At 36.4% G+C, this 72,089-nt stretch overlaps 2 protein-coding genes across 2 annotated transcripts; one reads left to right on the top strand and one right to left on the bottom strand.

Moving 5' to 3' along the window:
* Positions 1-1,216: 1,216 nt before the first annotated feature.
* SYP111 (syntaxin of plants 111) lies at positions 1,217-2,536 on the bottom strand. Its single transcript, XM_078986385.1, has 2 exons — positions 1,816-2,536; positions 1,217-1,686 (listed from the first exon to the last, which is right to left on the bottom strand). The coding sequence occupies exons 1-2, from the start codon at positions 2,437-2,439 to the stop codon at positions 1,357-1,359; spliced, it is 954 nt and encodes a 317-aa protein (XP_078842511.1). The 5' UTR covers positions 2,440-2,536; the 3' UTR covers positions 1,217-1,356.
* A 30,594-nt stretch (positions 2,537-33,130) lies between these two features.
* LOC145037685 (uncharacterized) lies at positions 33,131-37,135 on the top strand. Its single transcript, XM_078986386.1, has 3 exons — positions 33,131-35,081; positions 36,458-36,600; positions 36,894-37,135. Exon 1 carries the CDS (start codon positions 33,192-33,194, stop codon positions 35,076-35,078), a length of 1,887 nt encoding a protein of 628 aa, XP_078842512.1. The 5' UTR covers positions 33,131-33,191; the 3' UTR covers positions 35,079-35,081; positions 36,458-36,600; positions 36,894-37,135.
* Positions 37,136-72,089: the final 34,954 nt, after the last annotated feature.

Raw genomic sequence — 72,089 nt, forward strand, 5'->3', positions numbered from 1 at the left:
AGGAATTTGTGATTTTGATATGATGTTCACATTCGTATGGGCCGGTTGGGAGGGTATAACACATGATTCGAGAGTTTTGAAAGAAGTTGCATGTAACCCGACTTCAGGCTTTCCGTTCCCTCCTCCAGGTTTTTAATTCTTTTTAAATTTATTCTAAAATACAATATTAAATTTCTATATATAATACTTCCTTCACTCATATGTATAGATAAATATTACCTTTGCGATGCTGCATACACCAACACTCGTGGATTTATGACTCCTTACCGTAACACGAGGTATTGGTTAGCCGACTATCAACGACGACGTCCGTTAACTAAGGAAGAAAAATTCAATCATGCACATGCGCAACTCAAAAATGTTATTGAACGTGCTTACGGTGTTTTTAAAGGCGAGATTCTCAATCCTAAAGCGAATGGCTCCTTTTCCTTTTTCAATGCAAAGAGATATAGTCGTTGCTTGTTTTGCAGTCCACAATTTCATAAGGAAATGTGATATTCATGATGAGTTATTTATGGCGTTCGAGGAGAACAATGCTCAAGCACAAGGGGGCAAAATGATGGCGAAAACATACACAATATGGAATGGGGTTCACAAGGAAATGAATACATGGATAATTTACGTGACCAGATTGCGAATCAATTGGGGTGAATTTAAATTTGTAGGATTTTATTTGGATTTTAGTATGTTTTTGTGGATTTAAAAATATTTATGTTTGATTTGGATTTGTGTTTAATTTTGATTTATGCTAAATTTGGATTTTATATGGTGTTTATATATTTTTTAGTACATAATTAAAAAAATTTATCAGGTTATTTTCTAAATAAACAGTTGAATTTAATAAAAAAATAAAACAGAAGGGTAAAATATTCATTTTAATAATTCAACAGAACAATTCAGAGGTCCCAACCAAACAACATGTTAAACATTCAGCTCTTAAAATTTCAGACCATCTTAAAAATTCAGATCTCTTAAAAATTCAGATCTTAAAAATTCAGATCTTGCCAAACAACCCCTGAGTGTATAAACAACGTGTTTGAATTGAATTTTTTTTAAATTGTAGGAACTTGTGCTTGTGAACTTGCAGTTTATAAAAACAAATTTTATTAATAAAAAAAATGTATAAAAAATGCATTGTTTTATTAATAATATTTACCATCATTTTACCTCAAAATTTCAAATGGAGTAATAAAAGTCAAGTTAACAAAATCACAGATAAGCCAAACATTTTTTAGTATTAATTAAATATTAAATATTAATAGACCTAACTTTCAATCGAAAGAAAGATACACACATTACGTACTTCAAAAAGAATCAAATCAGGACACATATATGTAGCCTTTTACATAACACACATCAAGATTTGCTAAAACTTGTGATAATTGGGATAACAATCACAAGAATGATAATCAAAAGCAAAATAATCCCAAAACACATACACTTTCTGCTGCTCTTTTGATAAACTTTAGCTGTTTTCAAGTTTTTGGTTCCATCATTCACATAATGAGCTGCATTCATGACATGATGCTCGATATCATCCATCTTCTCACCTTGAGCTTCCACCATCACTGCCATGTCTAAGAACACTTGGTGGAGCTCCAGTAGGCTTGTTTCTATCTCCTTGGCGGCGTCATGGCGGTCTTGGATCTCCACCACCGTCTCCAACACCTTTCCCCGACCATGCTCCTGTTATGAAACTCGAATTATCATCCAAAAGATCGAAATTTTGAACAGAATTTGGGGGTTTTGTATACCAGATCTAAAATGGCTAAATTCAGATTAGGGTACAAGTATTTTGTGCTTTAATTGTTGTACCTGAATAGCTCTGGATAAAAACTCTTCGCCGCCTTGTCCATCGGATCCACTGGAGATGATCTTCTCAATCTCTTCTTCATTCGGTTGTTCTCCGGTGACAGTAAAGTATCTCCGGCCAACTGTCTCCTTATAATCGCTCATTAGCCTTTGTCTCAGTTCCTGAAAATCCATCATTAGCTCCTTTAGCTTCTTCCTCAGCCCATTCGCCACCGCTGTTCTCGTTCTATCCACCGGAGTTCCCTGTTTACAACCTGACAACCTCCTGCTCTCAGCGTTTGCCCGATCCATCTCCTCCAAGCGAGATTTGATCGATTTTGCTTTTTTCAGCACAGTGACGATGTCTCCGTTGATCTGACGCCGGATTGACTTCAATGCATCTGGTTTGTGAAGCGTTTTGGATTCCTGATTCGCTGCTTGCAGGTGAGCTAGAGTTTCTTTGATTGAGTTCATCTCTTGTTTCACGAGCTCGGCTTCATGGAGGAAAGAGGTGAGGTTGTGATCTGGTTGTTGTATGGTGTGCATTTGGAGATCGTGCTCTGGACCTGCTTCCAGATCTATGTCTTTCATGGATGATTTCTTCAGATCTACGTAGCTAGTGAAGGATTTAGTCAACAAATCATTCATTTTGATGAGATTGGTGGAGAGAAGAGATTAGAAAATGGTAAGAATCGGGATTTGATGCGAGAAAGATGGAAAGTGGGTGTTTGAATTCAGATGAAAGAGGGGGTTTTTGAAGTGAAAGTTTGAAATCAGGGATTTATTAGCGAGATAGCCGTTGGAAATTATACAGCAACGGCTATATTCCGATTTCGAAGACTTTTTTTTTTTATTATTTTATTATTTTTTATTTTTTTTATTTTTTTATTTTTAATATGATCAACAAAGCTAGCATATTTTGTGCGTCCTTAATCATGTTGGATGATATTTGTAACTTTCATTTTCATGGGTAATCTTTTTTTTTATTTTTTTTCTTCTTCTTAATAGGGTTTTAAAAGAATTGTTTAGTAAGTAATAAAAAAAACTTAGATTATATTTTAAATAAACATTTTTTTTTTCAAACTACAATTAGATTATTTTGATGGATGTCACGTGAAATTTGTAGTATGGCAAAATCACAAAATTTTGTGGCCAAAAATTTTTGTGCCATCTTTTGAAACGACCATCTAATTGGAACCTCGTCACCAAAATATTTTTTTGATAATAATTAGTTCTTTTGAAATGATCATTTATTTTGGACTTAACATGATATTTAAAATTAACATTTGAGGTATTTGTATTCATAATAGTTCACATTTTTTTTTGGAAAGGGAACTTCCCTAACGAGGGTTTCCGGACCAGCTTTCGCGCACCGACTAATCCCCCGCTGCAAACATGAGGCTTTGCCTCATGCCCTGGAGTCACTGCAGGCGAACCTCCATGGCCACAAGGGCTTAGTAGTGCCAGGATTTAATAGTTCACATTTAATAACACATGTAAATTAATAAAAATATGTATTAGAGTATATGGTATGGGCAACGAGAAATGGTGTTTTTGCTGATGTGGCATCTCATAACATGGTCATAACACCATGAACACCATTTCCCCCTTGGTGTTATGGCATATCTTGTTGGCGTTATGACATATTGAAACGGGAACATTGATTGGCTGCACATTTCTTCTCTCTCTATTTTTCTCCTCTTAACCTCCTCATAACATGGTCATAACACCATGAACACCATTTCCCCCTTGGTATTATAAGTTGTTATAACACCACCTCAACGTGCCCATACCTAATGCTCTTAGATGAAATATGATTTGGGAGTTTTCTTTAAAGTATAGTAAAGATAATTCAAAAAATATACCATTAATATGACAATATTTCTCATTTAATAAAACATGTAAATTAATAAAATATGTTAGATGAAATATAAGAGTTTGAGGGTTTCAAATACACGTGATGAAAAGAAAAAAAAAATCTTTTATAATATATTATAGATATAGATATAATTTTCGTTTTATTTCTTTTCCTTTTAATCTTTCTATACTGATTCTCATTCTCTTTAGTATTGCTACTCTTCTATACTTATTTTCATTTTCTCTATTTGTATTTCTCTCTCTTTCTCTATAGTTCTCTTCTTCATCACTCTCTCTAAGTATCTATCTCTCTCTCTCTCTCTCTCTCTATATATATATATATATATATATATATCCTTCTCTTTATTATATCTCTCTTTCCTCCTCTCTCATCTCTCTTAATATCTCTCTCACTCCATTTCGTCTCTCTCTCTCTCTCTCTCTCTCTCTCTCTCTCTTACACACACACACTATACTAACTCATTAACTTGTACAACAATACTCGACTATTTATCTTAGTAATTCCCACTTCTTAGCTCCTATAGTTATATACAACTACATGTCTTAGTCGTAATCGTCGATTAATACATCTTTTAATACTTTATTTTATATTTCGAGTATACTTGTTATCTCAATCATTCTCGTCTATTTACTCAAATAGTAAAAAAGTACTATAATTTTCCATTATTCTACTTAATGACTCATATAACATTATGCAACTATAATTTTTAATTAACACAACTACTCAACTCATACGATATTAATAAATAACAGTTAATATATTTTATTCAAGTATAAATATGCATAATAGTTATCACATATCTATATGTCATTAATCTACAGATATAAGGTTAATCGCTTGGTTAGTTAGTGAAGGCTAACTATTATTATGGCCTCCACCTCAGTGCTACTTTCTAATTCATCAGTTGTCTAATCCTATTTGGACAATATATCAAGTTCATTAGTACTTGTCTAATCTCATCACTATATCCACCATATAGATCTGTTACTTGATCACTAACCAAACTCGATAACAATTTGTCACAAAACTAGTAATGTTTTCAAATACAATTCACTAACGACTTAACCCCCACAAGCCGTTAATCTAATCTACAAATCTCGGTAAATTATGGTATTTAACCCGTAATGAACAGATTAATATTTAACAAATCATCGGGTTCGTAATAGCACCATATTATGAAATCATGTAACACATACTCGGGTCTAACAACCCTCTACTAAATATCACTTCAACATAATTATGTAATAACGAGATCAAATATACCTCAACAAATCCTCTAACGTAGCCTTCATAATCCCCTACACTAGAACAACTCTTCGGTTATAAGCCTCCAGGAACACCTCTCGAGCCGCTCCCCCGACCGCATGTGACGAAACCATAAAACTGAAACAAATGGATCCTATTTATAAAATTGGATGCCCCTCATCGTGGAAAGAGACGCGTCGCGCTGCGGTGATGAGGATATCTCCATCCTTGAGACATGTCATAATCCTTCGTCATCGTCTCACCTAATCGCCACATGTCTCGGTGACTCACTCCACACCGCGCCGTGGTGAATGTGTAGCCACACCGTAGTAACCCAAGAGTTGACTATTTTACTTTGACTTTTGTAGACTTTCTCAAAATAGCAACGCACTTTTTCCCAACTTCAAACGGTCATAACTGCCTCATACGAACTCCGTCTTTGACGAACTTTATATCCATGGAGTCGTCTCAGAGTGATCTATCACTTTCTTCCTCTAATTATTGATTATTATCACACATTAATACCTATTATGAAAATAGGTGTCACATGTTCTCCCCTCCTTAAAAGGATTATGTTCTTATAATCTCGCTAAGTAAGGGTATCTCAAGTTAAGTCTCTTCTCATGCTCTCAAGTCATGTTCTCATTTTATTATAAGACTTTTCTCTCATCAAATATTAACTTGTAAGTGTCGCAAACACTCTTACTCTTTTGCCATACCATAGAATACTCGTATGTATTATATTCCACACATATTTATATTCGTTCCAAGGACTATTCTAAGATTCCCACATCACTTCGCATCACTAAACCAAACTCCTTACGTGTTTGCATATGTCTAGCCATATGCATAATACTACACTTCTTAGACACACCATGTAAGATCCTCCTCTTACTCGTTTTCGCACTTCTAGAACCCCTATCAACACCGTTGGTTGCCTCATACATGAAATTTATACACAACACATGATCAAATAGATTGTCGAATGAGTGATTCTACCCTAAGCTCACAACCAGCTAAGGAATAAGAAATAAGGCTAAATTAATCATCATAAGCCTACTCAATCCAAACTGTATACAACTCTAAAACATAAACCTAACAAATAACATTATCAATTAGGAGTTCAAGTAGTACATAACAAAAAATTCTCTAGGCTATAAGGCATCATAAAAGTCAGGAAATTCTATCATACAATTCCTGAGTAGATATACAACCTACATGATAGCATACATAACAATTCATAGAACAAATACAAATCATATGGATATATTGGGAATTACTTAGCTCATGAGCTCCGGCCGACTATATGCTTCGCATCCTTCATTTGCTATGAAATCTATTAGAAAATCGTTTTCTTGAATAAAAAAAAAAGCATTTTCTTTTCAAAATTTCATTTAGAAGATCTCTAAGTCCGTAGTTTGAATTCAAAAACACCGTTAGGCGTGCTCGAATCCCTCAAACCAAATTTGTGATACCAACTTGTAACATCCTAAAAATTACAAAGAGATTTTTTCCATTTTAAACTATGATAACCAATTAAAACCTTTGTTTCAAAAACCATCAAGTAATATTCATTGGGTTAAAACTATACAATATCATATTTAAGTTTACAAAACTATAGAAACAAATATCCTTGATGCGTTTTGTACAGTCCTGCTGAGCTCTTCTCACGAACAATCTATAAAATATTTAATCCACAAATGTAGGCGTAAAGCTTAGTGACTTCTCCAATATACCACATATTCCATCATACATACAATGCATCTACACAAGATCTCGACTCCAACATTGAGCAATCAAATCTCCTATCCACGTACATATATCATATGCAACATGTCCAACCCAACATATATATATATATATATATATATATATATATATATATATATATAAATGGGCCCAACCTAACATGCAAATGGGCTCGTCCCAATGTACATATAAATGTGCCCAACCCAACATACATATAAATGAGCCCATCACAACATGTAAACAGGCCTAGCCCAACATGAAAAGGAGCCTAACACAATATATAAATAGGCCCAACCCAACACACATATAAACGGGACAAGCCCAACCTCTACTACAAGGAGCCACCTCCAAGTCATCTATACAAGACATAAAGTCGTATGTAGTCAGGGATCAGATGGCAGTCAAATAGATGATCCATGCAAGAGTGAACAATCAAACAAGAACATCACAAGTAGCGTATTAGACCATGAGTTCTCATGCTATCCAACTTAGACTACATAGGGCCTACTTTATCAGTACCATATATCCATACATCATACACACATGCATAACTAACATAGTACATACCCTTGAAAACTAGCCTTCCCTAGTTACATTGCCAAACATGCCCCAAACGGAATCATACGATATATACAGTCAAGACCCTACAAGCCTAGCATACAAAAGCACCAATCTCTCTAACTGCAAAATGCAAGGAATAACAAGAACCCCCCCCCCCCTCTCCAGGCCACTAGAGTACTTGTATTATAACAGTACCTCTATCCTACAATGAAAATGATATACAATGGGATATCTAATATAGTGAAAAAATCACCTGAACTAAAGAATCGAAGAGCCAAAGATGCAAAGCAACACTATCACATCTTGCACTACTCACTCCCATGAACCGACTATCACCAAGATAGGTAAATCCCCAATCAACAACCCAAATCCTCCATGTTTGATCATAAGTCAAACTGATCAAAATTCAACAGTCAACTTGGTCAAAGTCAACGCCATGTCGTAGGCCCTCCTAGGCCACATCGTGGGAAAGTAACGTCAAACAATCAACATGCAGGTAATTTCCATGTCATGGGTCATCCTTGACCAAGTTGTGGCAATGCCAAGACAAAATATTCGCAGATCTAACCTTCACCATACTGTGGCTATCCATTGGTCATGTCGTAGCTACTGGCAGAATGCTATTTCTCTCATTAGGCGCTTAATCCATACAGATCGAGGTGCATACTTCCAAATCTACTTCTTCTTAATGATTTAATGGATAAACTTTATAACTTTATCCATTAGGACTCTACTCAAAGGCAAAATCTTAAACACTAAGTCCATTAAGCTCTTAATGTGACCAAAACTTGAACAAGGAACTAAGAACTCTGAAACTAAGACCTTTTTCTCACTTAACAGAAGTCAATGACCATAAGGAGACCATATCAATATTTGGAGTTCCTCGAACTCCAAGAGCCAGTGGTGGATCTTAAGAGGGTCCAGGGGAGGCCATGGCCTCCCTAGTTTTAAAGCTTCTAATACCTGCATATGTATATTGTTTATATGAAATAAATCAACTAATCTATAAATTGAAGCTTACTGATATATATTTACCAATATATATGTAAAAAAAATTAATAAAATTTAGTTTCGAAGTAAGAAACAACATACCAAATTAACCAAAAATCAAGGAGATCACGAAAAAGTTGTAACAATCCCATTAGGCAACTATATCTCTAAAACAATTAACTATATAAAAAGCTAATATGTAATCAAATTTTTGAGGTTCTTGGATCAAGTTTTGGGTAATAGAAAATAGTAAAACCCTCACAAAAAGTATCAATCCACCGGGAAAAGTCAAAATTTCACCGCTAAAATGACGTTGTCGCCTAACTGCACCTCCTCCACCTGTTTCCGTTGTCGGACTGACGCCTTCTTCGAGCCCTCATTCATCTTAACAGGACACCAGAATGTTTGCCTCTAACATCCCCTTTGCGATCTGTCGGTTACCGCTTTCCTGTCCGATCTAGTCTCCTCTCTACGGGAGTGAGCTATACTTGGTTTCTTACGGTACTCTCTGTATCTCATTGCTCTTTATTTCTTGGTTAAAGATTGTGAAGTGGGAACGGTGATTGTGAAGATATATATAACAAAGTACATCTGACACCAATTGCTTTATCGTGTAAGATAGACTAAAATCTGACACAATTGCTTTATGATAAAGCATGTAAAAATATTTATCATTTTTATACTTTGTTATTCTTTGAAAATGTAAAAACAATTTGAAAACAATAAAGGGTATAATATGTAATATATGTTATCTTATATATAGTGAAAAATAATTAAGTAACTTGTATTTTTCTCCAAACTAATTGTTTGTTACATATATTTAGTTTATTTGTTTAAAATTTGATAGTATCATATTTTGAAACGATTTCTTTACATGGTTATTATAAAGTTTTGATTTCGGCCCCCTCGATTTTAGTATTCACGCTCTGCCCCTACCAAGAGCATCCAAAAATGGGACCAAAAACCAACCATCAAGGTCAAGAACATGAATATCAAAAGAAAAAGTTCAAGGTACAAGATTTTTACTTCAAAATTTCTAGAAACTTGGAGGAAATGATGGATCTAGCCTTGCTCTATGCTTCCTTGCACCAAGAAGGAGTTCCTTTCTTTACGAGATTCACTAAGACAAGAGCAACCACTTCAAAATCAATCCACCAATCTCATAACAATGGATGAAAGGATAGCGTTTTGAAATGGAGAGATGGAGGCAGAAGGAGATAACCTAATCCATGGGTTACTGTGTTTATATCTATAGGAAACCCTAAAAAATTTAGGTTTAGGTTGCAACGATTTCCACTGTGTAGCCCCCTTCTTGTCACGTTGTGGCAACCCTAATAAACACTCTTTTCATAAAACTCATGCCACATCGTGGGCATCCATGCGCCACATCATGGCATTGGGTTTATATTTAAAAAATCTATCTTTGGTCCCAAACTATCTTTAGCTGATATTTTTGGAAAATGGGTGTTACAACAAACTTCCATCTAAATTATCATTCAACCATACATATTTTTGTAACTTTTATGTGTAATGAATATTGTGTCATTATCTTATACATAATATATTATTAACACCCCCATATATCAAATGTGATTCCATTAAAAATCATTACAAATTAACACATAAAAGTGAAACTACTAGGGGATGAAACTAATTTGGTAAGAGTATTAAATTACAAACCACTACAACAAAATCAACTAAATATATCAATATCCATAAGATACTTCTGACTATTGTTTATACAAATACAATTAAAAGAAAACTTGTTATTACATCATATGACCTAGGACACATCGATGTGTCTACGGTCTACCCACCGAATAAACCTACATTATGAACCAAAACTAGGTACAAGACTAGAACCACATACATAGGTTGAGATTGGTCTAAGAATTTATGATTACTGTTGGGCTTCGATGAATTTTTTTTCTCAATCGTATTTTCGTAGGAGGTGGTACAACCTAATGAGTTTTATTGGTAACATAAACTATGTACTTTTAGAAATTCTCTTAACAATTAAGGGTACATGCAACCTATTAAGGATCTATGTCTTCGCACTAAGGTAACATACTATGAGCTATAAGTACCCTAGCTATAATTGAATTAACTAATTAGGGTTAGATTACATACCTTGACATTGTACTAGTGAACAATATCTTTGAATCCTTCTTGATCTAGGAAAGCTAGCACCAAAAGTATGTTACCTCTAATGGCTCACACCCAAAACTAGAAACCCTAGAATGAAGACGAGATAGAGGAAGAAGAGGAAAATTTCGTTCATAAGCCTATTAGAAAGGTTGTGTACAAAAATAATGACCCAATAAGTCCTATTTATAGTTTAGGTAACTTGCAAACAAAGCCAAATTTGAATAGATTAAATAATAGATTTAATTCCAGTTCAGGAGGTTTCTAGAAACTTTAGAAGTGCTCCCAAACTGTCCATGCTTTGGATGGGTCTAGAATTGATTCTTTTGTTCAACTATTGCACAAATACAATTCATCAATTGTACATTTAATTAATTCTAATTAATCCCAAATTAATTCTAGATTAATTCTGATTAATAGTTAATGAATTCTTGTTGATTTCATAATAATTTATTTATCATATAAATTAACAACTCAATGATTTAACTATTGATCTCACATTAATGTACTAATCACATAATAAATTAAAAAATCAATCATTTATTTCTAATTAACATATTAATCATATAATATATTAACAAGTCATTATCTCTCTCTCTCTCTCTCTCTCTCTCTCTCTCTCTCTCTCTCGCTCTCTCCTAATATCGTTTCTAGCTATTTTTGGTTATGATGGCAACCCAAAAAGGACTTTGGTTTTAATTACAAATATATACCAATTTAGTTATGAGCTTAGACAGCTTAATCCAACACAAGCATGCATAAAAAAGAAAAGGGGAAAGAGGTATAATGGTTTTAAAAATGTAGGTGAACGTTACTGTAATATACTAAGAGGGGGAGCATTAAGAAATTTCAAAACTAGCCTCATATGAGGGGAACATGTTAAAATTGAACTCCAAAAAACAGACAATGTGAGCCATAAGTATGAGTGGTACAACTTATATAAACTATATGGACCATCCTTATAAGAAAAAGTTAAAAGTTGAGCTTATGAATTTTTATGAAGTACAAGGACCATTTGTCAAATTTTATCTTAAATCATTTAGTTAAAAAATAACTCATTTTCATATTCATCCAAAATATCATAAAATAGCTTCATATGATATGTTGTGATTACAATAATAGCTTTCTTTCATGGAATGCAGACGAGAGTCAGGTGTGTTTCTTTGGTATACATATGCCTTTCCTCCACTCCTCTTCATGTAGGTATCAATTTATCTAATTCATGTTCCTCAATGCACCCTATGTATATGTTTTAATTTGGGTTTCACAATTTTATGGGCAATAATCTATTATTCTCTAATTCAAATTCCAATTGGCTTTCTACTACACATGCAAGATCTATTCAAGTTAATAAGAGTGTCTAGAACCTCGATGATGGTGTGCTTTTATTCTCACTAAATGATTCGTAAAGAATCCTCTTTATATGTTAGTTGAATTCGATAGATCCCTTACATTTACTTTAAAGGTAAGCATTACTCCACCATGATTTCCTTGATCAATCAAATATGGTTCTCACTAATCTTGGTTGATACACATACGATGAGCAATGTGATATTGTTATTTTTATTTACCAACAATCGATTTATGATTTTTTGTGTTAGGTTGCATTTTAAATGTGGCCATAAACAACTTGTGTCTGCTTATAATGCTTTGTTAAAAGGTTTAGTGTTATAACATAAAGTGTAATATCCAAAAAATCAAGGCAAAATTTTGATTTTTCAAAAACATTTCAAATCCATAAGTTTTACAAAAATAAAGTTTCCAAAGGTCATAATCATATATCAAAGTATCCCAAAATCATAAATCATGTAAAATTCCAAGATGATGTGCACGATCAAGCCTTCGCCTTTCCCCTATCCTCTGAAGTACCTAAAACCATAAAATCAATATAATCCAAAGCTTAGTGAGTTCCCCCAAAATACCACCACACATCACATAACAACATGTAAAATGCACCCACAACTATCGGAATGGATTACCCCTGAGCCCACAACATGAGTCTGGATTGCCCTCCCAGCCTACAACTCATGTCTGGATTGCTCTCGAGCCTACAACATAAAGTTGGCTTGCCTTACCGACCCTTATCTTATGTATGGCTTGTTTCCAAGCCCACTGCATAAGCCTGGCTTACCTTTCCGGCCCACAACTTACGTCTAGCTTGCTCCCAAGTTTGTTGTTTCCACACATAGCAGTATTGCTCAAACCAACCGCACTATATTGACATATGCAACAGATAAAACATATAACAGGAAATAGAAAACCATGTAGATCTTAATAGTCCACTACAATATATAAACATCTTAAACCATAATACATAACCTCTTAGGTCGATATTGGTGCCTTCGACCCACAAGTACAGTGAGGAAAACTCACCTCACATTTTGAAAGGATTCAAAAACATCTAAAAGGACAACTCATTTGGTCTAGAGTAGGGCATACTCATATATACCAAAATTATGAGACCAAAAGGCACAAAAAACTCAAGAACTAGCAAGATCTAATGAAGCATTTATCAAGTTAAGAACTTTATACCTTATAGAGGTTGCTTAAAAACTGAAAAACCCAAATCTACAAGGCTTGAAACTTCTTATTAGTTTTTCAATCACCTTCTTCTTTTAAAGATAAACAAAACACCAAAATGAGCTCAATATTTCACAAATGATGGTTAAGGTTTGCAAGGAGTCGAAAGGGAGAATAGAGGCTGAAAGTGGGAGTATCTCTAGGCAGATAATGACATTATATAGGGCTCAAACCTCAAAAATTTAGGTTTGCTCATTAGCCTAGTACGCCCTATGTACCTTATGAATACGCTATACATACTCACATGCATCCGCGTCACTATTTAATGACCTACGCCCAATGTACACTCTAAGTACGCCCGACGTAGGGACCATTTTGCAACAATTTAATAATTTGAAAGAAGAAAGGAAATTACCTGATTATGGGTGGGTGTTACAATTCTCCCCCACTAGAATCATCCTTCATCCTCTATATCCGATGCTACAAATAACTCCGGTTAGTTCTCCCGCATCTTTACCTCGGGTTCCCAAGTCCATTTAGAACCCTTTCGATGCTACCACTAAACCTTGAACAATGGTACAACCTTGTTGCGCAAGCCCTTTGTGTTCCTATCCAAGATTTCTGTTGGTTTATCAACATAATTCAGGCACTCATCAACCTATATGTCGTCCAAAAGGAACCACTGATGAATCATTAGCTACACACTTCTACAGTTGAGAAACATGGAAGGTGTTGTGAATATGACTAAGCTCCTCAGGTAGATTCATTCGATAGGATACCTTGCCTACCCTAGCCACTAATAAATCAGGGCCCTAACTTACCCCTCTTCCTAAAGCGTATTACACCCTTCCAGGGTGATATCATTAGTAACACCATATCACCGACTTCAAACTCCAACTTGGATTGATGTCTGTCAGCATAACTTTTCTGCCGATTCTGAGTTTTTTGCAGCCTCTGTCTGATCTGCTGGATACGCTCTGCCGACTGAAGCATCATCTCGTTCTTTAGTATAACCTTGTGACCTACCCCCGCCCCTAACAAATTGGGCTATGAAATTTCCTCCCATAAAGAAGCTCAAAAGGCAGTACACCAATACTAGAGTGATAGTTGTTGTTGTAATAAAACTTAGTTAGGGGAAGGTAGGAGTTCTAAATCCCACCAAATCTATTACACAAGCTCTCATCATATCCCCGAGTGTTTGTATGGTCCGCTCACTCTGGCAGTCAGTCTGCGGATGATAGGTGGTGCTGAAGAGCAATATCATACCCAATTCCACGTGGAACCTCTGCCAAAATCATGAAGTAAATCGAGCATCTCAATTAGATACAATGGAGACTATAACAACATGTCAAGCGAGGATCTCATGCACATAGACATTAGCTAATTTCTTTGCCGAGGAACTCTCCCGAATAGCCAAGATGTGGGCACTCTTGGTCAAACTATCCATAACGACACATATCTCATCGAATCTCTTAGCCGTCCTGGACAATTTGGTAATAAAATCCTTGGTGATTTATTCCTATTTCGACATGGGAACCTCCAAAGGCTGTAGTTTTCTATGCAGCCTCTGGTGCTTGGCCTTGACCATCTGACATGTCAAACACCTCTCTACATACCAAGCTATCTCCCTTTTCATGCCCGATAGTCAATTTTTGTGATTATGAATGTTGGACCTAATGAGATCTACATGGCTAATTCTTGATCTTGAAATGTAGCGATGACAATATGGAACATGTAAGCGAAAGAATCAGCTAAAATAGAGTTTGTATAAGAAAGATATGCCCATTTGAATTTGTAGATGGAATTAGGCTTAAGTGAATGAAAATAAATTGCCTAAATCATTTTAATGCAAAACACAATCGTGTAATGATGGTGAAGTGTGTAATGCATGATTTTGTGAAGTACGGACAAATATTGAATTATACTAAAGGCTTATGTGAATTATCTATGTTTTTATTGATTTAATACTTATGGTTAATTGTATTGATATTTATTTTTCTATGATTATGCTAATTACTAAGCTTGCATAACTTACCCTTTCTCTGTTGTGGTGCCTTTGAGACCAGTATTGCACCGCCGATAGGGGTGAATTTATAGCTGAGAGATAGAAGCCCTATAATTGATTGTATAGTTTTGCGTTTTTATTGTATCGGAATTGTAATACCCGGATTGATCTTTGGATATAGTTTATTTAATTATATTTTGGTAACTTCTTGTATACTGTAAAGTTAATATGAATGTACACATAATTGGTTGGGTTTTCTCAAGAAAAAATGGGTGTACTTTGTATCATTTTATCAGTGTTACATCGGTTTTATTGATTTTACTTAACGTGGCTTGTTGTACTGCTGAATTGCTTATTGGTCTTCTATTGGGATGAGTATGTATGCCAATATGTATACCTTGTTTTTTGGTTTCCCAATATTAAAAAAGTTCTTTTGTTACACTAATGTGAGTGGATTATTTACTAGATAGTTCATATAAAGCTTTGTTGAATTTAACTATATTCACAATGTGTATAGAGTATGTAGCTAGTATTTCCGGTTTGGATTTCTATGATGCATTGCTTGATGCATATATAGAAGAAATCAGTAGTGGTGATGGTGGTGTGGATAATCATGATTGATAATGGTGGTGATTGGTTGTGACAATGGTGATTGATGGTGGTGGGCCGATGGTGATGATTGTGAGTAGTGTTGATGATAATGGTGATTGGTGGTGGTCGGTGATGGTGATTAATGATGATGGTTGTTGTTGATTGATATTGGTGATAATGGTGAGTGTGGTGGGGGGTTTATTGTGATCATTACAAAAATGTTCCATATAGTTTAGAAAAAAAATCAAATAACAAAAAAAATAAAAATGAAGGGTATATTGGTCTTTTAACTTTTACTTAAAAGGTAATATATAACTTAGGGACCTTTGTGCAAGATTTAAATACCATATAGACCAACTATGTAAAAAATTCAATAATAGTACCAAAAGTATGAATTTTAGCAAACCGCACGTACCAAATGTGTAATTTACTCTAAAGTTTCTTGAGAAAATTCGGTAAATGACCAGAAAAGAGGGGTTCTTTGAAAAAAATGACCATGAAAAAATGGATTTTGAAATCCGACCATAGGATCCACAGAGCACCTCTGCGGATCGAGTAAGCCCTATGAGGAAATGGAAAACCTCTGCGGATCTTGGGTTTTTTAATTTTTTTGTATTTTCCTTTATTAGTATTAATTTTTTTAATCACATAAGGTATTATGTGATTATTATGTAAAAAATTTGACAAAAAAGAATAAAAATAATGAACTTACGTTTAATATCAGTCTACAGAACTTTTTGGAAATCCACAGAACTGTTATCAGCGGATCAGTGTACACCTCTGTGGATCAATGTATAAATTGTCATACTGGTTAAATATTGTATCAACTCACCTCGATATTGAAAAATATAGAAATGACCTCCAATGCACCAACTTCTAAGAATGCAAATATAGAAATTTGAAGATGAACTCATATTATAAAAAAAAATGCATCTCTTTACGAAAAATTTGTCACACCCCCTAACCAGATGACAGAAACTTCCAGGGGCTTGTGCGTGACTTCATCTTGAAATATCATTACAGTGAATATAATTGAAACATAACATCATCATCATCACACATGTAATATAACAACATTCATTGTTTACATCGAGTATTGTATTTGAATATTACATGCCAAAATAGTAAGAGTATGATAAAACAAAATAAAACATAATATCCATTAGTTTGTTTTGTTCATCCTACTTCAACGGTTTCCTGAGAATAAGGTTATTTTGAAAACGGTCAACATAAAAATCTTGGTGAGTTCATAAGAATGTTTGTGAAAATGATTTGTATAACTCTGAAAACCACCAGAAAATCCTATATTTTCTGCAAATTGTTTAGTGTGTTTGTGTCAGATCTTGTATTAATGCATGCATGTTATTGTTTATTTGACTAAAAGGGTAAAGAGAATGTAGAGAGAATGTAAAGAGCATGTAAAGAGAATGTTCCCAGACAACCCAATGAGAAAGCTGCTATACCAACCCCCGAGGTTGAGTACCAGTACGAGAATGCTTCTGAGTGATCCAAGAGAAAAGTGAATGGCCTTCCGTAAACTTCATAACGTTAATTCCTCTAAGTGAGTCGTCATAACCATACTAAATAATGACAATTTCGCATGTCTTGGCGTTGTTGGACGTCGATTTTGATTTTTGATTATAAGGTTTTCGTCACCCTAGACTGAGTTAGTCTAGCTATAGCGAACAGCTCAGGTGTAGGGTGTCATCCACATATAGATCTATACACAAATCCCCGCTCTCCCTCCAAGAGACTCTGGTTATAACTACAGGCTACGATCGTACACTTAATAGGTACCAACAGACAAAACTCACTAGATCCTTAATCGAATTTACGCGAAGAAAGGTATAATCTCATTCCAGGCCCAATGAACCATGTAAGTGAACCATTAAGGCATTGCTAAACATGTAAGTCATTTAAAGGCCCAAATTAGAATGAAATTATATAACATGGGCCCGAATATATATATATATATATATATATATATATATATATATATATATATATATATATATATATATGAAAGGACAGCTATGGCCCATTTCACATGTAAGATATTCACAGGCCCAAATAGCACACAAATAGTATCCAAGGTCCGTCGCACATGTTAATGGGGGCATTGAGGCCCAATAAACATATAAATAGTATACAGGACCTATCACACATAAAAATGGGCCACTAAGGCCCAATAACCTAGAAAATGATCAAATTAATTCGTTTGTTAGTTTATCGTTGGTTTTGGTTCAACTATTCACTAAAATAGCATAAAAGCCCACTTTTTGTAAAATGACGTTCTTGGCCCAATAAGCCAAAAATTTATAGTTAAGGCCCAATTTTGTAAGAATAACACTTTAGTCTCCATTTTGTTCAAAACTTGTGTTGATGACTAGTTTGTGGTAAAATAACATTTTAAACTCATTTTTGTCAAAAATACCATTTTTGGCTTGATTTTTGTGGAAATACACATTTTTCTGGTTTTTGGCTTTTCCGACCTAGTTTTTGGAAAATTTGTAGAAAAATCATCGTAAGTCGAAATTTTGATCTATAAATTCTGGAATTTTGGAAATTTTGTCTATTTTGTTCAAAATTTTCTCATAATTTTTAATGGCTTCTAACAAGTGTGAAATTGTTCACCTTCACAGGCTGGTCGGAAATTATTTCAAATTTGATAGGCAGTTTTGTAAAATTCGCCAAAAATTTTATAAAAATCGTATGAAAACGTGAGACTAGTCATTTTAAAGGTATAAACCTGAACTTTTTGCATGTAAAATAGTTTTGAAAAATACTATCATTAAGGGGGTTAAAACAGTCGGAGATTGTACCAAAACTTTTCTGTCAAGGGATGTTTTATGAGTTTAATTTATAGATCTTAGAACACAACACTCATTTTTGATATTTAATGTGTATAAATCTCAGATCTACTAGTTTACATGTATTATATGTGATAAAACAAATTTTTCTCAAGGTTTTTATGAAGATCCAAGGGACAAACTTCATGTTCTTAGCATATTTTTAGTTTTATGAAGTAAACAACACAAAATCACCAAATGGTTCAAGAAAACACACATAATCATGTATATATGCATAAATCTACACATAAGACTTGTATTCCCCCCCCCCCCCCCCCCCCCGCCAAAAAAAAAAACCAAGTAAAAATCGAAAATAGGGGGTATGAACTCACCTTTGCTTGATGTTTCGGTTTTTGGAGAAGAAGCGGAAGAGATTTTTGGTCTTAGCACACCTTTGTTGTGGATCTCGAGTTTATGAAACTTCTAAGGTGTGATCATGGAATAAAACCATGTAATAAGGAGTTTTTCATGTTAAGATGAAAGAAGATACTTGTGTTTGATAATAACTTACCAAGAATTGGAATGACTTGATGAAGATCCTTAAATCTCTAGCAAATTCTCGAGATCTTAGAGGAAGGAGGAGAATGATGCTTGAGAGTGATTGAGGAAGTGTTTGAAAGAGTGTGTGTGTGTGTGTGTGTGTGTTTGGTTCTTGCCGAGATATCAAGAGGAGAGGGGAGAGAGTTGGTGAGGTGACTTGCTTAGAAGTATTGGGGTCCTTGCATGGATATATGTTGAACATTATGGAGGTGGCACCTCCTAAGTCAACTCTTACTACATTTCCCTTTTTTAATTGATGTTAGGCCGAGATCTTTGGGCCAAGGAGTGGGAATGGAATAGTTTGAGCCCATTAACATTTAGTTAGGATTTTTGGAACGTAAACATAAAATTTTCAGCCCATTGGTCCCTCATTAGTGGTCATGACCCAATGAAGTCCAATTGAAAAGGGTTATGGCCCATTTGTAAATTTAAAATCACTTATGGCCCAATTTGACCCATTAGGAATAGAATGAACCATTCTAGGTCCACATGGCCCAAAATGTTAAGGTTTATGAATGTGGGTCTAATTAGAGCCCAATTTGGGTTTCTAGGCCCAAGATAGTCAAGTTGAAGGTTTGTTGGTCCATTAGGCCCAATAAGAGAATCCTAGTCCATAGTGAACTTGAAACGGGATGTCTAAGGTTTTCAACTCATAGTTGAACATATGAGATGTATTGTATTAGGTTTTGACCTTCATCCAAGAGTTTGGATTCAAATGGATGATGTTTATTGAACATAGGGTACGATATTCACTTAGAGTACAAGCCTTACAATAGATGATGTTTTATGACTATTTATACACTCTTCAACTCCTTAGAACTTTTTGTCAGTCTGCAGTGGTGTTTGTCAGTCCGCAGAGCTTCTAGTCAGTCTGCAGAGCTGTCTTTAACCAATAATTATGATCCATATATTACAATTGTTTATTAAAAGGTAAATTTTAATAATTAAAAGGTACACGTTATTTATTAAAATATAACAACGTCAAAGGACCAAAACTAAGGTTAACATAAAAGTAAACAAAAACTAATATTAGTTGTCCTCTATGCATTACAATTCAAGTAAACTGTCATGGAGGTAAGACTACAACACTTTCAACTTGTATTTCCCAATGCATAAGGTTTGGAATAGGATTCACAATCTCAGTTTGATAAGCATTTCGATATGCCGCAATAGTTAACTTATAATGTACCATAAGTTGGATTTCTTCAATTTCAAGCATTTGTAGTGATGCTATAGCGTGATGATAAGGTATACCACACTTTTGCCATTTCCCGCAAGTACAAATGCCACGATCTAATTGCACGGATTCGGTGGTTAAATACTTACTCACTTCATATTTGTCACCAACAATATGCCTAACCCTACAACCATCAGAGTTGATAAATATTTTCTGAAGCATCTTAAGTTCATAAGGGGTCAGAAGACAATGAAATTCCCCTGTGAAATTAACCGCATCATCAAATAAAAATTATGATGCAATAATTTATATTAAAACATATCATTATTACCTCCGAATGCAGCACGTTGACCATACACTCCTTGCATGATTTCATGGACCATTTGAATGATTGTTGTTATTGGTAACTCATGCCTGTTTGTCATTATCCAAGTGACAACATCAGGAATGTCAATGAATTTCACATTGAAACGTACTTTAGGGAAAAATGCCCGTACCCATTTTGCAATGGCAATATTGTCAAGCCAGTGAAGATCATTCCCATTCACCTCATTTTGTAAGGTGTTCAAACTCCCATAAAAATCAGACACATTATACGTTTTGCATGTCTTCCATAGCAACTGCTCCACAACTATATTGTTTCCGGTGGAAGCCCGTATTTTCTAAGCTATATTTTTTCAACAATAACCATGATATGAATCAAGATAGACTCTTTGTACTACGAAGTCTATAGAGTCAGACATATGGCTTATGAAACCTGTTGGATTAGTGTCTAAGCCCATAACTATATTTGGTATGTACTTGACCCAGTTGTGCATGGTCCTTTTGGGTTGCCTTCACTAAAGCAACTTGTTAGGATGATTTATGAAGAGAGAGGTTATTATGGTTTAGTAATATATTATATGAATAATATATTAAAGGATAAATCATATAGTTTAATTAATATTAGACAATAATTAATTAAGAATTAATTATGTGGTTAAAAGACATTAATTAAATAAAGGGGGCTTAAACTGTCAAATGTGTAATAGTTGAATATTGGGATGAGAAGCCTTATGGACTAGGCATGGATGAAATTAAGGATGTGTTCATCTTAATTTCGGCCATAAGGTCCCTATTCCAAAAAGTTCCTTGGACTGCTTAAGGCCTAAGCTGTCCATTAGGGTTTTGACTGAAACTCTAGCAGCACAAGTATAAATAGAACCCCTAGGGCATAAGTTTTCGGCCACTTGAAACCCTAGAAGAGTTCATAGCTTAAAATTGTGATTCCTCCCTCTCTCCAATATCATCCTCTTGCTTGTGTGGTGTTTGTAAGCCATTAGAGGAGTGACATTTGTGACTCTAAGCTCCAAGACAAGAAGATTCAAGCCATTGTTGAAGAGGTAATCATCTGGATCTAATTTTATATGATAATTTCAAAATATGTATGCTAGATCTAGACTTCATAAGTCTTGGATGAATTGCATGTACAATAGAGAAACCTAGATCCAAGCTTTAGGGTTTGCATGAGCCCATATGATGTTCTTTTGGCTCAAACCCATCAAAACCAACTTCCATAATGTCACCTAAACATTCTTTCAGCCTCCTCATGAACCATACCCATGACTCATTATAGTTTATGGTTCCTAAAGCAACTACTATAAGTAGAGGTTCGTGATTTCCATCTAAAGCAACCGCAATGTACATGGATGTTATGTAAGTCCCAATTAGAAGTACGTGACAAACGAATATGATTGGTATCATAGACGTGAGAAACGTACGAATCTGCAAGAAAAGATAAGAATGGTAGCCGATTAACAACTTCAAATAACCAAAAATTTAGTATAAAGGATTACATACCATGCATCCCAATGCCACAAAACAAAATTGGAAACGATCGTACATATCTTTCTTAATGCACGTGAAGGTGTTAGGATTAGTTATTTGCATATTATGAAAGAAAATCGGTAGGTTGGAGAAAAAAAATTCTAACACATAATTAAAGGAACTCATTTTCACAACTTTCCACAACTTCTCAAAATTAAAAGACATGTCCAATTTAAATGAAAATCTATATCCGTTAATCCGCGGAGCTGTTTGTCATTCCGCAGAGCTGTTTGTCAGTCCGCAGAGTTGTTTCCAAGTCTACAGAGCTTGTTGTCAGTCCGCAGAGCTGTTTGTTAGTCCGTAGAGCTGTTTGCAAGTCTGTAGAACTTGTTGTCAGTCTGCATAGCTGTTTGTCAATCCGCAGAGTCATTTATCTTATTTAAATCATCATTCATTCTTCAATAAACTCAGACCTTTATTCTAAAATGGTCACTAATGTACCAACTTCTTCAAATGCAGCGACATCATCCGATGATACACGTCCATGGGCGAAAAAAGAGGTGATGGTCCTAACACGATGTTGGATGAACATTAACGAGGGTGTGACACCAATAGCTCCGCCTCATTGCCTTGTAGGTGATAAATGGATCTGCATAACAGGTTTTTTCAACCATGAGATGGGAGAAAGACAACACCGCCTTAAAGAAGATGTTGTTACTAAGTGTAGGGATGAGCATAGGCGGGTACCCGCCACATTTGGCGAGAACCGGAACTGGAACCGGAGGTTTCTAGAAAGTTAGAACCGGAATCGGAACCGCTCTTAGCGGTTCTTAAATTTTTGGAACGAGTCCCGGAACCGGCGGTTTTGTTCTGTGAGCGGGTAACTCGGTTACATTAACTTTGTTAATTTTTGTTGATAAAATCGCAACTTAGTTATATCCAAATCGAATCAATTCGGACCAAAGAGGGACATAATCGGACAATATATTCTAAACCGGTCTAAGTAACACACACATATCTATATGAAATACTAATCTTTACTATATTATTAAGGATATTGCCTATTTCTTGAAAATTAAGAGGTATACCTATTATAACATCATGTACAATCCTCTTAAGCATAATGAAAACATATGCACATGCTCCTTTGATTGTAACTGACGGTAATACATTCTCCCTATATCGAAACGTGGAAACTCCTAATTTCATTAAGATACCATCAGTCATCGTTTCTACCAAATCCCTTATGTCTCTCTAATTGCTCTCTTCCATCTCTCTATATATCATCTCTTATCTCAGTTGATTAATAGACATTGCTTGTGGAAGAACCCTTCGCCATCTCTTCTCTCGAACTCTCTAATAAGAGCCCTAATTCATATCCCTCCAATTCCATTTATGGTTCTTGTATCCACATTTTCCTCCTCCGCCGGTATCTCGTGCAAGCTAGGTAAGTTTTTTCTTCACAAATTCATGATTTCATTGTTTTTCTTCACAATTTCAGGTTGATTATCGAGTTTTCTTTAACGATTTAAGGTTGTGCGACATTATTTAGGGCTTCATTCACCACTATCTCTTTCTAACACTGTATATGTGTGTGTGTGTGTGTGCTTATTTCATGGAACTGGATTGAAATTTAGATACCAATGACCACCATCTTCGATTTTTAGCACCACCCGAAGAAATGTTCGATTCTCAACATCACCCATTTAGTAGATTTTGAAATCACACCATCGTCACCAACATTCACCACCATTGAACAACTACCAGATGCTACCTTCTTTCCAGTAGTATCCCTTCTGAACCTTAAAGTTTAACCACCTAATTTTTCTTATTTTATCTCTTAATCATTGTTTTAGGGTTTTGGTTGTGGCTGCCTTTTCCCTTCTCTTCGTTTTTCTCTAAACAGAAACACCTGATGGATGTGTACTGAGAGATTGATCAAGAAGAAAGAGGAATCTATTTCACGAAAAACAGATTCACAAGGATTCGAAGAAATCCTTCTCAAAGAAGGAGGTAAATATTCTAACGATTGTAATTTTAATCTATCGAAAATCATTAGAGGTTTTCTAGATCCTATACCTCGAGTTGTGTGTATCCTAACCATTTCGCCCTTGATTTTAATTAGTTTTGTGCTCCTTTTCTTATTAATGTACATCTTTTTTCAAAGATAAAAGAATACATTGCAACTCCAAACCAATAATGCCTTCATATAATTGTAATTCCATTTCTTTATGGGAGCATGTTTCATCTGGAAGTTTGGGTACCAAAATTATTCATTGGGCTTTAGTTTGGATTTTCATGATTTGTGGTTCAGTTGTACAATTATAGTGACCTCTCATGACTTAGATCCGTTTAGGTATACTTTTCTCACAAATCAACATCTGGATAGCCAATTACATGTCTCCACAAATCTTCGACATCATTTTAAACATTTATTAGGAGATGTGTGACTAAACTGTTGTTCAAAAAGGGTGGAGTTTATGTGTGATGTGTTATGTTTCCTAATTCAGCTTCAAGTTTGAGCCTAGCTAAACCATTGATTTGAATAAGAAGATGTTAAACAAGCTAATCAAAAGGATATTAGATCCTAATCCTATGACAGTAAGTTCATATAGTCATTTGTTATTTATTAACTAAAAATATTAACCCATATTTTAGTTTTTCTTTCACAGAAAATTGTTGAAGTGGTTGAGAACGAATGGTTTAAGAAAGGATACATGGTTGAGATCATATTATACATGTTTTTGTGTTTATTTAAGGTGAAGTCTTCTTTTTATGCCCATCCATGCTCCAACATTGCTAACATTTAAGTACGCTAATTTTCAGTTCTGTGAAATCACATTCTACTTGGTTTTCTTTTCTTTTTGGCATAATGGTTGATTTCTCTTTCTCTATTTGTTATTTGATTCGGAAAGAACTCATTTTTAGGAAATAACTGAATTTTTCTTAAAAAATAACATCCTACTTTTTTCTTTTTGTCAAGAACTGTTTTTTGTTTCCTTTGTTTATTTTTATGAACTTAGGCATGTTTTTATGTTTTGTTGGATACATTTTAAGGAAACTTAGTCTTCATTGTCAAACGGGATTATGAAGAAAATATGATTTCGTCATCAGGTGTTAGAAATAGTTTGAACTTTTCAGAAAATTGGAAAATACTAACGCACTTCTCTACTTTTTTGTTCTATTTTACAATATATTTTTCTTACTTAATTTCAAACCAACATGCAAATTATTGTTACTTGAGAGTGTAATTTTTGAAATTAATACATTTCTTTTTAAACAAAAGATGCTAATAAACTTTATAAATGATTCTGTGGATGAAATCTTAAATATGCAAGTGGCTATTCTAAGTTGTTTGGAGTGATTTAAAAAAAATTGATTTATTTATTAGTGATTTTCGAGTATTTTTTTAATTAGACCTTGAACAAATGAAGATGTGAAAATAAAATGACTTACATTTGCGAGATTGGTATACAAGTTTTTATTTTCCCGATGTAAAATTCATCAGTTGTCATAGAGAAAAATTCACCATAATCTTACCTGCATTTTTGTTGATTATTTTGATATGTGATGTTCATTTTTTTTTTTTCAAGTTATTTTTGCGAAACACCCATCTTTTTTTTTATTGTATGAATTCTCTCATTTTGATAAAACTTTGTTGATATTGCAAATTTTAATAGAAACCCCCACTAACAACTATCAAAACAACATCCTTTGGTACATTTAAAGTTGATGGGTTTGCAAAAAAACCATAGAACAATGTTATTTTGAATTTATTTTGTGGTGCATCCTAGAGGCTCAAATGTTTTTGTTTATATTTCATTTTTATTATTTAGCATATTTAAACCTTATTTAAAAGGTTATGTATTGTATTCGTCGCTCATAATTACATGGTTCCTAATGTTTATGTTTAATCGAGTAACAAACGATTCCAACAATTTAGTGTGTCATAAAAATTTTTTATCTGTCATTTTAAAGAATTCTTTATTTAGAAAACTAAACTAAAATGAATACCATGGATATTTAAAACTATATCATCATATAATATGCATGGGTATGCTTTTAATATTAATGTTATTGGAAATTTAAAATAAAAAGTGAATTTTATAGATTGAAAATAGATTGGAAAAACAAATGATTTATTTAATGCTTAATATGCGTTTTTATTTTTTATTATAATATTTTTATTTGCTTTCAATTTGCCCATTAAAATAGTATATCATCACATTTTAATGGATCACACACTTCAACAAAATACATTTTACTATTAGTATACTTTTTTTCAAATTAACTATCCAAATAATAGAATATATTTCAAAAATTGGAAGTATAATGTTATCGTATGTAAATTGTTGAAGTTAGCTTTTTAATAAACAAGTAACAAAGATTTAATATATTATTTGAAAGGTGAAAGTATATTATCAAACTTATAAGATAATAAAAAATTATTCCGGAGAATTTTTAAGCGATGAGTCATCATAAAATTGAAGCCACGAATACATTGTCCGTCGGAAAAAAAACGAATCGCTAAATTGAAACTAATGTTTTGTGATAGTTGCTAACACATTATCACTTATTATTAGTATAACATGTTTCCTAATGCAAATAATCGTTGAATTGAAACTAATCATCATTCGCCGGAAAGAAACGAATTGCTAAAACAAATTATTTGCACCTGTCACTTGGCGCGGGTAAACGGCTAGTATATATATATATATATATATATATATATATATATATATATATATATATATATATATATATATATATATATATATATAAATAAATAAATAAATAATAGTTTGAAAGACTTGAATTGTAAATTGTGTATTGAAAACTAAACATATACAAGAATTTATACACAGAAGACAAAACTGAAACCTAATTTAACTCCTGATAAACAGGAATAGTGGTACACGAAGGTAATTGACCTAAGGACTAGGTGAAACATTGACTCAGTTACTTTCACTTTATAGCCGTTGCATTTTGTAGACGTTATTACCCCCCTGCAAGCTCAAGTGGGTGTTGAACTTGAAGCTTGGTGCGAAGTGTGGCAATGCGATCCTTGCTAAGTGGTTTGGTGAATATATCGGCAAGCTGATCACGGGATGAAATGTGACTAATACGAAGGGATTAACTATCATCTTGTTCTCTAACAAAGTGGTAATCAAGAGCTATATGCTTGGATCTTGAGCTGATGATTGGGTTTTTACACATGAATGTGGCACCGACATTGTCACAAAAAATAATGGGAGACTGTGGAAGTTTGATATGAAGATCTCGTAGTAAGTGTTGTATCCATAGTAATTCCGCAGTAGTGTAGGCTAGAGAGCGATATTCCGCCTCTGTACTGGAGCGAGCAACAACCCTTTGCTTGCGAGATGTCCAGCTAATCAAGTTAGGACCATGAAAAATTGCAAAGCCATATTGAGAACGACTATCGTCTTTGTCAGAGATCCAACCGGAGTCAGAATAAGCCAGAAGAGAAGACACCTTGTGTGATTGAAAGTGAAGGCAATGTTGTATTGTGCCATTCAGATAGCGGAGGATGCGTTTAACGGCTTGCCAATGAAGTGTGGTAGGAGCATGCATGAATTGACAGACACGATTGACAGCGAATGCAATATCTGGGCGAGTGATAGTAGCATACTGTAAAGAACCAACTGTTTGTCTGTATAATCGTGGGTCAGAGAATGGGTCACCAGTTTGCGTGAGAGGCACGGATGGATCTACTGGAGTTGTGACTGGTTTGGCATCTGTCATCTTGGTGTGAAGAAGAATATCACTAATATACTTTTGTTGTGATAGTTGAAGCCCCTGTGTTGATTTGGTGATCTGAACACCAAGAAAATATGTGAGATTACCAAGATCTTTTAGTGAAAACGTATGATTGAGATTTTGTATGATTTAGTGGACGATATCAGGATTGGTTCCGGTGATGATTAGATCATCAACGTAAACCAACACATAGATGATAGCAACAGGGGACTTGTGCACAAATAATGATGTGTCAGAGTGGCAGGCGCGAAAACCATGATGAACCAGGTGATGTTTGAGTTGGTTGAACTAAGCTCTCGGGGCTTGTTTGAGCCCGTATATAGCTTTATGAAGTTTACAAACTGCATGAGGGTTAGACTGACTTATAAAACCTTGTGGTTGTTCCATGTAGACTTCCTCAGTTAAGACTCCATTGAGGAATGCATTGTTGATATCTAATTGTCGAATCGTCCAACCATTAGATAGAGCAATGGAAAGAACCAAGCGGATGGTAGTTGGTTTGATTACGGGACTAAAGGTTTCAAAGAAATCAATGCCTTCTTCTTGACTGAAACCTTTAGCCACGAGTCTAGCCTTGTAGCGTTCAATAGTGCCATCCGAATGCCTTTTGACCCTGCAAATCCACTTACAACCCACAATGTTAGCATTAGATGGATGTGACACAAGTGTCCAGGTGTTATTACACATTAAAGCGCCAAATTCATTTTTCATTGCATTTAACCAAAAGGATTATTGAGGGCTTGAGGGATGTTTCTTGGTTCCGAGGTGGGAGGAGAGACTGTATTTGTGAGAAAAGTTTTAGGTTTGAGAGAGTTGGTGCGAGCACGAGTTATCATATTGTGTTTGTTGTTTGCAACAGGGCGAAAGATGTGTGGGGGGTGTTGTTTGGCTTGGGAACTGTGAGTAGGGCGTCTATGAGATGGACAGGAAGAGGGAGATGATGTGAGTGGAGAGGAGATTGGAGGATTTGAATCAGCAGGGGTAACAGTTGATGGTGGTTTTGACTGAGAGATAAGAGGGGGGGAGGGAGGAGTAGGTGGAAGTACAGAGAGGCTTGCTTGTTGTAAAAGATTAGGGGAGGTAGGTGAAGTGGGAGATACAGTGGAAGGAGATGATTCGGTATGGGACGGGTTAGTAGCAAACGGGAACACTTCTTCATTGAATATAACATGTCGAGAAATGTAGAGTCTGGAGGTGGGGCGATGAAGGCATAAGTAACCTTTGTGAGAGGTGCTGTACCCTAAGAATACACACGGTAGAGATCGAAAATCCAATTTATGGGAGTGGTAGGGACGGAGAAATGGGTAACAAAGACAGCCAAAGGTTCGTAAGAAACCATAATCAGGTTCCTTTTTATAAAGAGTAGAATAGGGTGAATGGTAATTGAGAGTGTGTGTGATGGTACGATTGTGAACATAAGTGGCTGTTTTGAAAGCGTGTTCCCAGTAGTCATGGGGTAGGGAGGAGTGAGCAAGTAACGACAAGCCTTTTTCAATGATAATTCGATTTCTACGCTCAACAAACCCGTTTTGTTCGGGAGTATATGGGTATGCAATACGGTGATTAATGCCAGAGGCAACGAGATAAGAAGAAACATTCCGGTATTCACCTCCCCAGTCTGATTGGAAGCTTTGTATTTCACATCCAAATTGAGTTTTTATCATTGTACGAAAATGAATAAAGGTTTGCAAGACTTGAGATTTGGTTTGAAGAAAATAGATCCACACAAATTTTGTAAAGTCATCAATAAATAACACAAAATAGCGATTTCCATTAATGGATAATAACGGGGATGGGCCCCAAACATCTGAATACATAAGCTCAAAAGGTTTGGAACAGGAAATATGAGAAGATTGAAATGGAAGTTTGTGACTTTTGCCTAATTGGCATGGTTCACAAAATGACAATAATTTATTTGTAGAAATTGGAAGATGAAATGTGGACACAAGGCAGTGAAGAATGGCTTCATGTGGGTGAGCAAGACGGTTGTGCCAGCCGGTCATGGAAGTGCGCACACACGAGAAAGCCATGGTGGAGGTAGGTGTAGGAGAAGGAGGTTGCAAGCGATACAATCCATTTTCAACGTGGCCCTTGAGAATTGGAGTGCCCTGTAAAGTCTTAACCACACAATGATTAGGCCAAAACTCCATGAAAACATTGTTAGCTTGGGTAAGCTGAGAAACACTTAAAAGAGTTTTAGTGAGTCGAGGAACAACAAATACTTTTGGTAAATGCAAAGAAGATAATGAAGTTGAGCCAAAATGAGTAATAAGAAGCTGTTTACCATTACCAACTTGAAGTTTATCATCTCCGGTGTAGCGTTCACTGATTTGGAGCTTGTTTAAGTCAGGGGTAACATGGTCCGTGGCTCTTGTATCAAAGTACCAGGAAGGATCCACAACAGTGGATGGACTGTGATAGTTTGCAATGTTGGCTTGACGAGGTGCAGGTGAGCGTGAGTGATCACGCGGAGGTGGGCGCTTGGAGGGGTAATCAGTTTGATTGCCCCGTTGCCAACAATTGATAGCTTCATGACCGGGTTTGTTGCCCAATTGACAGTGGAGACGACGACGACGATTTTCAGAGGTGCTGGAGTGAGAATTGTGAACTGAATAGTTGGTGGAGGTGTGATTTTTGGGAGACGTGCGTGACACCTGTTGAGCAGAAGGAAAGGGTGAAGAAGGTGTAGGGATTGAGGGCGTGGGTAATTGGGTAGCAGCTTGGCGGGCCACATCTTGATCTATTCGGGCTTCCTCTTGAAGGAGTAAGCCCACGAGATCATCCACAGAGGTGTTCTGTGAATGCATAAGGAATGCAGAGGCAAACGGGCTGTAAGATAAATCAAGACCTTGAAGGATATACTCGATCAGATCATCGTCGGAGATAGGGGTAAGATTGGCAGCCATGGAATCTGCAATTTGGCGCTTGCGGTTAAGATAATCAAGCATAGAAAGTGAACCTTTGGTGATGGTCTGTAGCTGAAGTCGTTGGGCCATGCGATGAGCGCGATTTTGTGCTTGAAACGTGCGTTCTAGTACTTGCCATGCCTGTTGAGAGGAGGAACAGCGGGCAACAGTGGCAAGAGTCCGATCAGAAAGGGTAGATTTCAACCAAAGAAGGACAAAACGATCTCTCTTCTTCCAGGTAGTGAAGTTTGGGTTGGGAATTGGGGTAATATTCTGAATTAGGTCACCAACATCAGCATCTGCAACAGCTTCAGCAACAGGTGGTGGAATTGTTGCTGGTGGCGATGCCGGATTGAGGATGAATGAATCCAAATCGAAGCATTCAAGAGCCGAAATGATGTTTGTGCGCCACAAGGGGTAGTTGTCTCTATCTAATTTGATGCTGATTGGGGGAATTTGAAAGTTTAGGCTCGTAGATGCAAGATGTGCAGCGGCAAGGTGCTGTTGAGTGGTAGCAGCCATTGATGAAGATCGAAAGAAAAAAAATGGGTATCTTACTGCTCTGATACCATAATAGTTTGAAAGACTTGAATTGTAAATTGTGTATTGAAAACTAAACATATACAAGAATTTATACACAGAAGACAAAACTGAAACCTAATTTAACTCCTGATAAACAGGAATAGTGGTACACGAAGGTAATTGACCTAAGGACTAGGTGAAACATTGACTCAGTTACTTTCACTTTATAGCCGTTGCATTTTGTAGACGTTATTAATATATATATATATATATATATATATATATATATATATATATATATATATATATATATATATAAACCGGTTTCGGCGGGTACCCATCAGGTAGCAGTTCCAAAAAAATGAGAATTGGAACCGAAACCACTTAAGGCAGTTCCGAGGCGGTTCCGGTTCCAAAAGCGGGTATCCGGTTCCGATACTCATCCCTAACTAAGTGGATGGAATTAAAGGAAAAAGTCATATGGTTCAATCGATGATATAATTATATTAAAGATATGCCACTTTTTTGCGCAGACGATGAAGAAATTTTACAAGTTGTTAAAGAGCATTACATGATGGAGCGTGATGAAAGTGAGTTTGAATATGATGACTTTTGGAATGTAGTGAAAAAAAACTAGTATTTCATGTACACTGTAATATTTTATGCGTAATGTTTGCTACTTCTTTATCTTATTATTTGTAAGGGTTGTCTCATCTGTTTCCATGTATTTATAGTGTTTGTAGTTTCTGGAACAAAGTGTTTGTATCTGTTTCCATGTATTACGCAGACGATGAAAACAACCTAATAAAAACCAATTATATAAAAATAACCTTATACAAGACAGTACATATAAATAACCTTAAAGTAACCAAATACATCTAAATAACCTAATAAAAACCAACTACATCAAAATATCGTACTACAAAAACATTAAAAGTACGCAAGATATTTTATAAGATTCAAAGGGGCTTCATACTCGAATTCCGACCCATCGCTAATGGATTTGTATTCCTCTTTCACCGACTCCAATATCACTTCCTCGTCTGTCTTCATTGAGCCCTTCATCATCAATTTTGTTGTAAAGATCATTGAATAACAAAATTTATGTTTTTACTACATACCATTTAGCTGTGACAACAACGATGTTACGATAGTTTCCTGCAACGATTTGAGGATCAATGTTGTAGGTATAAGTTAAACGGGTTGAAAAACTTGGATCATTCACACTGATGCTCTCGTACACAGTAATATACGCACATGTTAGACGTATGATCTCCTCAGCGCTCCATGGTTTGGAACTATTATGAGTGAAAATTTGATGGTGTCCAGAAAAATGAGTGAAAGAAAGGGTGAAAATTAGATGAAATCATACGCATACTAAAGTGAATTTATAGTAAAATATTAGCATTGCGGATCGAACACTATTTGATACAAAGTACACGAAACAGTACTGCGGAATTAACAGTACTTTGCTGCGGAGTTGATGAAATAGTAATGCTAATCGAACCAGTGCTGCGGAATCAATAGTACTTTGCTGCAGAATTAACAGTACATTGTAGGAATACTAGTTTTTTTTTTTTTGTCTTATACAAACTTCATAACAAACACATTTTAAAATAAACATCATTCATTCAATTTTCGTAAAGAGTTGGATTTTTTTTATTTACAATATGAGTTCATCTTCAAATTTCTATAGTTGCATTCGTAGAAGTTGGTGCATTGGAGACCATTTCTATATTTTTCAATACCGGGGTGAGTTGATACAATATTTAACCAGTATGACAATTTATACACTGATCCATAGAGGTGTACATTGATCCACAGAAGTGTACACCGATCCGCTGATAACTGTTCTATGGATTTCCAAAAAGTTGTATGGACTGATATTAAAGAGTTCATTATTTTTATCTTTTTTTTTTTATCGATTTTTTTACATAACAATGAGATAGTTTTTTCATGGTCATTTATTTTTTCAAAGAAGCCTTTTTTTTTTTTTTTTTTTTTTTTTTTTTTTTTTTTCATTTACCGACTTTTCTCAATTTTCTTTCCTTTGTTTTCTTTCCTTTGTGAGTAATTTTGTCCCAAAAAGGGACCTGATTTGGATGCTGCTGTCGCTGTAATCGCATTCTGTCTTTGAATGCCGATGAGAGGTGGAAGCACTGCTTTGTTACGCATGCGTCTTCCTTCCACTCCTACTCACAAAGGTACTCTTCTATCCAGTTCCTCTTCCTCAATCAACCCTTCGTTTTTATTATCATTAGGGCTCCATAATTCCATCGACAATAATCAATTATCCTTAAATTCAAATCCAAAATCGCTTTCAACCACACCTGCAAAATCTGATCGAATTGGTAAAACCATCGATAACCTCGACGATGATGAGTTCTCGTTTCATCAAATGATCCATAAGAAGCCTCTGCCATTATTAAGCGAATTCAACAGACTCCTCGTAGTAATTGTGAAGAAGAAGCGTTACTCCACAGCGATTTCCTTGATCAATCAAATGTTGTTCTTGCGAATATCCGTTGACGCGTATATGATGAACATTGCGATAAATTGTTTCTCTCATTTACGAAGAATCGATCTAGGGTTTGCTATGTTGGGTTGCATTGTGAAATGTGGTCATGAACCACTTGTGTCTACTTATAATACTCTATTAAAAGGTTTAGTGTTATCAGATAAGGCTTTTGAGGCTGAACATTTGTTCAAGAAGCTGATCAAAGAGAAAATCTGCGAACCCAATGAAGTTACATATGGGACAATCATGAATGGGATTTGTAAAGCTGGAAACACTAAAATCGCCATTGAATTACTTACATTTATGGAGAAAAGAGGTTGTAAACCTAACAAGGAAGTATACACCACAATCATAGATAGTTTTTGCAAGGAGAAAAAGGTGGATGATGCTTTAAAACTCCTCACAGAAATGATTGATAAAAGAGTTTCTCCAAATGTCATTACTTACAATTCCTTGATTTATGGTTTGTGTAGTGTAAACAGATGGGAAGAAGCCAAGAAAATGATTATAGAAATGGATAAAAGAAAGATCAATCCTGATGTGTTTACTTTCAATACATTTATAGATGCATTTTGTAAAGAAGGAATGGTGGAAGAAGCTGAAAGTGTTCTTCATGTCATGATAGAAAGAGGTGAAAAACCAGATGTTGTCACTTATAGTTCATTAATTGATGGGTATTGTTTGAGAGGTGAAATGAAGAAAGCCATGAGAGTTTTCAACACCATGATTGATAAAAAAATCAAACCCAACATCATCACTTTTAACACTTTAATAAATGGGCATTGTAAAAGATCAAACATAGATGAAGCAATGAAAGTTTTCAAGGAGATAACTCATAGGAACTTAGAACCCACAGTTTCAACTTATAGCACTATTTTATACGGATTGTTTAAGGTAGGAAGATGTGAAGATGCTCTAAAACTATTCGAAGATATGCAATTTATACCCCTAACTCCAAATTTCATCACGTATTCAGTCTTATTAGATGGACTATGCAAAAACAATAGAGTCAATGAAGCATTGTCTTTCTTTCGTGATATAATGAAGAAAGGTGTAAACCCTAATGTTGCTATGTACACTGTTCTTATTGATGGTAGTTGTAAAAATGGGAAGCTTGATGTAGCTTTAGATCTTTTTAGTGAAATGTGTTCAAAAGGTTTGAAACCGAATATTGTGACATATAATGCTATGAATAATGGGTTTTGTATAGAGGGAATGATTGAGGAAGCGAAAGAACTTGTTATAAAAATGGAGAAAAATGGTGTTTTTCCAAATAGTTCGACTTATAACATTCTTCTTCAAGGGATTGTGAAGTGGAGAAAACCTAATGATGTGTTGTTACATTTGAAGGAAATGGATGCAAAGGGGTTTTCGTTTGATGCATCTTCGTTTTATTTGCTACTTCATATGAATCCAACAAAAAAACAAGATTGTAACTTTGTTGAATTGATTAGGAAACTTGCACCACAAGATATATTGAAATATAAATTCCGATTAGCGAAATAGCATGTGAGTTATTACATTGTGAGAAGAATGTCTTTTATTTTGGATAAGTTAATAACCGTTGTCTATTTTTTAATAAAGATTTTGACATGAAAGTACTTAAGTTTGTCAAGTTTTGTTGGCTTTGGCTTCGCTAATGCCCAAAGTTTGCTAAGATTTTTCGTTTTTCCCCTTAAGTTTACAAATTTGCAAAAATTAACCTTAAGTATGAAATCAAGTTTGCAAAAAAAAAAAAAAAAAAAAAACTTAAGTTTACAAATCTGTTATGTTTTTACTCTTAAGTATACTTTTCAAATTTGACATGAAAGTGGTTAAGTTTGTCAAATTTTGTCAGTTTTGTCCCTATGATGATTTTTGTGCATTAATGCCCAAAGTTTGCCAAGTTTTTTTTTTTTTCCCTTAAAGTTTTACAAATTTGCAAAAAGAAGAAAAAACCTAAAGTTTGAAATCAAATTTGGAAAAAAAAAATTTAAGTTTACAAATCTTTTATGTTTTTTACCCTAAGTATATTTTCAAATTTGACATAAAAATCCTTAAGTTTGTCAAAATTTCTTAGTTTTGTTCATGAATTTTTGTTTGTTAATGGCCAAAGTTTGCTAAGTTTTTTTCATTTTCCTCCCCTTAAGTTTACAAATTTGCAAAAATTAACCTTAAGTATGAAATCAAATTTGCAAAAAAATAAACTTAAGTTTATAAATCTTTTATCTTTTTATCCTAAGTATATTTTTTAAAGAGTAAATTACACGAATGGTCCCTATTGTTTGGGGTAATTTGCATGCTTGGTCCCTAATTTATTTTTTTAACTCGGAAGGTCCCTACTGTTTGCTTTTGTTACGCGTTTGATCCTAACTGTTTATTTTTGTTACGCGTTTGGTCCATGTCTTATCTAAAAAGACTATTATTTAAAGAGGAAAAAAATTATGGGGTAGGTGAGGTAAGGTGAGGGGGTGAGATTAGGGGTGTGCTTATTTAAATAAATTAAAAAAATCAAGGGCATAATAATCTTTTTAAGTAAGATAGGGACCAAGCGCGTAACAAAAGCAAACAATAGGGACCTTCCGAGTTAAAAAAATAAGTTAGGAACCAAACGTGCAAATTACCCTAAACCATAGGGACCATTCGTGTAATTTACTCTTTTTAAAATTTGAAATGAAAGTCCTTATGTTTGTCAAATTTTGTTAGTTTTATCCTCGGAAACTTGCCAATACAGGTAACAAGGGCAAAAAAAAAAAAAAAAGTTGTAAACTGTGGACATTAACGAACAAAAATTTGTCACAGGGACAAAACTGACAAGATTTGACAAACTGAAGGACTTTTATGTCAAAAGCCCTTTCTTATATGATGTCAAAGTGTATTAAGTGTATCTTTTTTTACACATGCAGGCTCAGTTTCTACTTTTCTAATGGTCATGTAGAACTGTTAAAGGGTAAATTAGTCATTTGTTGTAAATCTGTAATGCAATTGAGAGATTTGCTTGAGATGTAGCTTCTTAAAAACCCAAACATAGAGGATTATAAGGGTTGAGGTAATTTTTTTTTTTTTTTTTTTTTACTGTAAATAAATGTTTGACTTTTCTGCAAAATGTAAACTTTTTTATGTTATTTTCATTCAATATTGCCTGGACAAATGATGTTTTAACTTCAGATGACAGCATGTTGCATAGGATGTCCCTGCAAAACTTGAAACTTGAAATGACTATTATACCCCTTTAATTTATTTGGATACTCTTTTAACATGCAAAGTCTTTTTGATTGTGGTGTGTCAACATACAAACTGCCTTTAGTTTCTGAAATCGTAAATTCCCTTTGTTCTTTGCAGGTTAAAAAATTTGGATGATAAGGATGTGAGGGCATTTATGTCTATTGCCACCTTTTTGGGTGGGACAAAAAGTTGCAAACCATATTATATTGTGGCATTGGAAAGTTTTAATGGGAGTGGATTTGTACATAGTGAAGGGATAGTTGTATAGAAAGTGGAAATAAACTTAAAGATTGCGATGAAGAAATGGTCAATGTCATAAAATAGTAAACCCAATTTTATATTTTGTTATGCTTAGATAACTCAAATCTTTTTAAGAGTTTCAACCACTAGATTTTCAATTTTGGTCGATATTAAAAATATTTGTTCACATGTTTTGCTTTTGTGGAATTTTGTAATATGTTTTATCTTTTACAAATTAATGTATGTGTAAATATTCTAGACGTGCCATTTATATATATCTTTTTTTTTTTTTTTTAAAACATGGAATTTATAAAATATCCAAACCTAAAGAAAAGGTCAAAGAGTTTGAGTCTTGACGTGCGTTTTGATTGTAATATGGATTGATATACTTATGTGCATCGGGAAATTATATATGCCAATCACGTGTGTATATATATATATATATATATATATATATATATATATATATATATATATATATATATATATATATATATATATATATATATATATATATATATATACTAGCCGTTACCCGCGCACAGCGGCGGGGACAAATAGCTTCTTTCAACGATATTTTTTTAAAGAAAAATGTTATGTTCCAAAAGAAAGTTCATGTCGTGGGTGAGAGGAAGTGCGGTAGTCGTGATAGTGGTTGATTGAAGGCGAAAGGAGGCAGAGCGGCTGTGGTGGTGGTGGTTATACTGTCTTGGTTACTGGTTAGGGTTCTTCGAGAGAGTGTGCGTATATTTCTTACTTTGAAGGGATTACGAAGATAGATATTATGAGATTATTTGTTACCAATGTGAGAGAAGACATCCTCTATAAATTGTTGACATTGACCGCTTCAAATGGTTGAAGTGTTGAGATTGACGGGTTCAATTTGCAAATGAATTCTTCTATTAATTTGATACGAGATTTTTAAGGGATAAATAATATGGTTAAAGTTTTAATATTATTATATTATAAATGGGTTGTACTTCAAGCTTAATAGTTTGGAAGTCTTAAAAAAATAATATTATTATATTCAATCTATTTATAGAAATAGTTAGATTTCTTTTACAAGTAGTATATATATATATATATATATATATATATATATATATATATATATATATATATATATATATATATATATATATATATATATATATATATATATATATATATATAAAAGGAGTTGTTCAAATGAGAACCTATATATATATATATATATATATATATATATATATATATATATATATATATATATATATATATATATATATATATATATATATATATATATATTGTTCAAATGAAAACCTAAAAAGATTAAGAACCGTAAAAACCATCTTTTTTAAAATGTTATCATTATGAACATTTTAGATAAATCCAACATCTATATTATATTAAATTCTTTTTTCCATTATCTAATTTATAATTAGTTGTCATTTGTCATCGGACCACCGTTGCGACCGAGAACACATTTGCAATTAATAAAAACGAAAACTATAAAAAAAAATTATGCGAAGAAAACATAATTAAGTATGTGGGGTAAGTCCTTTGCAATTCGTATATCAAATGTGATTTAGAAATGTCAATATTGAACATAAAGCTCTGTGACGATTATACATATCAAATAGACCACAAAAGTATTATAATCAAGTTTTGATAGTTTTCTTATGGAAATTAATAAAACGAAAATAATAAAAAAGTTATGTAAAATACAAAAAAAAAAAAAAAAAGGTTGAATACCAATAATTTAATTTTAAATTTATGAAGGTTGAAAAATGTTATATTAAGTTTTCATGAGGGAAAATGTAAATATGAAAAAAATGCTATGAACAGAAGTAAAATCATTATTTCCAAAACGAAGCTTATTTTTCATTTGTATTATATGATGAAAGAATTGTAATAAGATTTGATTTAGTATATATATATATATATATATATATATATATATATATATATATATATATATATATATATATATATATATATATATATATATATATATATATATATATTAGGTTATAACTCGTAGACACCACGGATAAGAAAATTAAAAATAATTTTATTTATAATAATACTTAATAATTGAAGAATGATAATAAAATTTTTAATAAGTAATAAATATAAATGTCTTATAAGTCATGTGATAGTGATATTATGATTCATTAAAACTATGAAAACATAATGGTTTTAATATCCTATCGACAATCTATGTTAGGAAAATATCATTTTTGTAGAATTGAATCAAAATTGAAATAAAATAAAAACAAAAAGTTGATATAAACAATAAAATTGTATAAAGTTTTTATAAATTTCTAAAATTTAATGAATTATGACAATTAAAATCATAATTATTATTCAATTATTTTCAAAAAATTATTAAGTGATAAAGATATGTGATTATTACGTAACTTTATAATGATTGATTGTTTCAAATAAATATGTGATGGTATATTATTTATGTGTAAATTAATAAAAAAAAGATTATATTATATAATGAAATATAAAACAACCATAACTAATGAAGTGATTGAAAATTAATATATGGAAAAATACAAATTAATTCATTGCAATAAACATATATTAAAAATATACAACAATGTACTGATGAAAATCAAGACTAAAAAATATCATAAATAAAAATACCATTTTTTTTTCATAGATTTCGAAACACTTGTATACAACCTTGGAAATTATATTATAAATTTATCATCATTATCTAAAATTTATAATTTTGATCATTATCTATTTTGAACTCTAGATTAAGCGATGATTATGTGTGAAAAAAAATTGTTTGATAAACAAATTAGCTAACATTGGATAATGATCCTTAATAATTGTAATTGCAAAACATATAATAATTATCATTGCAAAACATAGGGCTAATGAAAAATATCTCCATTGAAATCTGAAAAGTATTAGCTGGAGTCTCATATTGTCATATAACAAACAACGTTTGAATAGTTTATTTCCAAATATGTCATATTTCATATTTGGTACTACACATGTTACAAATCAAACATAGTTTAATTTTTATTTACTCAAAAAATTCAACCAAATATCAATCATAAAACCAATAATCCAAAATAAATCTGCCAACAAATCATAAACAACAAAACTGTAATTAAATAATTTAAAATTAAAATTAAAATTTAAATTGTATGTTCTTTTCACCTAGTAATGGAAATTGAATGTTTTTGCTAGCACATTGGGTATGAGTCGTATGACACCTAAACACAAAGCCATTTCCACTGTACAATTTCCCTAATCAAAATTCATTTCCAAATGAAGAAGAAAGTTAAACAGAGGAAATTCAGAACTTCAGACTGTAACCCTACATCTATGTGTTCCCATCTGTTTTCTCTCCCGCGAAACCGACCAAATCCACTCATCCAAAAGCCTATATTCCCACTCATATGCCATTACCCGCCATCGAACACCACAAGCAACACCACTCCGGAGTCATAACCGTAGAAATTTCCCTCGCCAAATTCATTGTCATTGTCAACACCACCGATCAATCAAGATAAAGCGACGAAGAGAATCCCCCGAATCAAGTTTCCTCAGCGTCTTCTGGCGCCTTCTGGTTTGTTTTTGTAACATCCCAAAATTCGTACCAAAATTTTTTCTTTAAATCATTATCAAGGCCATATTCATAAAAACATATTGTAAGTCATAACATAAATTCAGAATATTAATTCCAAAACATATTTCATTATCAGAGTAAAACATCTCAGGCTGACTAATCAATGGTGTGTGCCATGCGATCACCCCAAGCTCTTCCCTCCGCTACCGGAAGTACCTGAAACCAAAACTGGAAACCGTAAGCACGGAGCTTAGTGAGTTCCCCAACCTACCACATACCATGCACAAACACATACATCATATACTGGGCCACGTCCGCTAACCACATATAGTACAAAATAGCATATAACACATAATTAAACATACCCTACTACATTCTTATCCTTAGGCCTCGCCTGTCTTGGGCCTCGCCCTGTCCTGTTACTAGTGAGTCATGAAACCCTGTCCAAGCTCCTACGGTAAGTGAGATACGGGCCCACGCCCACACTCACTCCATGCCTATCTCAGGCCCCGCCCATGCTCTGCCACTAATGAGATGTGGAACACTGTCGATACTCTACTATTGGTGAGATACGAGACCTCGCCCACACTCACCTTCCTACCAGGCACGTACATGCATCACACAGACAACAAGTATACTATATCATGCAAACCATTCCTTTGGCACCTGCCCGACATTCGACCTTGGTCCCGAATATCATACTAGAAAATAATGCTTAGGGCTAATCCCTGGGTCTTCCTACTCATAACTACATGGGCCGACATTGTGTCCGTAGACCCATTCACACAAAGGGAAACTCACATGCACTTCTGAACTTGATGATAACCCTCTTGTTGCTGACCGGAAATTCTCTGAACCGCTGCTCCACTAGCTCCCCGAGCTACCAATATCAATACATATGTCACCTAGTTCTAACTGAACTCTAGAAGCTAAACTAAGTCAACTCTGGTCAAAGTCAATCTTTCTGGCTAACTCTACTCGCTGAGTCATTCCTTTGACTCGTCGAGTATATATACTCAGAACTATCATAATGCGACCCAACTCGCCGAGTCACCCCAAGACTCGTCGATTTCAACGATCTCTGAGTCCCATCCTGTTTAACTCACCGGGTTACCATTCAACTCACTGATCTGAGCCTTAACCAGAACGGGTTAGTGTTTTGCGACCTGACTCGTCGAGTCCAAGAACAGACTCGCCGAGACCATGACAATCTTCAACAGACTCGCCTAGTTGTTCTTCCAACTCGTCGAGTCCGTGCCCATCTTCATCCAACTCGCCGAGTCACTTCAGTTCTTAATCCATAAAGTGGCTTTTCGAGCCATGCAGGCGCTCCAACTCATAGATCCACCCTTCCCAAGTGTATTCCTCACGTAAAGTTGGAAATTTTACGTGAAACAAAAGAGATATGGGCTTAAAACACTCTAGGGCTAGCATTTGTGACCAAGGGGCTTCATTAACAACTTATTGACATAAACTTTATGGCTTTCTGGATCCTTAATAGCCTAGATATGAGGTAGTAACCTCAGATCTACTCCAAACTCGGAATAAACCTCCTCCATACTCAAAATGCCCAAATATCAACCGTAAGATAGATCTAAATGCAATAAGGTTAGCTTATTACCTTAAAGGATCTGAAAAGTCACACCAACTATGTATCCAAGGCTTCCTCTTGCACCACTATGAACCTCCTTCTCTTCCAAGCTTCAAATCACTTCACCAAGGCTAGATCTAGCTCAAAATGGATATGATGGCTAGGGTTCGGTATTCTGGGTGAGAGAGACTGTATATGAACCTTAGGGAAGAGAATGAGACGTTTAAATAGGGCACCAAGTCCCAAACTTAGGGTTTCCCAATCCAGACCGGACTCGCCGAGTCCACTTTCCAACTCGTCGAGTCGGTCACTTACTCTTCGACCCGGATCCCGCTTGGACTCGTCGAGTTCCACCCTGGACTCAACGAGTTGACCCCTTGACGTAGGGGTTTTCCTTTCCTTTCTTGGTCTTTCTGATTATGTGTGTTACAACTCTCCCCAACTTAAACTAAACTTTGTCCTCGAAGTTTCTCTACGGCCAATCGCCCTGTAATCTGCTTTCAAAACTCTACTTGGTAGACCTAACATCCGATGACTACCTTCGATGGCCTTCCGCTCGGTCATTCTGACTATCATTAATCCTTGAGGATAATATTCTCGGGTTTACCCTAACCCTGACCATCCTGGAAACACAACTTACTCAACTGACAATCATTCTGGTACTCCCCGAGTACTTATGCTGGACACCCTAGGGGTTCACCCCCTTTTCCTTGTGCGTTTTCTGGACAATCATTCTGGTACTCCCCGAGTACTTATGCTGGACAATCATTCTGGTACTCCCCGAAAATCTCCAAGTCACATCTTCGATAAACTGAAGAAGCAGAAACCCCATGTTCATTGGCAATAGACAATCACAACGTGTTGGGTTTTGAGAATTCTAACACTCCTATGGTGTACATGCAACCCTAGAAACCTTAGATCTATGTTTGACTAAGATACATGCAAAATGATTTTCCAAGGTTCATAATCCTATCTAACATACATGGGGATCTTTTATTCTAATAGCTAGTAAGAATTACATACCTCTATGTAGCTTGGATTCCTTTGAAACCTTGTGAGCCTAGCACCTCAAGTGTGATGCCTCAAATGCTTCACACAACACCAAGTACACTTGGAATAAACTCTTAAGAGAATAAGAACACTTAGTATTTTTGGTTAGCCCCCTTTTGTTCACTCCAGTGGTCGAAAATGGTGAAGAATAGCTTATTTATATAGTATGTTACAATTAGGGTTACACCATGTAAATACTAATTTCCATGACCCATGGGTTATCTAACCCCCATGGAGCATCTTATCGGTTTAACCCAACTTGATAATCCATGTAGCCTTGGCCTACTATATAAGTTACAGATGATTGACACAATCAACCCATATATTTAATTAGTCTTCTTTTGATCACATAATTAATTCTAAATTAATTATTGATCAATACTAACTAAATATTATTATTCTTAATATTAATATATTAGAACTTATAATATATTAATAAACCATAAGTGTCTTATTTCTCTCATTTAGTCTATCCAAGTGCATGATGCCATGCAACCCAAATGGACCATGCCGGGTCGGGTCAAGTACATACCAAATATAGTTATGGACTTAGACACTATATCCAAAAGTCTCCCACTTGGATAAGTCTAATTACTATAGTTGCAAGTATGACTTCAGGAACCGATCATCAATCGTAGCTCTTTCAAGGTCTCTCGGAACTAAGAAGATGATGGTGTGCCATTTTAGATAAATGATCATATAATCCTCTGTTCTGGATATTAGCCGGACAAAATCAAGGAACAAAGTCTTTCTATTGTTTGAGGTTCCTTCACCTCTTGGTCGCTAGGATTTGAGGTTCCTTCACCGCTTGACTCATCTATCGGCTCAACAGGAGTTTCCTCCTCAGGTTGGTCGCTAGGGTTTGAGGTTCCTTCACCGCTTGACTCTTGAAGCTCTTCAAGATGAATTTTCCTCCCACTGTTTCCTTGTCTTATGAATTCTCTCTCACTAAAGACTCCCAAAAGACCACATTTTCACTAGGTCTGTAGAAGAGGTAACTAAAGGATCTTTGTGGGTAGCCGATGAAAATACACCTCTCACTTCGAGGTTCAAGCTTGTCATGAGACTCATGCCTCACGAAAGCCTCGCAACCCCAAATCTCGATGTGGTCCGGATTGGGAACTTTTCCAGTCCACATCTCATGAGGTGTTTTGGAAACCTTCTTAGTAGGGACTACATTAAGGATATAGGCGATAATATCTAAGACATACCCCCAGAATGAGATTGGTAACGAAGCTCGAATCATCATGGAACGAACCATGTCCAACAAGGTTCGATTGATCCTGTCAACAATACCATTCAACTGTGGTGTTCTAGGAGGTGTCAATTGTGAGACTATCCCACATTCCTTAAGATAGTCAAGGAATTCAATACTAAGATACTCTCCTCCCCGATCAGATCAGAGCATCTTGATATTCCTACCCAACTGATTCTCGACTTCCTGCTTAAACTCTTTGAACTTTTCAAAGGTTTCTGACTTATGCTTGATTAAGTAGATATATCCATATTTGCTATAATTATCAGTGAAATTCACATAGTACCGATTAGCATCCCTTGTGGCTGTTTTGAAGGGTGCACACACATCTATGTGTACGAGGTCTAACAAACCCTCACCCCTCTCACAAGTACCAGTGAAGGGTGACTTTGTCATTTTTCTAAGTAAACAAGATTCACAACTATCATCTGACTGTAGGTCAAACGATTCCAAAACTCCAGCCTTCTGGAGTTGGCCCATGCGCTTCTTGTTAACATGTCCAAGACGACAATGCCACAAGGATGCTTTATCTAAGCTCATCAAAGAATCAATATGATATTCATTATTTCCTAAGTTATCTACAATTGACACAGTTTCATATACACCATCACAAGGTAATGCTTTAAAATAAAACACATCATTATAAAAAGCATCAATAGCACCAATTTTATTATCAAATGAAAAGGTGAAACCTTGTTTGTACAAACTATGAGGGAAAATTATATTTCTCGCCATTTCTGATGAGTAACAACATTTATTCAAATCTAAAGTTAACCCATTATTAAGCAATAAAGAATAAACTCCAATATGGGTCACAAGTGATGCTTTCCTATTTCCCATGTTTGGTTTATATTCTCGTGCTCCACTTCCTCACTACTTCTTTGGCCCTGCAAATCAATACAAATGTGAATACCACAACCTGTATCAAGCACCCAAGAGTTAGTATACAATGACTTACCAGGAAATATAGTATAAATACCTGCATGGGTGGGTTTAACTTTCCCATCACATCCTGCAAGTACTTGGGGAAACTTCGCTTCCAGTGGCCCTTTTCGTGGAAGTATAAGCAATGTGCTTCTTTTGGGTTTGAAGAAGGAAGAATGAGACATTTCTTGGTCCCACTTGAAGTGGAGCCATCAAGGGACTTTCCCTTGGTACCCTTCGAAGGGGTCTTCCTCTTCTTCCCCTTTCCCTGCCCAATTGCCAGAAGAGAGGCTGCTGTAGGAGTAGGAGTGGAAGTAACAACCTACTTACCTTTAAGGTCACTTTCAGCGGTCTTTAAAATTCCTTGCAGTTTGCTAAGTGTAACTTCCTCCTTGTTCATATGATAAGTCATACGAAAGTGATCATAACTTGGAGGTAAGGAATGGAGAATGATATCAATCGCCATGTCCTCAGGGAAGTCCACATTAAGCTTCGAAAACTAGTCCACAAACCTTTGCATCTTCTACAAGTGACCGGTGATGGGCTCACCCTCCTTCATTCTGGTTGTTATCATAGAGGAGATGATTTCATACCTCTCTTGATGCACGCTCTGATGGTACCTATCCATCAGATCCATGTGCATCTCATAGGGGTAGAAATCTTCATAGAATTTTCGGAGTTCAGGAGTCATGGTAGCCAACATGACGCAGGACACTTTAGTTGCATCCCTCTCATGTGTGGTATACTCTGCAACCTCCTCAGGAGTAGCAATGGCCTCATTGATGACCTTAAGCTCCTTATCAAGGACATATTCCTTGTCCTCATAGCGGGTAATCATCCTGACGTTTCTAATCCATTCATTGAAGTTAGATCCATCAAAAGTGACATTCCCACACAAGTTCATTAGGGAAAAAGAGCTTGTAGGGTTTGGGCCAGTAGCAATGTTGTTTGACATCTAAAAAGAAAGAAGCACAAGTTTAATTAGATGAAGAATCCTTAATAAGTCACCCAAATGAAATATTAAGGGTAGGACCCTACAAACGATTTCATAACTTGGAAGAGGGATGCCGTAATCCAAGCTATAAACTATTTGAAGGTAGGTAAATGATGATTTACCAATTTCCACCATTATAAATGAAATAAATTATTAAGTTTTAATTGGGTTTGAAAATCCTAGATCTTTGAGATATATTGAACTTTCAATGGCATGTTTGAATCTCGATTGTGCCCTCTCAAGTTTGTGAATAGGATGCCGAGGATCACAAACAAAGTGTGAATAACCATGCAAATTGACTTGGTACCCTTAATTTTTACACCTAATCAATGTGTCGGTTAACCACACACACTCCACCGATCTATGATAAAACTTAAATCACCCTTTGCCACTATTAGTAGTCCTTGTTAGTATGCCGGTTAACCACACACGCTCCCCTAATGACTTGGTAAGGTACAAAGTGTAATTTCATGGGTTGGCATCTATTTCACATTTTCCTAAAGTAACTAAGATTGAGAATTAATAAAGGTTTAGTTACTTTAGAATTTTATCATACTATTAATGAGGATTAAGGTCCTATCTTGCCCATTCGGCTAATGACCCTCCACCAGTCAAGGAAGCGGTGGGTGAGAGTGGACACCCATTAAACTATCATTTTATAGGCAGTAACCTTATACCCCACTTATAGACCGACTTCGTGAATGAGGCCTACTAGTGGTAAGACTGAGTTATTCTTAAACATATACATAATGATTAAACTTTTAATATTATAGAAGTATAAGGGTTGAATTTTAAACTTTTCTAAAATTCCAAGGACCTATTTGGAATTAAAGTATTAATGTGTGAGACTTTACAAATTCCAATACTCGAGGGAAAGTTTTCAAACTATTTAAGACTCTTCAAATTCATAACTTATGAGTTAATGGCTAATAAATTGAAGACTCTTCATTTTATATAACCTACGAGCTCTTTAAATGTTTTAAATGAAAAAGACTTTTGGTAATCCATAATTTGAGGACAAATTATGAACTCCATTAAAACATATAATCATGGATTTAACTAATCATAATAATCAAACAAACATACATACATGATCATATTCAAACTCATAGTTCAAGACAATTCATATCATCAAGTTTCAAGACAATTAGCATAATCATATTAACACTAATCTTGAAATTATGACAACTACCTTGTAATTAGACTAGGATAATCATTACCATATCATAAAAAACACTTTAAATGATTCAAAATAGTTCTATGTAATGATCCTAACCCAATTTTGGCCAAAAAACTCGAACAACAAGCATTCTGTTCAACAAACTCGTCGAGTTCCTTGAAGAACTCGTTGAGTTCATGCACAAAGTCATGAACTCATCGAGTTTTCTACATAAAATCGTCGAGTTTTTGCAGTCTGAATAGATTTCAACTTTGCAAAATCACATAAACATCAATATAACAGAAAACAAGCCTAGACTCTGATACCACTGATGGGTTATGAGCATCCTAACATCTTAAGGTGCACATACAACCCTAGAAGCTTTGGAACTATGTTTTCTCTATTATACATGCAAAATGATTTCCAAAGCTTTAAGATATCTAGCATGCAATCCTAGGTACATGAATAACAAAAATTCTAGATAGAATTACATCCCTTTTCTTTCTAGTAAGTAGCTTGGAGTTTATGAGCCTAGCACCAATAGTGTGGATGCCTCAAGTGGTGTCACAAATCACCAAAATAAGTTGTAAGCTCTTGAGAGAATAAGAACACAATAGAAATCAGCTCACCATTATGTAATCACACACACATACACACACACACACACACTAGTGCCAATTCTAGAACTAAGGACTCCTTTATATAGTATGGAGGATTAGGGTTACATGCATGTAAACCCTAATACCCATGACTCTTCATTTATATAGTATCCATGGGCTAAAAGCTCCATGGACTATCCATGTAATCCATAAACTCTTAGCCCATCCTAAATAAATATTAGCCCAATGCATATATATATATATATATATATATATATATATATATATATATATATATATATATATATATATATATATATATATTAGAGTCCATATTTAATTAATTTCAGATTGATCACTAAATTATTTCTAAACTAATTCTTGATCAACACCAATTAAGTAATATGATTCCATATTAATATATTATAACTAATAATATATTAATATAGCATAAATAACTTATTCTCAAAAGTATATCCATACAAGTTGTTAGGTAAAATGCAACCCAAATGGAACATGCCGGGTCGGGTCAAGTTAATACCAAATATAGTTATGGACTTAGACACCTTATCCAACACGAATATCACTACTACCAGCTCCAGATCGTATGTAGGGTATCTCATCTCATGCGACTTCAGCTGTTGCGATGCATAGGCTATCACCCGTCCTCTCTCTACATAAGGACTCCTCCTAATTCGGTAATTGATGCATTACAGAATACCACAAAATCCTCAACTCCCCCAGGGAGTGTCAAAACTGGCGCCTTGCATAGTCACTGTTGTAGAGTTTCGAATGCAGTCTGATACTTAGGGCCCCACCGGAAATCAACTCCCTTCCTCATTAGACGAGTGAGGGATACCAGAATCTTGGTGAAATCCTATAGGAATCTGCGGTAGTAGCCTGCCAATCCTAAAAATTTCCTGATATCCGAGGCAGATTTTGGGACCTCCCACTGCATAACACCCTTGATCTTGGCCGGGTGGACCAAAATCCACTCTTGGTTAACGAGATGTCCAAGGAACTGAAACTCTCGCAAAAAAAAAAACTCACATTTCAAGGACTTGGCATAAAGCCGCTCTTGTCTCAAAACTCCAAACAACTCACGAAGATGCTCCTCGTGCTGCTCTCTGGTCTTGGAGTACACCAAGATGTCATCTATAAACACAATGACCGAGAAATCGAGCATCGGTTTGCATACTCGATTCATTAGGCCCATAAATATTTTCTATGTGTTGGTGAGCTCAAACAGCATCACCACAAACTCTTAATATCCATAACGAGTCCGGAACGCGGTCTTCTCCATGTCCTCATCCCTAACCCTGACCTGATGGTAGCCGGACCTCAAGTCTATCTTGGAGAATCAAGATGCTCCCTGTAACTAATTAAAGAGATCATCTATCTATGGGAGGGGGTAACGATTCTTCACCGTCAGCTTGTTCAGCTCCAGTTAGTCAATGCACATCCAGTGTGAACCATCCTTCTTCATGACAAAGAGAATCGACGCTCCCCACTGAGAACTGCTTGGACGGAAGAACTGCTTGCCCAACAGTTCCTGTAACTGGGATGACAGCTCCTGTATCTCGGGTGGTGCCAATAGGTACGACACCTTAGCGATAGAGGCCGCACCTGGCACTAAGTTGAACCTGAACTCAACCTACCTCTAAAGAGGCACTCCGGGTAACTCCTCTGGAAACGTGTCAGCAAAATCTCTAACCACTAGAACCTCAGAAACCGAGATCTGATCCCTAACTCAAGTATTCATCACATATGCCAAATAACCCGCATATCTATGATGAATATACTAACGAGCCCTGGAGGCTGGGTAAAACCGTGAACCCAATCTAGTGCCCTCTTTGTAGATAACCCATTCTCCCCCACTTGGGGTTCGAACTACCACCCGCTGAACCTCACAGTCGATCAGGAACCTAAGCGACTCAGCCATTCCATACCTACTATCACACATACACCCCATGGGAACCGGAATCAAGTCTATCGAGAAAGATACCTCGAAGATCTTTAGAATGCAGCCCCGATAGACTAAGAAGCATACATCCTATGTAGGTTGGCGATAGAGACTCACAATGGACACTCAAGCTCTCCCGTAGGAAAACCGAACTCCCTATCGAATGATCGAGAAACAAAAGACCAACTCTCCCTGGAGTCAAATAACACCAAAGCAGGTAAGCAGTTCACTAAAAACGTACCTAACATAGGTACAAGCACATAATCATAAAACATATATAACTAATATGATAAAAGGATGGAAACATACTAGCCACCACATTTGATGCTGCCCTGGCCTCCTCGACTGTAAGCTAGAAGGAACATCCCTAAGCCCTTGGGGGCTCTCCTATACCATGTCTCCCGTTAGTAATCCTTAATGTAGCCAATGCTGGAGCCTGCGCAGGCCAGGTAGCAAGCAGGGGACAGTTGGTCTTCATGTGACCAACCTGATCGTAGTGGTAGAAAATCCTCATATCTTGAATCGGGGCTAACCAGCAGCAATATCTCGTAAAGTGTCCCTCCTTGCCGCATTTGTGGCATGCATCACTAGATTTGCACACCCTAGAATGGCCCTACCCGCACTTCCCACAAGTGCGGCCACGCTGGCCCCCAAAACTAGTATCAGCGGTCTTAGACCGCATCGTTGCGGACTACAACTGCACCGGGGCATGCCTCTGCTCCCGTAACTGTAACTCTATCTCAAGCTCTCACCGCCTAGCGGCCTCCTGTAACTCCATCAATGTATCACAATGCTGGATAGCAAAAAACTTTTGGATGTCCGTCTTGAGCATGCTCAGATATCGTGTCATCTGAGCCTGCTTGAAAGCAAACTTCAGGCAAAACATGGCCCTCTCAATGAACATACTTGTAAGACTGTAAATTTCCAAACCAAATTTTCATTTAAAATTTAATAATTCTCATAACACATTTCACAAAAATCTTATTTATTAATTTACAAATCACAACTTCATGATTGTTTGATTCAAATCTAGGATCCTCAAAACAAAGCTCCGTCACTAGTGTGTACAATCAAGCCGGTGCCTTCTTGCGATCCTGAGAAAACCAGAAACGCATAACACATAGCACGGTAAGCACGAAGCTTAGTGAGTTCCCCAAAATACCAAACATGCCCGGGCTGCAGACCACGAATCCCTAAATCACGGACAATTTGAAACACGATGTTACAATTCTCCCCTACTTGAATTAGATTTTACCCTGGAAATGGCTCCTTATGAACACATAAAACGAACCCAAACCCGAGAAGCACCACTGAAAGGACCTCATATCATACAACAATCTCTTCTAAAGCACCTGAACCCGACAGGAAACTCCTGATCCTTAAAAAGGACAGACCCTACAACCGTTGTAGTACTCGATCTGACCCTCCAAAACTTGAAAACCCTGGTGGTATGTCTCCATGCCATACCACCCTCGCAAAAACATCATCATGTTAATCGCTCATCGACTAACAAACTCTAAGAACACTCTACCAACTTCGATTCTCTAAACGATCCCAATCGCAACTCAAAAGGAACGGAAAGGTCATAATTGATGGGTTTTATGCATAAGAAATAATCCTATGTGCCCATACAAACCCTAATGCTTGGATATAGGTTTCTCTATTGTACATGCTTTGAATCCAAGACTTACAAACCTAGATCTATCATATATAATTCAAAATTATCATAAAGAAAACAGATCTAAATGTTTTACCTCTTTCAAATGGCTTGAAATCCTTGTAGTCTTCTTGATCTTGAGCTTAGAATCACAATTTTAACTCCTCTAATGGTTCACAAACCCCACAAGAAAGAAGGAAATATGAGGAAGGATGAGAGATGATGAAATCGGCCCTAAGTTTCTCTTAGAAGCATGTGTAGCCGATTTCCTTAGCCTAGGGGTCTTATTTATACTTGCAGGCTGCTAAGGTTTCAGTCTAAACCCTAATGGACAACTTAACCACCAAGCAGCCCAAGGAACCTTCTGGAATAAGGCCTTGGACAAAAATATGATGGATCCCCATCATAATTTCGTTCCCCCATAAGTCCATAAGGTTTCCTTAGCCCAAAACTTAACTATCATACATTTGATAGTTTATACCCCTTTATTTAATTAATCTCTTTTAGTCATCAAATTAATTCCTAATTAATTTATGACCAATACTAATTAAATAAGTATGATTTCTCCTTTAATATATTATTCTTATAATATATTAATAAACCATAATATTCTCTCTTTCTCCTTAAATTACCTTGTCAAGTTGCTTTGGTGAAGGCAACCCAAAAGGACCATGCACAACCGGGTCAAGTACACACCAAATATAGTTACGGGCTTAGACACTATTCCAATAGTCTCCCACTTGGATAAGTCTAGTAACTATATCTCACATATGACTTCAGAATCCGATTAGCAATCGTAGCTCTTATACTTTGCTGTCAACTCTGATAAACTTTTCCTTCAGATAAGGGATCGTATAATCCTCTGTTCTAGATATCATGCTGACAATACCTATTGTTCAGCACTTGTTTCTTGATCTCTGATTTTTTTGACATAAAATTTAATTGAACACATCAACTACATTCTAACAGGGTCCGATACATAAGTCAAACCAAATCATCAAGTAGCCAAGATATCACTTTTATTCTCATAGAGTAAAAGGAACATATCAACTTTGACTCATATGCATCTATTATTTACTAATTGAGCAATGCACAACAACATGTTTTATAACATCAAGTTACTGATGCGTGTACACATTATCAATGCATAACCAACCAGCAAACAATAACCATATATCTAAGTTTTAAGACTATAGGATATTATCGCTTTGCGATCACTTTAGGTAGAACACCACGAAGTGATACCAGTAAACACGTGTTTATTCCAATGCTCAAATCAAATTCATAAGCACTCATGAACTTTGCAGCAAACCTTTACTATGCCTAAAACCTTTTAGACAATCTACAAACAATTCATGATAGTCTATCTACTTCCAAAACATGAACGACTGTGGACCGTTCGAATAATCTTATTATTCAGGAAGTCAAAACATGCAAAATAGAAACAATAGATAAATAACCAACACAAGACAAAAACTTTACTTATAAATAACACCACTTTATTTATTCATCAAATGTCAAGTACAAACTATCTATTACACATTTCCTATCTAATCCAAACTTATATCATCCTTCAGCCCAATGCTCCTAGCATGATGCAAGTGTTTGACCCTACTCAGTCCCTTCATAAGGGGATCTGCTAGATTTCCTCTGATGATACCCTCTTCACAACGAGGAGTCCCTCTTCTACCCGATGTCTGATAAAATGGTATTTTCTATCGATATGTCGAGATCTACCATGATCTCTTGGTTCCTTGGTTAAGGCAACCGCTCCTTCATTATCACAGAAAATTTCCATCGGCTCCTTTATGGAAGGCATAACTCCAAGGTCTCCAATGAAGTTCTTCAACCATATAGCCACCTTCGATGCTTCGCTTGCCGCAATGTACTCTGATTCGCACGTTGAATCAGCTACGGTCTCCTTCTTGGAAGTTTTCCAAGTCACTGCTCCTACATTTAGGGTAAAAACCCAGCTCGACTGCGATCGGTAACTATCCTGATTCGTCTAAAAACTAGCATCACTGTACCCTCATACCTTCAAGTCATCACTCCCACCAAGGACTAGAAACCATTCCTTGGTCCTTCGTAGGTACTTAAGAATATTCTTTACCACAATCCAATGAGCTCTACCAGGGTTCCCCTAATATCTGCTGACCATGCTTAAAGCGAAGGCCATATCAGGGCGAGTACAAGTCATAGCGTACATGATAGAGCCTACTGCGGAAGCGTAAGGTACTCGGCTCATATCAGCTACCTATGCCTCTGTACTCGGGCTTTGAGTCTTATTCAAGTTAGTATTGCTTTAGATTGGCAACTCCCATTTCTTGGAATTTTCCATACTAAAACACTTTAGTACCTTGTCCAAATATGTATCTTGACTGAGTCCTATCAGTCTCTTTTCCCCGTTTCTTACTATCCTTATTCCCAGAATATAGTAGCCTTTCTGAGGTCCTTCATAGCGAAACATTTCCTAAGGCAGGACTTGACCTCCTACAAGGTTGGGACATCGTTTCCTATGAGTAGTATGTCATCAACATACAATACGAGGACGCTTACTAGACTCCCACTGGCTTTGACATATACACAAGATTCATCTTCGCTTCGAAAGCCAAACTCTTTAACCTTCTCGTCAAAACAAAGATTCCATCTGCGAGATGCTTGTTTCAATCCATAAATGGATTTATCAAGCTTACACACTTTATTTGGATTCTTCGCATCGACAAAATCCTCTGGCTGATTCATATACACAACCTCAGTCAACTTCCCATTAAGGAAAGCGGTTTTCACGTCCATCTGCCAGATTTCATAATCATGAAACGTAGCTATTGCAAGCATTACCCTAATAGACTTTATCTTTGCAACTAGCGAGAAGGTCTCATCATAGTTAACTCCGGGAGCTTGAATAAAGCCCTTCGCGACCAATCGCGCTTTATAAGTTTGCACATTCCCATCCATGTTCGTCTTCTTCTTGAAGATCCATTTGCACCCGAATGTCTTGTGACCCGGTACATTATCAACCAAATTCCAAACTTGGTTGTCGTACATGGACCGAATCTCGCTGTTCATCGCCTCTTTCCATTTAGTAGACTCTGGACCTTCCATGGCTTCTTTGTAGCTGCTAGATTCGTCCAAATTCATTAGTGTTTCATCACTAATAAACGTGTCCCCTTTAGTAGTAATATGAAAACCATAAAACTGGGGTTGAACACAAACCCTATTAGAATGTCTAAGAGGTAAGGACTCGTCAACGGGTTCAACAGGAGTTTCCTCCTCGGGTTTAGCGCCAGTGTTAGAGGTTCCTTCATCGCTTTGTTCTTAAATCTCTTCAAGATCAATTTTCCTCCCACTGTCTTCTTGGCTTATAAATTCCCTTTCTTGGAAAATTCCTCTTCTAGCAACGAAGACAACATTGTCATTCGGTCTATAGAAAAGATAGCCAAAAGAATTCTGTGGATAGCTGATGAAATAACACTTCTCACTAAGAGGTTCGAGCTTTTCGTGAGTCTCTTGTCTTAAGAAAGCCTCGCAACCCCAAACCTTAGTATGTGCTAATGAGGGAGCTTTCCCTGTCCACATCTCGTGAGGAGTCTTGGTAACGAAGTCCGACTCATCATAGAAAGAACCATGTCCAACAAGGTTCAATTACATCTCTCAGCCACACCATTCAATTGTGGCGTTCTTGGAGGCGTCAATTACGAAACAATTCCGCATTCTTTTAGATAGTCGTGAAACTCAAGACTTAGGTACCCTCCTCCTCGGTCTAATCGAAGCATCTTGATTTTCCTGCCCAGCTGATTCTCCACTTCATTCTTAAACTCTTTGAACTTTTCAAAGGTTTCCAAATTTTGCTTGATTAAGTAGATATATCCATATCTGCTATAATGATCTGTAAAAGTCATGTAGAAGCGACAAGCATCCCTTGTGGTGGATCTAAAGGTCCCACACACATCGATGTGTATGAGATCCAATGGACCCTCACCCCTTTCACAAGTGCCAGTAAAGGGTGACTTGGTCATCTTCCCAAGTAAACAAGATTCACACGCATCATCGTCCCTAAGGTCGAATGACTCCAACACTCCATCCTTTTGGAGATGGGCTATGCGTTTCTTGTTGACATGGCCAAGGCGACAATGCCACAAGCATGCTTTGTCTAGGCTAGTAGACGAATCAATGTTCAATACATTATTTCCTAAATTATCAACAACCATCACAGATTCATAAATCTCATTACAAGGTAATGCATTGAAATAAAAGACACCATTCAAATAAACATTAATAGAACCATTACTATTATCAAAAGAATATATGAAACCTTGTCTAAACAATCCATTAAATGAAATAATGTTTCTTTCCATATCTGGTGAATAACATCAATTTTCCAAATCTAACCCTATCCCATTACTCAACACTAAAGAATAAACTTCGACTCTGGTCACAGGCGACGATCTTCTGTTTCCCATAATCAAGTTTATCTTCCAATGTTTCATCTCCCTACTTCTTCTTAGGCCCTGCGAAGGTGGGCTTAATCTTCCCATCCTCTATGTCTTGCAGATATTGAGGGCAGCTTCGTTTTCAGTGGCCCTTCTTGTGGCAGTAATAACACTCTGCTTCTTTGGGGTCAGAAGAGGGTTTGACTGAACCAACTTTGGTTCCACTAGAAGAGGAACCATCTTGGGTCTTACCCTTGTGGTGGCCCTTACAGGGAGCCTTTCTCTTCTTACCCTTTCCCTGGCCAATTGCCAACATGGGAGCAGCCACATGAGGGGATGGTGCAACGGATTTGTCTTTGAGGTTGCTCTCAGCAGTCCTCAGCAGTCCTTGGAGCTTGCTCAAGGAGACCTCCTCCTTGTTCATGTGGTAAGTCATTCTGAACTGGTTGTAATAGGAGGGAAAGGAGTGGATGATTATGTCGATAGCCAAATCATCATTAAACATAACATTAAGTTTGAGAAGACGATCAACATACCTCTGCATTTTCTGCAAATAAGAGGTTAGGGATTCTCCACTCCCCATCTTAGCGGTGACCATGTTAGTAATGATCTCATAGCGCTCTTGCATCGCGCTTTGGTGGTACCGGTCCAGCAAATCCTGATGCATTTCATACTGATACATGTCCTCATAGGAGTTTTGGAGTTTGAGGTTCATGGTGGCCAGCATGATGCAATGAAATTTCGTAGCATCGTGCTCGTGGGCCTCAAAGGCGGCCAACTCTTCAGGAGTAGCAACATCTGGGATGATCTTCTCAAGATTTTCATGGAGGACATATTCTTTGTCCTTGTAGTGAGTGATCATGCGAATATACTTCATCCACTTGTTGAAGTTTGAGCCATCAAATGTCACCTTTTGACATAGGTTCATCAACGAGAATGACCCAAAAGCGTTATTATTGTTGTTGTTTGCAGACGTCTGAAAAGGAAAACGAACAGAGTTTGATTAGAAATGAGTCGCTAATTAAACACCCAAATGAGAAATTAGGGCTAGGACCCAACAACATGATTTACAACTTAGAAAGGGATACCATACTCTAAAAGTAAATAATTTGAAGGTAAGTGAATGACGATTCACTAATTCTCACCATGAAAAACGAAAAAGAAGATTTAAGTTTTAAATGTATTGAAAACTCCTAGATCTTTGAGATTCATTGAACTATTCAGTGGCATGTTTAAATCTCGATATGCACTTCAAATTTGCAACTGGGATACCGAGGATCACAAATAAGTTGTGAATAACCATGTGAATCAACATGGTGCACTCAATGTCTCTATCACTTAATCAATGTGCCAGTAAACCACACATGCTCCATTTATCTATGATAAACATCTAGTCACCCTTCTCCACCAATGTCAATCCCAAGTTAGTGTGCCGGTTAACCATGCACGCTCCACTAACGTTTGACAAGGGTACAAAGTGTAATTCCATGGAATAGCATCATTTTCACATTTTACCATAAAGTAACTAAGATTGGGAATTTGTAAAACATGTAGTTACTTTGTATCTTACATTATACTTTTAATGAGGAGAGGATTGCCCTATCCTACGCATTCGGCTAACGACCCTCCACCAGTCAAGCAAGCGGTAGGTGTGAGTGTACACATATTAAGCACCATTTTATCGGAAGCAACCTTATACCCACCTTATAGACCGACTTCTTGAATAAAGCCTACTAACGGTAAGACTAGCATTTTAGTTATACACACACACACACACACATATATATATATATATATATATATATATTCATTAAGCTTGTAATAATATAATAGTATAGGGTTGAATTTTAAACTTGTAAAACTCTAAGGGTTTGAAATTTAAATTCTTCAAAATTAAACTCTTAATCACAAAATTCAAATTTCAAAACTTGAGGACAAGTTTTGAACCTTTTCAAAACTAAAGGGATCAAATAACAAATAATTTAAATTAAACAATTAATTTCATAATTATTTATATTTGACCTAATCCAATTTTAGTCATAAGATAATTACCAAATAATTTTAAATAATCCATATTTATCATATAAACAACCAATATTAAAAAGATTTGAAATTAGCTATTGTTTTGGCATGGATAATTATTTAATTAAGGTAAATTCGGATTTTAACTTCAAAAAACGATTTAGGCATCAAATCTAATACAAAACAACAACTAAATCCTGAAATATCCTCTGTCTGACGCACGAACACGCAGAGTCAACTCTGAACTCGCCGAGTATGGGCTAACTCGCCGAGTCTAGATACTGACTCGCCGAGTTGAGTCAGGTAGAGGCAAGAAACTCAATTTTCAGAAAGTAAAACAGTTAAGCATCACATACAATTGAAACCAATCAAGTCTCTGATACCACTGATGGGTTTTATGCATAAGAAACAATCCTATGTGTCATACAAACCCTAATGCTTGGATCTAGGTTTCTCTATTGTACATGCTATGAATCCAAGACTTACAAACCTAGATCTATCATATATAATTCGAAATTATCATAAAGAAAACATATCTAAATGTTTTACCTCTTTCAAGTAGCTTGAAATCCTTGTAGTCTTCTTGATATTGAGCTTAGAGTCACAATTGTAACTCCTCTAATGGTTCACAAACCCCACAAGCAAGAAGGCAATATGAGGAAGAATGAGAGGTGCTAAAATCGGCCCTAAGGTCCTCTTAGAATCATTTGTAGTTGATTTCCTTAGCCTAGGGGTCTTATTTATACTTGCAGGCTGCTAGGGTTTCATTCTAAACCCTAATGGACAGCTTAACCACCAAGCAGCCCAAGCAACCTTCTGGAATAAGGCCTTAGACGAAAATATGATGGATCCCCATCATAATTTTGTTCCCCCTTAAGTCCATAAGGTTTCCTTAGCCCAAAACTTAACTATCATACATTTAACAGTTTATACCCTTTTATTTAATTAATCTCTTTTAGTCATCAAATTAATTCCTAATTAATTTATGCCCAATACTAATTAAATAAGTATGATTTCTCCTTTAATATTATATTCTTATAATATATTAATAAACCATAATATTCTCACTTTCTCCTTAAATTACCTTGCCAAGTTGCTTTGGTGAAGGCAACCCAAAAGGACCATGCACGACCAGGTCAAGTACATACCAAATATAGTTACTTGCTTAGACACTATTCCAACAATAACCCCTAAGGACCCACCGCCTGAACAACAATCACAACTCATCAGAATGAATGAACCCTAAAACTATGACCTCAAACACCAGAAAAAGATCATGCTTGCTTGGAAATATCCTCTAACATCTAAAGACATAAACCCCGACTTCCTTTCAAATATCCTATTCAACACTGAGCGCCAAGCCAGCTCCCGACCCATTAGATGAACCTCCAAAGGTTACTCATTGCATACCAAAAACATCTCACTGACTTCCTTCTCTCAATAACTATCTTGGCTCATCGTGATACACAACTTACAAATTTTTCCATACCCCAAGTGAATACTACAACCCCATTCGACCTCTGTCGTCTACCACCCACTGGTTTCATGCGTCTCGCGGTTCTACCCATACCGACAAAACTGACCCACTCCAGTCAAAGACATTAAATAGAGATCAATACTCTTCAGAATGAAACCCATCTACGAATTTGAAACTTCATCTCGCCTACTCGACACACAAACGAATCCTGACTCAAGCTTGAGAGTCTGATTCAACAACAGAATTGGAACCACTCATTTCTAATCTGGCACTCAACTCATGACCCAAGATCCGTGAGTTTAAACACACACCATCACTCCAATTCCTTCCAATTACGAAAATTCCTTCTCAACCTGGGATATAACAATTCTCGACTGTCATGGAGACCCCAGTCTCACCCGTGGTTCGGCAACCAGGTTCCTAAAGACTTAAGTGGTAAGGCTGCCCATGCCTAAGAACTCCTTTGGGTCATACTCAGACTAGTGAATACTATAGCTCCCGACATAACATTATTCACCCTTATTGACTACTAAGTGCTACGGTTTCCCCCGTAGTCTTAAGATGCTCCATTACTGAGTCATGAATGCTATGGCTCCCCTCAGACTTGCGACACCCTCTCACTGACTCGTGAATGCTATGACTCCCCGCAGTATCCCAACACACTCTCTCTAACCAGTGTATACTACAACTCCCCACAGTATTAAAACACTCTCTAACTGACTAGTGAATACCACGGCTCCCCGCAGAATCACAACACTCTCCCACTATCCAGTGAATACTACGGCTCCCCGTAGTATCACGACACTCTCTCCTACTGACTTATGGATGCTACGAATCCCCATAGTCTTACAACACTCTCTTGCTCATTGACTCACCATGGGATCACTCCATGGTTTTTCCTGATAATACTAAGAGATTATTCCCACCCAGATCTACTTGCTCCCTTATCACCCCATAACCTCATCATGATATAATCATTACACTGAGTTCACCAACTCATGCTCCGCAACTCAACATGGATAGGTGCTTACACCCACCCAGCTTATGCACCACCACTCCTGATGTAAGTTCTCGAAGGCAAGGCACTAGTCTTAGCACATATACACACTTAGACAGTCTCACTCCGACGACAATAAACTGATGGGTTCCCACTAGAGTAACATTCACTCAGAGTCCCAAGATGACTAAAAATTAGGAAATCTTACTCGGGTACCTTGGTACACCATCACAACATCTCACGCTATCTTGCCATAGCCACTGATCTTCCACTTACGTAACATGAAACCTTGAAATACTCCCATCTCTCAAATTGAAACCCGGAGGAATCGTTAATGTTTGAAAACACGTTGACAAAAATCTGAAGCTCCACCCTTTATTTATCACCACCCATATGAAAATACTCATACCAACTCTAAAATTGGTTGACAAATAAACTGCTAACCCTCTTGGAGTATAGATCACAATCTATACCTATTCCCGTAAATCTCAATTATTGCACCCTGAACTCAATGACCCAACCGCCTCGAACTCAACATTTACAAACCCGAAAAATCCCTAGCCCCGATAAATTATCTGACCAACAACCACCTGCCGTGGATTTATTCATCTCTTCCTAAGCACATACCCATACATCATTGCGCCTTGCACCTCGCGTTATCCACCAATAACCCATGTCTCGTGTGCTCGCGCCATAGATCTCCATAATCAATTCTCTAACCGCACTTGAACGCATTGCTAATCTTCTCAGTAGAATACCCAATTCTTGCCCACTCCGGGTTCCAACCATCACAAGTTGGCATACCAACAATTTACTCCGTAGACTGTTTTGCCAGGTACATCCCACTTGACTCTTGGAACGTACCACGCAAACACTCAATGATCTTCCTGATGGAAACCAAGCAACTCTAAATATCCCGTAACTCAGACAAGAATCTCAGAATCCTCCCAATGTGACTACCTCTAGTTATCTCGAAACCTCAGACTGACACACCGCCAGATACATCAACTGTTCCGAATTAGATCTAACCCTCCATCTCAAAATAATACACTATCATGCACCTCGTCTCTAATTCCTCGATCGGTCTCCCCACTCTCACAGTCAATACACAACGTAGACAACGAGGGCGACCGCCCCGATATACTCCTCTTAACCACCTGAAACTACTGCAAAAAGTATGCCTCCCTCAATGAGGCACCTCCTTTCTCTTTTCCATCTCAATCCCACTAATAACTCTCTGATGGTATAAAAATACCTCACAGCCAACATACTACCCAAATACTTTGGTGAAAAGGTTACAACCATATGCTACCCCATGGGGTTTACCTCCAAACTCTGAAACCAGAAGCTCGTTATCTCTTTTGTTTCCCTCGGGAAATGGGGACAGCACAACTCTTGTCACAGAAGGTGAAGCCTCATCTATCGGTCGATTGTTCAACCAAGATCGCGATCCTCCAATAAGCATCATATCTACTCATCCCTGAGTCTTGCGACTCTAATTGACATCTCACCAATAAAATCTCTCAGAAACTAACTCGATTTCCCTCTTAAGGTATGCTCCAATAAAAATCGCTCGACATGGCCCTTTGGCCTCATACTCTATCATATCTGATCTGATTCTAATCAATCCCAATGAGATAACTGGTAAAACCAGAAGCACTAACCGCCACAAATTATAGTACTTGAACCATGTGATCACCTCTCAATTTTCTATGAATCATGGTACTCGAACCATGTTATCTCCTCTCAATCTGCTACTTAGAACCTCTGGAATTCTCCCTGTTTCGAGTACGAGTCCTTTGCTTTCAGTAGTCCTTTGCTTTCCTCTCAATCTGCTAAGTAGCCGCTCAACCTTCTCGATCACCAATCCCTTTAAACTTGGTCGCTCCTCAGCGAATACTCTCCTCTATCAGCGTACTCATCTGACTAAGGTCACTCCCTAGGCTCTCCCTAGGTTCTCTCACTTCTCTACCATCAGCTGCTGAAGAACTCCTTATGATGATATCCATCTACCTCCTGTATATCGTCATATTCACTTGGTAGCTGACTCCTATCATCAAGAGTTCCAAAAAGCACAAAGCAAGCAACATTCGGGCATCGAATAATCTCTACTAACACATAATACCAATCTAGGTTACAACTCCACTTACTCTACACACACTCAAAAGGTATCACTGAACTCAAACAACTCTACCCCTCGCGGGTATCTAACTGCTTTCTCAGTAGACTCCTCCAATTCTCGTCTAGGTATCTCTCTTAGATTACTCCTCTATTCAAAGTTCTCTCTCTCTCTCTCTCTCTCTCTCTCTCTCTCTCTCTCTCTTTCTCTCAAGGATTCCTACTGGATACTCTTACTCCTCACATACTCAAAACACATCACAGATAGCAAAATTCATAGGCTAAGGCATCACAAATCATGCAACTCTAGCCGTAAATATGAAATACCTAGCCTATCTTCTAGCATGCATCACTAATATCTCAATAATAACTCATAACACAATAAGTAAAGGTATTTTGGGAAATCACCGTTCGGGCTCTGGCTGATTGTACACACTACTCCTTCTCGTTTTTCTCTTAGAAACTCTTGCTCAATTTAGAAAAATCATTTCTTTTGAATTTTTTTGTCAAATCCTCAGTTTGAGTCCATATATGCCCGAAAGTGCACCTGAATCCCTTAAACCAAGGCTTTGATACCAACTTGTAACACCGTAAATTTCCAAAACAATTTTTGATTTAAAATTTCATAATTCTCATAACACATTTCACAAAAATCTTATTTATTAATTTACAAATCACACTCCATGATTTTTTGATTCAAATCTAGGATCCTCAAAACATAGCTCTTTCACTAGTGTGTACAAGCAAGCCGGTGCCTTCCTATGATCCTGAGAAAACTTGAAACACATAACACATAGCATGGTAAGCATGAAGCTTAGTGAGTTCCCCAAAATACCACACATATCTCGCTAACCTATCATGGCTATACTCCAAAAAGACCCTCCGGTCAATGTGTCTTAGTGGGACCCTCCGGTCCCATAACTCGAGTGGACCCCCCGGTTCTAATTCAGTAAACTCAGCATAATACACATCATAAAGCACATAGAAATAATGCATGATATCACAATACACAATATAAGCACATAGGACCCTTAGGTCACACATAGATTACCTACTCAAGGTATGTATAATGAGAAGATTGACCTCGAGTGATAAACAACTCGTATATAATGTCGTCGCTGTGCTCCAACCTCTACCTCCGAGTCAAATCTACAAATGTATCAAATTAGGAACTAAGTCCCAACCCTCATTCACTAGGTCCAAAGGTAGACCACTAACTAGCCCATAAATAACCCAAGACCCATTAGGCCTACCAAGGCCCAATAATAAATAGGCTCTCTAGAGGTCTAACTCTCAAGTCCAAGTGACAAGCCCAACCCAAGGGCCGAAGGCACAATTATAACATTTCTTTGCTCATAATCTCTGATACACAAGCCCAAAGATTCAGGCCTAACCCTTAAGGTCCATCATAAGATCTAGCCCAAAATCCCACAGAGAAGTTACGCGGGGCGTACCTCTCTTGGTACGCTCAGCGTACACACGCATGCATGAATCTGATCAGGGACACCAACCCAGTACATGGGTCTTACTGGAACTTACGTTGGGTGTACACTCAATTTGGCTTTAGTCCATTCTCTTGGTCTTAACCCGTTAAGACCTTACCTCATTTCTCGGATCTAGACTCCCTAATAGCTCTTACTACATAAAGTCAATGACTTTAAACCTATGCATGGCTGATTTGGTCACAAACACTCAAACCACTCATCCTCTTTTCTCATAAAGCTCATATCTCATGCATGACTAGATAATAACGTGCAAGATTGGATTTTTATGACACTACACTACTAACTGTACTCAAAAGGGTTGATCATAGTCTCTGGAGTTTAATATCTCATAAAGTCTCCACCTTTGTGACAAAAACCCTAAAATACTCTATTAGGATGTACGAATAAAAAGAGTGAGAAAGCTTGAAGCTTTATACCTCAATATGAAGCTTCTAACACATATATGCTCAGATCCAAGGGCCTGGACTCTCACTCCTTCTTCTCCAAAGCTTCTTCTTCACTCCAAGAACACATAAAGTCACCCAAGGCTCTAAAATGCACTCACAAGCTCTATGAACTAAGATTTAGGGTCTTAGAGGGTTTGACATCTAAAAAGGGTGGCCAGAAATGAGGCCATCTCATTCTTTATATAGGGACACTCCTCAATTAGGGTTTTCCTTTTGTACCTAGTACGCCCAACGTACCTTTTGGTACGCCCAATATACTATGTTGCTCTGCTTAGAAGTCACGCGTATGAGTATGCTAAGCGTACGCCCAGCATACTCTGCTGCCACATTTCTCAACTTAGGGACTTATCTTGCCCAATCTTCAAACTATCATAGCTCCCTTGTTATAAATCTGTTTCCTGCGAACCTTATATACACATAAAGGCCCTATGCTTCTGGAAACTCGTCGCTTCCCCGAGGCACCCTCATGTCCGAGCTGCAACCCACAAATCCCTAAATCACATATGATCCGAAACAGGATGTTACTATACGGGTGATCTTCATCACCGACTCTGTAACCTACCTCAAATCCAAAAATTCTTGTGTCAGCCGCTCGCTCTCAACTCGTGGAATGTAGAGAGAGCAGAACATATCCCTAAACTGATCCCAAGTAATTGCAACTCTCTGATCATCATTATGCGACCATGTCATCAATCTCCACCAGTCCTTTGCTCCGGTCCTCAGTAGGTTAAGAGCACACCTAACCTTCTAGTCAGTAGGACATGAATATGTGAAGAAGAATCCCTCCACATCAGATAGCCACCTCATGGCTATGATCGGATCCTGAATCCCATCAAAAGTTGGGGGCTTCATGTTATCGAAGTCCCAGTATCGAGAAGCCCGACTAGTCCCACCACCATCAGCTCCTATAGTGACAGAGGCTATAGCAGCAGCCGTCTCAGCAATGACTACATAACGCTCATCATAGTACTCAACCATGGCGGTCTTGATAGACCCAAACATCTCTGGTAGCTGTGCTTAGAATAGTGTAGCAACCTCATCCTGCAGGATCTCCCGAATCCTGGTGTCCAACACATCTGGCCTCATCTGACCGATAGTCTCGGGTGCTGCTGGTGCATCCTGACTGGCAACTCCTGATCCTGACCCGAATCTAGTCACAAATTGCCACGTGACTACCATGCTGAAAATATATCAGGAAGATATCAAACATCCTGTATAAAAACAGGGAACCAACTCCCAACAAAGCCCTAGGGGTCATGACTTCCTTGATACGCGTATGGGCCTTATGCTTTCAGCAGTACATGCCCATACTACCTTCCACACCTATCCATATTTGTATCAAGTATCATCACAACTCCCTAACGATATACATAAACATAGGCGCGTGCTCAATCCTCACTCCTAGAGGAAGGCTAAATATCTTATAATTGGCTTGCTGACCCCGCACACTTATCCATCCTACCACCAACTGCCACACGACCCTCCATTGGTGCCAGATAGTTCTTGCACGAATAATATCACATACCCCATGACTTAGACAACCTTAGGCTAAAAGGTTCAATCTCACACTGGTTGGACTTAGACAAGAGCTGCACAGCAAGACCAAATCCTCTAACCTAGAACCATTTAACCCACGAAGTGTGTGACTTGACACATATATCCAATAACTAATTCACACACAAAAGAGACACAAAAATCAATGAGTTACTCTACACAAGCTAAGGCATCAAAGATCAGGCAATTCTATCATGCAATTCCTAAAGATCCCTAGCCTATCACTAGCATGCTATTCTAACATATCATAATATCAAATATCCGTAAGGTATTTTGGGGTCTACTTACTAGCTTTGGCTGATCGTACACTCTGCATACTCCTTTAGTATTTTGAAAATCTTTTCCTTAGTTTGAGACTGGATTCACATGAGTTTTACTCCAATTCACTCAAACCAAGGCTCTGGTACTAACTTCTGACATCCATAAAATTCATGAAAATTAAAAACTTTTTCAAACATTCAAAATCCATTATTTATTACAAAATATTTTCAAAATAGTGTAATATCAAAGTATCCCAGAATTCTAATCATAAAAATGCGAGGAGGTGCACGATCAAGCCTCCGCCTTCCCGCGATCATCCGAAGTACCTGAAACAAAATCAAAAACTGTAAGCCTGAGGCGTAGTGAGTTCCCCCAAAATACCAAAGGCATACAAATCATAACCATAACATATCAATTATTTAGCATGCATATAGAGTCTACAGTAGACTGGATTGCCCTCACCGGGCCTATAGTCTATCTGGCCCACTATTAGAACCTTCAACATGTCGGGTCCACCCACCCGGGCCTTCAGCCTGTCTGGACCGTTCTCTGGGCCTTCAGTCTAACTGATATACCCTAATGGGTCTGCAGTTTATCTTGTCCGCCCTAGGTTTGTTGGCCTTCAGCACAAAGCAAGTCCGCCTCAACCCAACCCCACATACACAATAAACAAATAGATATCATAAGCTAGCTAGCATGGACTAACACTCGAACCGATCTAACAGATCACTAGTCATGGCATCATCCTATTACCAGGATACCGACCTAGCAGGTCACTAAAATATCATCATCCTATCTACCAAGATACCGACCTAACAGGTCACTCATCATATCATCATGAAATAACCAGGATAGAAATCCAATAAGGGTCAGTATTGGTGCCTTCTACCCTGTTAGTATAGTGAGGAGAACTGACCTCACAATGTCGATCGTACCTGAAATATCAAACTCCTGAAACACGGCTCCAAACACCAATACCTACAATAACAGTAACCCAATTCCATAAATTCCCATTTACCAAAATACCCTCAGAAGTCAAACTGGTCAACCCTTGGTCAAAGTCAAAGTCAATCGGTCAAGTTCAACAGTCCATGTTAACCCAACTCGTTGAGTGCAACTTACAGACTCATCGAGTTCCTTCAGAACTCATAAAGTCACAAAAGCCCCAGTCAACTCGTTGAGTCCATGAAATATTCAGAATGTCGGGAAAACCCTAACCAACTTGCCGAGTCACCTTGCTAACTCGTCGAGTTCATGCAGAATCCAGAAAGTGGGAAACCCTCATCCAACTCGTCGAGTTAACTATGAAACTCACTGAGTTCCTTTGGCTATTACACATTCAGCTCATTACAATCAAGTTCATGGCTCCAAACTCCAGATCTAGCTTTCTAGGGTGAAATTACCACGTAAATTTGCTAACTTTACGTGCATGAAAGGTTTGAAAAAACTTAAAACACCAAAACTTAGTCTAAAAGAATTCTAGGGCATGGGGATGGGCCGAAGATTCATAAAGCTTGGGGATTTATGTCAAAGAGGGCCTAGAGGAGTCCATATCTGAAGCCATGTTCTTGTGACAAGCTCAAACCAAAGAATGACCCCCATTTTGCACCAAAATGCCCATAAAATTGTATAAGAAGAGATCTAAGGAATGGATAGCCAATGTAAAGACTTTTTACCTCCAAATGGATGCCAACACGATGTAGATGTTGGATCTACAAGCTTCTTCCATTTCAAGCCTCTAAATCTATAAGAAATGCACCAAATATACACTTTTAATCTCACACACACTCAAAATATGGTTAGCTCGATTAGGGTTTACTCTTTGGACGTGAAAGTGGAAAGGGTGGTTGGAGGAAAGGACCTAAGGTCCTTTAAATATGGCACAAACTCTAAAAATTAGGGTTTCCATGCACAACTTCTACTCGTCGAGTTGGGTCCTCCAACTTGTCTAGTAGATTCTAAAATCCACGCGACTTGATCAATCACTACACAACGAGTTGGGGGAAACCAACTCTTCGAGTAGGTTCTATAATGTGAGTTTAAAAGCTTTAAAGTTTATACTTGGGAGTCGGGATATCACAAGATTAGTATTACCTATATGAGATGGATGTGAGGTCGCATCTTTGGGAGCTGATATGGCTAAGCTCTCTAAAAGTTTCATGAAGAAAGAATTGTTCACGACCACAATGAAGACAATGATAAGAAATGATCCATGTTTAGATATAATATGTGTGATTATTTTAGTTTTGTACTCTATTATACAAAGTGGTTAGTTCAAGACTCTAGTTCACTACCCACAAAGTAGATGCAAATAGTATACACTATGAAAGCTTCAAGTTTTTAAAACACATCTTTAGATGCATGTCATATTCTACTTTCCTGATTTGAAAATCAAAGTTGTCTTATTTTCTATTCAAATGTGGGGTATTGTTGGAGTTTGAATAGAAAATGTAGGGTATTATTTGAACTTTACTTACAGCCTAAAAGCATTATCCCACATTGGAGAAAGAAGTAACATTAACTAACTTTATAAGCCTTTTTCTCCACATATTCTTAAATAGATAAAGTAAGACAAGAAGGCATTTGGGCTAGAATTGTGGTATTGGGCTATCAAATTAGTCTTGGATTAAGCTTATCATTAAATATAATTAATGGTTAAATGATGGCCTTGGGCCTTGGGGCTCTTGGGCTCTTCTTGACTAATCAACTAATTTTTATATACACAAATTTCAAAATGGATTTTTTAACTAAAAAATATGTTAATTGTTAATTAACTGATTGAATGTTAATTAGGCAGTTAATTTCGGTTTTGGAACATGTATGATGGTTGGTAGTTTTTTACTACTATTTCGTAGGCTATAAATAGATAATTAATTGGCAGATTAAATATTTGATCACATAAACAATAACACCACTTCTTTCACTCTGATTTTTTCTAGAAAATCAAGAAAGCATGAAGAATTTCGTCAGGATCAAGATGATCAAATTGTTGTATCCTCTAGATAGATCCCTATCAAAGAAATTTTTATCTTAATACACTGCAAAACATGCCTCAATCTCTACTTAATTTTGTAATTATTGAAACTGTTGTAAACATCCAAATACAAGTATGTTCTTTTGATTTGAAAGTCTTTGTATATTAGTTTGATTTATTTATGTTTATGCTTGTCCAATTTAATATTTGATTGCTTTTGTCCTATAAGAAGAGTTCACGTTAGGAGTTGTAATTAAGTAGGTCGAGGTCGAGTATCAAAGGTACAACAACACAAATATTGGTAATTCAGTGTGGCTTTTTAGAAACGAGGGTGGGAGGGGTGCTGGAGTTCTTCATGACAAACTAAAATGATATCGGGCGGCTGGGTAATTAGGGCTGCAGGGGAGATATGAAAAGAAGAGAGGATACAAAGATAATTAGGCCGATACCATGATAAACAATATTTTTCCCATGAAACGTGATCTTTTATTAAAGAAATAAATATATAAGGATACAATTACAATATTAACAAGGAAGATGCACATATTTAGATATTTGCACACATTCATTTTACGGTTTAGATCATGCATAAACTTCCATTGAGGCAGGTCCTGGGTTTAAATCATTGTACGGATTCGCTTTAATGGTGGCATGCAGATCGAACAATGACTTCAAGATGTTATATGGATTAGTATCTTCACCAAAGATGACCCCACTCTCTAACATCGAAATCAATGAGAAACCACAATAAGCTATATATGCAAACAATTTTGTCTCTAATAAGTTCCTTCAATCGGTTTTCCATTACTAATTAATAAACATTTCTAAAATTGAAAAAACCCACAATCAATTTTAAAATTAAGATTAACCTTACGGCACAATCTCTTTAAAATACGAAAACTAGAAATCTAAGTTTAAAACTTTAACCAACATTATCAAAAGAACTAAAAACTGTAAATGATGTCTTAAACTATTGATTAATAGTGTGGATTTATTCAATTTGAACAATGAAATATTTATTGATGCTCATTTTAACTTGGTACGCTTACCTAACAAAAATATTTTAAAAAATTTGAGACGTTAAAGGTTGTATATTTCCTGCGATCCTAATTACTAAAACTCATGATCGATGCTGCTGAGTTATTTTGGTTAATGCAGATTTGTTGAGGGACATAAGTGGAATAAGTTAAAAGTTCATGGGTTGTATCAAAGATGATATATGGGCGACCATGATTTATTTAAAGAAGTACAACTGTGCAATGAGTTACATTAAAAGATATGGAGCTCAAGAAAGTGTCTTCATGTAATTTGTTTGTCCGACGTCGAGTACAAAAACGGTTTCTTATTTTACTGTGTCACCTAATATATATAGAGAGAGCTTATTGCATTGAGAGATTAGCATCAACTACTTTCTCTATCATATCACATATAGAAACCCCACAAAGTACTTATTGTCTGCTTCAACCTTTTGTGTCTTTGATTATTTTTCTTTGAAAATTCATAGACTAATATTGTGAGGTATGTTTCATTCTTATTAGTTATATAAATAGAAAAATGTACGAGTGTTCTTTGTTAGGTTAGTAGTTTGATTTGTTGTTGGGAAAAGTAAATGTTTTAATATCAAACTTAAACATTAATTTATAAAGGATTCAGGGTAAGTATTGTATTTTATATACTTGTGTGGGTGTGTTAGGAAAAGTGTGCAAGTTATGTCGGGTTTATACGCAGGTTATCATCCGGGTTAAGGGTGTATCCATTGTGTTAGTGACCGGGGTATATATCTGGTAGTTGGAGACTGTTTGTCTCATTCACATCAAGATATTTTACAGAGTTCATTTTCTCACATTCTTTCATCGTTAGTTCAGGGTTTGTTCGTGTTTAAGAGTTAGATCTAGATTAACAGATTCAGTTGTTCATATGAGAGTGAGTGATTTATTTAGTAAGGTTTGCGTTGTAATTTGTTTGATGTATAAACCATCTGTTTCATAGTGAATGAAATGTTGATGAAGTTGGGAAATCGTTGAGTTGTTTAGATTCTTTAGATGGTATCAGAGTTGTAGTGTTGGGTCAAAAATATAATTTATACTTTGCTTTCCTAGAAAAATATACAGTATTTTCCTAGAAAAGCAAAATATAAACCATATTTTTGACACAACAATCTCCCCTTTGGTTTATAGCTTTCTTTTCTAATTGGCCCAACAAACTCCCCTTAAAAAGTAGCTGACTTTTCTTGTTAATCTTCATTTGGAGCTTGGCTTCATCATTAATCTTCAAATTTCTTCACAACATCAAGATGAACATATGAATCTTCAATAAATGACTTCATCTTGAGCAGTTGGGATTTTCTTCAGAATTTGGCATTGAACACACGTCAGGTGAGGAGGCTTCTTGATAAGATTCTTGAAAGATAACGCTTTCAACTTGAGAATCTTCAGAGAGAAAGTATCAAAGAGCGAAACTTCTGGATCACTTTAGCAGGTTCAAGAATAGCAGCAAATTGATTGAGGAGGCTTCAAT

The sequence above is a fragment of the Lactuca saligna genome, chromosome 3 (assembly GCF_052625555.1).
Source record: "Lactuca saligna cultivar CGN05327 chromosome 3, ASM5262555v1, whole genome shotgun sequence".
In the NCBI taxonomy this organism is placed as follows: domain Eukaryota; kingdom Viridiplantae; phylum Streptophyta; class Magnoliopsida; order Asterales; family Asteraceae; genus Lactuca; species Lactuca saligna.

What these genes read in the sequence shown, in the direction of transcription:
- SYP111 (XM_078986385.1), bottom strand. Translation starts at nt 2,439, where the DNA reads ATGAATGATTTGTTGACTAAATCCTTCACTAGCTACGTAGATCTGAAG. An exon ending in TTTTATCCAGAGCTATTCAG is followed by an intron (nt 1,687 to 1,815) that starts GTACAACAATTA and finishes GTTTCATAACAG; the next exon opens with GAGCATGGTCGGGGAAAGGT.
- LOC145037685 (XM_078986386.1), top strand. Translation starts at nt 33,192, where the DNA reads ATGCCGATGAGAGGTGGAAGCACTGCTTTGTTACGCATGCGTCTTCCT.